Below are 58,832 nucleotides of genomic sequence, written 5' to 3'. Positions count from 1 at the left end.
TTTTAGAATCTTTATTTATTGTTCTAAAAGACGAGTGTATAGGTATTACTGATATCACTACACTACATTTCTAGCATCAAGAACACATTGTCAGTTATGTGTAGTACAGGTGTAACTTTATTTTACACGGATTGAAATCACTGATACAATCACAAAGACTGATGTTAAGGCTACTTTTTAAAATTACAAATTGGTCCAGCATTATGTATATATATATATATTATAAAGAGAACGGAAATTGCTATCCCTGGATTTTATAGGTCATCATGCTTTGTGTCTGCTATACACGAGTGCATATAACACCGACTCAGTAGCCTATTTTTTTGGTGATGTGTGCTTTGACGTGATGAAATATGGACTGGTGCGTGCAGGCAAGGCGATGGGTGCCGTTTACCTGTGGAACATGTTTCGAATCTCCGTAGAGTACGAATTAAAAATTATCTAACCTGCATGATAGTATTATTTGTATTAAAGGGAGAGAGATTAGCATAAAAGATTAAACAAATTATACCATGTTTCATTGTCTAAGATATAGAAAGTATACCATGTTTCATTTTCTAAGATATAGAAATTATACCATGTTTCATTTTCTAAGATATAGAACTCGGTGCCAGAGTATTTTAAAACATTTATGAATAATATTTAGTAAATTCGATCTCAGAGTTCTCATTTGATCTTCTCGCCCTCGCTGTAGTTTTACGTTTTTATCATTTGTGCCTAGGCCAAGTTAACATATAAAATCCGCACATTTAGGTCCGCAAGATAATGCTCTATCTCTTCGTTGAACGTACTCGTTGAACCCTTCTAGTTTGATATCCTCGATGACCCCCCATTCTCCTGTGCGAACCGACCATTTGTGTGGTCCTTTGAGATACGTTCATAATCTTCCCTTGATCTGCAGGCTATTTCATCTGTCTAACACTACCCATCTTTTCATCTGAACAACGTATAAAGCTATATGTCTTTAAATGTTTACAATTTACGATCTTGTTTACAGATAAAAATGTTACAAACGTTGCGGTTGCCTATCTTTACATGTTCAAGAAATTATCACAGATCTGAACACAGTGTACCAATACCGGACTATTCTTTAACCGACTATCTCTTCCGGAACATATCAAAATTTGGTAAAGGAATAGCTCTGGTGAGTACGATAATTATATAGATTAAGGTACATGATAATTTCCGAAATTTGCGTTATGTCCATTATTGCTTAACAAGTCAGTGATTTAATATGATACGTCAAAACGATACCAATCTGCTCCAGCATTGATGTTTGTGAATCTATTACTCCCTAGCAAATATAGCCACTGTATAATAATGAACTAATGATACTTGTAACTAACTATTCGTACTTGTGAAACGTCGTAAACGGAGACGCATGGAAATTGTAAAGTTAACCTAATTCTGAGCAGTAGTTATTTTAATATAATATATCAGTAAAACAAAGTGAAGGCCGATGCTATTTCTAGTTATTGTCCAGACGTCGATTAATGACAAATGTTATTTTCAAGCATCATACATCCTGCAATTTACTTACATTACAATAAAAAAATTGATTCATTATTGCAAAGGAACCATTTTACTGCTCTGTTTTCACTTGCTGAACAAAACGATAATTAATTCTAGACAGTACGTTAAAATTCTCTAGATATTTCGAAGGCTGTTACTTAAAGTAAAACCTTAAAAGTTCTTCTTTTCAGGTCGATTACTTAACAAACAGATCCGTAACCTTTGATCAATTATACGAGGAAGTTGACAATGTGGCGAACAATCTATACGCCCTCGGGGTACGCACTGATGACTGTGTCTGTCTGTATGGAACCAACGTTCCCGAGTTTGCACATGTTATTTGTAGCGTCACTTCTAATGGGGCATCACTGACCATAGCTAACTCCCAGCTTACGGCAGGTGAACTTAAGAAACCTATTTGTATACACTTGTATGATTTTATGGAAGGTTATGGAAAGGTTACAAATATTCAAATATATTACAAAAGATCATACATTTAGCGGTCAACAGTTATCATCACTCCCATATCCCTCCCTCCCTCCCTCACTCGATCTATCTATCTATCTATCTATTTATCTATCTGTCTGTCTGTCTATCTATGCAAATTATCATATGCCTTGTAACAGTCCTTTCGTTGCATCGGAAAACGGAATGGAAACGGCAAAGAAATCGTGTTTCAGGGATTGATTTATAAAATTGTAAATGTATCAGACCAATTTTATAACTAGCTTAAGCGATTGCGACTCTCACTGAGTCTTTCTCAAAGGCAGAGTTTCGAAACAGAGATAAACATGACAGAAAATAAACACCAAAGAAAACTTTCAAATTCCAGAACTTTACAGAGTTTTCAGTCAGGTCCATAGGCATGTAAAGTCTTGTAAATTCGACGTTTCCTTTTTCATTTATAGCTTTTCTTGATTAACGATTATCTCTTTGTGTTTGCCATTGACAAAGAAACAAACTGACAAGGTAAGAGAGAAGATTGTTTTACACTCAAGTTGTAAATGCTACAATATAAGGTGTACAAGAAAAAGCGTGTGATGTTCTTACAGTTTCAAAGGGGAAACTGATGGTCTAAACTTGATTAAGTGTCTATATATATTATTTGGTAATGAAAAATAGATCTTTACTAAATCCAAACTAGTTTTATATAGCCTGCAATTAAGACTTTGATATTACGTATTGATGTTAGCTGCCTAAATTTGTATGTAGATGTGTTAGTGGTTGTTCCATCGACTTTGTTAACCACTGAACTGCTACAAAACATAACTTTCTCAATATGTAGCTTACCCGAACATCATATAAAAATAAATTTTATCTCCAGTATTTATTTATTGTCACAGGAATTATCACCAATGTGTTTGTATAACAGAAAACGCATACGATATTTTTTTCGTCAAAACCAATAACCAATCTATCCCGACAGTTTATCGTGCGATTTGTAATATTGACAATTAAGAGGAAACGACGAAGTTCGCAATATACCATATACTGAGGAGTACATTTTTTGGACAGTCAATATACATCTGAGGAAGGAAAGATTTGTTGTTTCGGCTATATCAGATTCCACAATACTCCAAATTTTGCAAACGTATGTTAAAAAATCGTTCCAATTTCGAACAGTTTCAGCTGACAACCAATAGTGAAATACAAATTTTGTATACGCTTTTTATGTAAATGTATACCTTTATTAGCTATGGCAATTGGGGAACATTCTTTTCTTGTGAAATATTACACCTAAAACTTATTTTCATCAACAATATCAATGCTTGCATTGCTTATCTTAAATTTGGATGTATTTTTCCTTTTATAACCAAATTTGATAATTTTTGTTTTGTCTGTATTGATTGCAAGTTTCCAGCTATCGCAATATCTATTAAACATGTCAAGGGTATACTGCATAGTCAGCAGGATTATCTGCGACAAGTATAGTGTTATTAGCGTATAAAAGCAACATAAGGTTTTAACATATTTACAAAGTCAGTATGTTGGGACGGTAAAGCTCGTCATCTATGCCCATTTACTAATAAAACAAAGATTATATGTCATTTAGGAATATGGAGAACAATAGCGGTGTTAAATTTAACCCCTGTCTGATATCTTTTTTTCACATGAAGACTCCCCCCCCCAAAAATATTCATTATTTATACAGACGCATGATTTGATATCATTGTAAATACTTAATATAACATTTAAACATTTCCCCCTGATGCCTACCGAGTTCACTTTATTCCAAAATCCAACTCTCCATACATTATCAAAGACACTTTTAAAATCAACAAACGTGAAAAAAGTTTTTGTTGTGCCTTGTCTAATAAATTCAATAAGGCTATGCGAAAGAAAAGCTTTGTCTATTATAGAAAAGCCATTATGGAATCCAGATTGAGTCTCAGACAATATTTTTATTATCGTCAAGGAATTTTGACAATCTGAAACATAGTATTGCCGTCAACACTTTACGAAAAGCCAAAGTGATAGGTCTGTAATTTGACATATCGGCTTTGTCACCTTTATTTTTAAAAATTGGCACAATAACGCATTTAGTCGAACAATCTGGTACATATCCAGTATTCAGGATGACATTAACAGTCTGGTACATATCCAGTATTCAGGATGACATTAACAATCTGGTACATATCCAGTAGTCAGGATGACATTAACAATCTGGTACATATCCAGTATTCAGGATGACATTAACAATCTGGTACATATCCAGTATTCAGGATGACATTAACAATCTGGTACATATCCAGTATTCAGGATGACATTAACAATATGGTACATATCCAGTATTCAGGATGACATTAACAATCTGGTACATATCCAGTATTCAGGATGACATTAACAATCTGGTACATATCCAGTATTCAGGATGACATTAACAATATGGTACATATCCGTATTCAGGATGACATTATATAGACATTTAACATTTCAGCAATTGAGCTTTTGATATATTCATTTATTATACTGTTCCAGAAATGGTTCAAGCGGCGGACGTTGTCCATAATTCTTGTTTGAATCACCCAATTGCAGCTGAAGAAATATTAAAAGACGTCAACACTAACAAATGTTAAAGCAGGTTCAGTCAACAATTAAATGAATATGAAAAAGCTAAATTGAAACTGGTAGCTTGGCTGATTTTCCCTATAACAAAAGATATTTCACACTTTGTCAGTCTTAAGAAAAAGGGAATGACTACTCACTATCTTCTGTAATCTTCTTTATTGCACGATGAAAGACGTAAACTTCTATATTTCACGATGAAAGACGTATTTAAGATCATCACACGCTATATATATATATATATATATATATATATATATATATATATATATATATATATATATATATATATATATTTCTGTGTGTGTGTGTGTGTGTTTATACATGTTTATGTGTGTCTGTTTATATATATTTATGTGTGTGTGTGTGTGTTTATATATGTTTATATGTGTGTGTGTGTGTGTGTGTGTTCTTTTTCTTATATACCTCATATGTTGTAACCTTGATAACCTGAGTGCAATACAGTCTCGTTTTGTCTTGTCTTGCCCAACGCTAATAGAAGGGAAGTTCGTTTGACTGTTACTTCTGTATTGCACGTAGGGTCTAAAAGAGGAACGGAAAAAGGGTACTTTATGCGACACATAATCTATCATTTAAGATCGAGATGTCACAAACACGGCGTGCTTGTTTTCAAAATGTCACTAAACCGTACTTTAGGCTGAGAACCATCGATTGCATTTTTCACTTTTATGGTTCGTAATAGACTTGTTTTAAAAACTGAAGAAGAGAAAAAAGATCCAAAGGGAAAAAAGGAAAAAAAAAACATGTTTCCTGCTTTCGGCCTTCCACTAAATAGCAGGAAACCGGTTCCGTGTTGATGCGTAGGACGAATTCTATTCACTGCGCCTGCGTCAACATCTGTGCATGTTTTATATCTTTCCGGCATTATGATCTTTCAGTGGGAATATCGTTTATCGGAGTTCGTCGTTAATGACTTTATTTGTCCTGCTGATGTATTTATCCTAGATAACATTTCCACCTCCACAAATACAGTATGATACATTTGGGAATCGTAAATTAAACGAATAAATTCGTTCATTGTTAAAGCGCTGTACTATGTTCCAGTAACACAAAATCAAACAGAACATTACAACTTAAGCTAGAAAATTACTTTTGCCGCTAAAATGATACCAGAAAGGTCTGCAAAAACAAAGAAGGCACGTTAGTACGAAGTCAAAATCTCATGAATGTGTGGTTCTAAGTTTGATTAAAGGAAAGTTTTTTGTGTTATTAGCGCGTTTAAGAATCTTTCAACTTTCAAAGACTGTCGACTCGGGGTTCTCGGAAATACAGGAAACAAAGACCCTAGTCAAACTCGGTGTGTCCGATAATGCTTTCCTCGCTTGATCGTGCAATGAACTGAAAACAACAACTTTTGGACCTGGCACTCTAAAGATTCACCTCTCGTTAAACATGAACATGTAAATCATTCTTTTTTAAAGGTACTTCAAAACGCTGAAAATAAAGTATAAAATTCAGAAAGAATCGAACTGAAAAATGATATTGTCTAGTGAGAATTGTGTCGATTTATATATAACTTTGTCATAGCATCAATATGCGACATTATTCCAACAACAAGGCATGGCCATGTGAGCAGTATAATAAATCCGTTTGTTATTCTGTAGTATTAGTATGTTTTTCGCCTTGAAACAATACAGCGTATTATGCAATAGGGCTATTATTACAGTAATACTATCTGGACCCACTACGATCAAATTGTCATTACAATACACTTTACGCAATATATGATTACCACAAACTTGAGCTGAGTTAAATTTCTAAAAAAAATTAAATAACAATTAATAAAGCTAAAATGTGTGAATCCCATATTCTATTTCCTGTGTTTAGTATACATTTGCTTCTGGGGAAAATTTGTTTTTTGTTCATGGATTTTATTTGTTACATAAATGCAAAACAATTATATTTCACGTGTACTAAAACGTAAACACTTTAACATTTTCAGTCGAACTAGCACACCAGCTGAAAGCAACAAACAGCAAATTCATGTTCACAACACCAGAATGTACAGAAAGGGCTAGAGACGCTGCACATCTGTATCACAAACTTCAGGTGTATATGTATATGTATATATATATATATATATATATATATATATATATATATATATATATATATATATATATATATATATATATATATATATATATATATATATATATATATATATATATATATATAGTATAAATTTTATTCATTTTTTATTCATTTCTGTAATGTGTACATAAAATCATTATTTAGTTTGCCTATGTGACCTGAATCTGTTAAGATCATAACATTGCATAAGATCTACGAATAGATGTTTACGTGTTTCAATTATTATTAATAACTTTAATAACAAGATTTAAATGGTGCCTTTGGCTTAATCCCTAAGTGGTTGATGAAATTTTGTCGGTTCTAGAATAATTATGTAAATTCCAGCTGGTTGGGCTCAGTCACATGAATAGGCCAAATCGACGCAAAATGAGTAATGTATTCTGTCACGTGGGGTCTATTGCGAAATACAGTTGTAATACGCTATGTATATAAGGTGAGAATTAAGCAGTCAGTTTCCTTCCGATTTTTGGAGTCATTCACACTTTATTTCCGTTATGAGTCTGCAGACGTGTTTTGTTATACTATGATATTATTCGAGATGAAAAACATCTGTTTGCACCGTTTAATGAAAATAGAAAGTGCTCATTATGTGAACTATAATTTTATACTGGAACTGTTATAAATTATTCGAATTATAGACAACGCCATCTTGACAACGTCATCGTTCTTTGAGGACCAGAACATTTCCTGTTTTTAAATTTATAAGGAACATTTCGTTCATTTAGGAAGTTCATAGACTTTAAAAGGAACAGTTCGGATTCACTTCATTCCATTTTCCAACCATGTTTTTCCACGAAAAATGATTTTATATAGTTAAATCGAGCGGCTCAGATTTTATGGCTGAGTCATTTTTTTTGACAAGTACGCACTGTGTTGTTATTTAGTCGTTCTTTGCTCAAGACTTCAACAGCAGTAAGGACCATTCTCAAGTATGTTGAACACTAAGTTCTGTAATTAAGGATATACAAGTTTCTGACGGTTCTTTTTTTTATCGAGTTCTAAGCAAATACACACGGAAAGTAAAATGCCACAGGCCATTTAAAACTTGACAAATCTGTACTTTGTAAGAAACTTTGATATGGCAGCAAGGGTAACGTACGATGCCTCAAAAGTATATAAATGTTTAATTGCAAGTTATAAATCGAGAAAACTGTCTTGTCTTTTTTTCCTGAAACTATATTTATTTTCTCCCTAACTCGACGTTGCATCACTTTCGACCATACGGACAGAAGAACCTTGATTGCTCCATGATAAAGAAGATAAAAGACTGATGGTCTGATGGTGTAAGACTGAATGAGTTATAATAATGTTGAACAACTGGTAATGTATCATTGAACACTGCATTTTTCTTTTCTCCACCAAGAATTACTATTGAAGGTACTGTAATAAATTTTGGAGTATGTGCATTTGTTCATAGCCTCCGTTTTAAGGATTTCTTAGATGTTCTTGATTACTTGATACATTATTGGATCTCGGTCCTGGGGAAATATTCCTCAGACCGAGCTACATAGAAAGTTACATGGAGCAGATGTCAAGGAATGAAGTGTGTTAGTGAGTTTCCGTGATTTCATAGTTTACTTTTGGTGAACTCAGGTTAGAGCCGCACGAGTGTTCCTGTCGTTCAATAGACCCTATTGAAATCTAGCTGTGTACCTTGATTGTGTGACTACAGGTGCAGTATTTATGATTGGAGACTGGTAAATTAAACAATGGAATAAACGAGAAGGGACTGTTTCTCGTCGGTAGGCGCCATTTATTGTTGCCACGGTGGTAAATCTGATGCAAAGTTACAGGCGAAATGTGGCTTAAAACCATGATTTGACCAGCTTATCGTTCCCAGTATTAGGTGGTTGAGAAGTGTAGCTTTACGGCGCGAAATGCTGACGGTACGTTACGTTAAGTTAATGAAGAAGATCCATGCGGTTGGTAGACAATTGGAAAGTTGTGAGGTATGTGGCCTTCTATTAATTAGAATAAAATTATTTATAGAATGGACACGTTGGACTGTCCAGTTTACAACAGTAGTTGTATAGAGGTCTTTGGAATTAGGGGAAACTTATGACTTCTAGCGTAATCGCGCCAGGGTTTGAAATCGCTCGGTCAAGTAAATCCCTTGGAGTGTTACAGTACTATTAAAAAAAAAAAAAATTTAGGTTAAAGTGCGATGGTCTGAGATTGTCGACTAAAATTTGCTCTTTAAGCCCTTTAACAAAGTTTCTGAATTATTTATAGGAAATAATTGTACTGGGGAACCAGAAAGGATTTAGACCTTTCTCCAACCTTATTGAGCGTCCCCGAACAAGGCGCCTAGAGAGTCACATCGATCCCAAAAAGCACATTGCCCTGTTACCCTATTCCAGTGGTACGACTGGTCTACCTAAAGGAGTAGAATTGACCCATTACAATTTGGTCGCCGAGCTCAGTGCACTTAGGTAAGCAGAATATATAATCTGCACGATTTTGTTTTCATGCCATGTAAATATTATGTATTTCTTGCTTTGAGGACTCGCGAGAGAACGAATGTGTATGTGCGTACACTGTTTTAGTTTGTGTATTGTGCTATTTCGGAGAGACATAAATAGTCTTTATTTGACATGCGTTCATAGATGTTTCTACGTCAACACTAGTCATAAATACACCATATAAATAAAGGCGACAAATGCTCTCATGTTCAGGATTAAAATTTTTCTTTACCAAATATCTCGGTGGTGGGTGGGTGGCCGAGTGGTCTAAATGGCTCGTCTTTACCAATCACAGCGATCTTACAGCTGTCCACGTCGGTTCAGATCTCGGCCTCGGTTAATGTGGGTTCGTGAGAAAGCTTCTTTTGCTTCTTGTGGGTAGGTTATTTTTACCGGGGCTTTTCGGGGTTCTTCGTCCACTAGTTATACTGGCCGCCATGAGAAATGGCGTTAAACTCAATACAAAACAGTAACAACGACATCAACCAAACTAAACCATTCGAAAATTCACGTATGACGACAAACAAACAATACTGTTTAATAAGGTGTATAATATTCTTGCAAATTGTTCACATCTCTCGTCACGTGTCAGTCATTATTCTTGCACATTTCCCTTTAAATCCTTATTAAATCCATACTAAATTTAGAAAAACGGTAAATCGAGCCATTTGAAAGGTTTAACTAATGTTTCAAACTAGACTTTATATTTTTTTACAACAACTTTATGCTGTATACAATAATCAAATATAATCACGATATCCCATACATATTTGTAGCGCATATATACTGTTTGAACCTGATTTTCATAATAAAGTGCAATATTTGAGAAATGATGGAAACTTTCAGATGATTAAAGAAAACTACCGTTCACCACTGTGGAACTGTTGATTATGTCAACTCCATTTTATTCAATTTAATTTATTTATTCTTCTTCCAGCCATCGTCTCTTCCTTCCCTTTGACCCAAAGTCAGAGAAATCCCTCTCAGTCCTACCGATGGTGCATATAGCTGGCATGGTAATCGGCTTGTTGAACCCGTTGTCACAGGGATCTTCCGTGGTGACACTTCCTAGATTCGATCCCCAGACGTTTTTGGAAGCTATGGAAAAACACAGGGTAGACGATACATTGTCGTACATATATTAAAGCGCTGGTTTGATGATGAAATGTGGGTAATTTAAATTAATTTATTCAAAACTCGGTAGGTATTTGAGTTTACGCTTTCAATATCTAGGATATTGTTGAGAAATTGGTGATGTCATCCTCAGCAAAGTTTGTCACTGATAATTTTCTATTAGATTTATATATAAACATTATGGCCGGAAAACATGTACAATAATGTAGCGCCGAGTTTATTAATTCCTGTAGTTTTAAAACTGAGTCCCATACAAGACTGATAACGTGATAGTTTGTGAAAGCAGCATTCTTTTTTTCTGTGGCACACATGCTTTAGAACGTACATATGTATGCTACTTATTTGTGTAACAAAAGTATAAAGCAACCGTTTTCTAAATATTAAGAACCTCAGGGATGCGAGCCTTGAGAAATCATGAACGCTTTTGCATATAGATTAAGTAAATAGATAGATTAAATGAATAGATAGATTAAATCTTTCTGTAGAAGTGTAGCCTGAAGCTGAAGTCACACTCACGAAATTACAAATTTACAAATTTGATTCATAAGTATCAACAGGTTCCAATGCATTTTAACCAAAGGCACAACGAATACATTTTATGTACTGCTCAATATTTTTCATGTTCACAAGAATTCAAGAGGTCATTTATAAGGTCTAACTTTGTATAAGAAAAGGAAAGGATTATTGTGCTTGTCAAGAAATACAGATATCCAATTTTTTTCTTCTTCATCTGTCTTATCTGGTATTAAGGAAACAGAAAGCACTATTTACACGTGTTAACCAATGAAACGTCGCTACTTGTTCATTTCTATTTTGTGATTGACTTGGCAAGTGTCCTTAGGGCTCTTTAGACTTTGCCAAGAATCCAACCATTATACGATGCTGTGTAATATTTGCGTTCTGTATTTTTAGGCAAGTTCACTCAGTAATATGCCAAAATCAATTCCCTATCTTTTTCAAAGTTTTTCTTCAAATAAAATGTAAATTACATTGGGTAAGACTTCTGGAATGGAACCAGGTATAAGGTCCGAGTAAACCGAATTTTGTCACTTACTGGTAACATAATTCAGGCCATCGTGAATCTGTTTGGATTAGTTAGCTGAGTTTTGTCTTTAATCCTATGTGAAAGACGGAGTTGTAGAATGGATGGAGTTAAAGTTTGAACGGAAGAATCGATCAACCTCTAGACATAGTTATTGAAAATATAATCTTCGTAATCAAAGACAACTAACATTTGAGGAAGATAGAAAACATGTCTTTATAGTAAATATATGAATGAAATAACAAGTCACAATCTCTCTCGAATGCTGCAGAAAATGACGTAACAAGAAAACAAAGTGGGAAGTTTCAGTTCTGCACGGGAGCGATCTAGAATGCATACCAAAATGTTAGATCCAATACAACATATATCTTTCTTTTTTCTTATCAAGATTCGCAACTTTAAAAGAACATCAACAATAACAACAATAAAACATGCATGGTATCCATAGAGAGACCCATGAGATCCATCACGAAAAATAAAAACGTCAATAACGTAGTGGTTTACAATTATACTTCTTAACATCAAGTCCACGTACATCCACATTTTGTTTTGAATTTACCGCTTAAATTTCATCACCAATGATAAACAAATAAGGAACAAAGCTATCTCTTTGACGACACCCTCTTTCAAGTCTATAGGATGCTGATATATGTCCATCATTTATAACATATTTCAGAGTTATTACAAAATCAATTAAAACAGAACCACTAAATTTAAATCATTGTAACGTTTTTCTGTACCAAACGCCCAGATTTTGTTTAAAGGACTCAAAGTCTATTAGCATTAATAAAGCATGTCCGTCTTCGTATCAAGTTAATCTGTTTCAAATACTTGCCGTATTCATTCAGTAACTGCAAGTAGATCCGTGCCTGATCATCTTTACCGTCACTGTTTTTAATATATTGTGAATGAAAAAAGTTATGTTGAGCTTACTGAATTTCAACGGTATCAAATTGAAGAAAGAGGCTTTAATACAGTCCCATGCAGAATGTTTTGAGCATTTGAATACATTTGTCCCTTTTCCTAAGTTTTGTTTTTTTGTTGTCTTATTGACACAATTTCTTAGCCCCAAGATCAGAGGAACCCGCGAGGGAACGGAGCGCGTTCTAAATTCGTCCCCACGTGGACAGACAGCGAGAAGACATTGTCCGCTAAGTTTGATTGGGTCGGGTCAAAGCGACACCCAATCTGAATCGAGATAGAGGGTGTGATAACAATTTCGACCCGAATTATAACTTCTAACTAGCAAGCAAACATTTAGTCTCGCTTAGGAAGATTGCTGACCAATGGAGGGTTACTCCGATGAAGTCACTCGTAATTTGACGGTAAAACTTAAAGAGGAGATTCTAAGGAAAGACAAAGCTTCGTAAAGGTCAGTAAGTTATTTGGTCGATTTTTGCAGAATGTTATTACATTGTAATTGTAATTATGTGTACTGCGTATACTTTATTACTAGGATCGTTTAGTATGTAGAATTACCTTTGTAGTGTTTATTTACAGGCGTATTTGAGTATTATGTAGAGAAATATGTAGAGTGTTAGCTTGTGGTTAGAATTAGTTTTGTCATTCGCTAATAGGTTATTTCGTCGCAAACTAGTGTATTTATTCATATGATATGTTAGAATTTACACATGCTTGAATTGTGAATTTGGAAAATGGTTGAAGTGTGTATGATTACTTAATATGGACGAATGTATATATCAGAGCATGGATATTTGAATATTTGCGTACCTCGTATGAGTTGTAATGGAAAGAAATGCGTCTGATTGTTTGTGATATTGTTTAGTATAATGGGATTAGGAATATGTATTGATGTAACGCAATTTATTGATGTATGTATGAAAAGTAATCGATACCGTGCTTTTATTACGTTGTTTTACCATACAAGAACGTATGAGTATTTCGATGTGAATGAATGCGTGGCTGAAGAAATTTAATAGCCGTTATCTGATGATAGGCTGGGTGTAGTGTGAGATGAGAGGGCAAAGGAAAATAGTCTACCGTCCTTGTGTTTTCACAGGAAGCATTTTGGATGAGAGAACTTCCGGTTCATTTGAGTCCCAAGTCTCTAAGAGGTGAGACGGAAGTGAGACTAGTAGAGCAGTCTGAGTCGACAAGTCTAGTCGGTGAAGAGAGTCGAGGAGGAGGAAAAGGAATCGAGGAGGAGAAGTGGAGAAGGAGGAGGAGTATAGAGAAGTCGAGGAGGAGAAGGAATTCGGAGAAAGTCGGGAGGAAGAGGAGAAGGAATTGAAGGAATATGAGAGAGGAATACACAGATGAGCAAAGTACAAGGACAGGTGGAAAGCTATCTCATACTACAAATCAAATGATGCAATAGGCTATCACAGTGTCGAGCGGAAGGAGAGTACTTGGGGAATTTTAATCATTTGATTATTGAATTGTTATTAAATTGTTATTAGCTGAATTTCACTTCTTTGTATATTCAATCATTTAACCGTCGGCGTTGCTGGCTAGGGGCTCGGAGCTTTACATCTATCTTTCACTGATTTCACTTACAACCAAAATTGAGCCTGGGTGGGTCTTCTATAATAATTTAAATAGTATATTGGGAGCACCCATCCCAACCATAACACTTATCACAGTGGCGGTATAACAAAGCCGTCTCGCCACAGAGTTATATAAATCTGCTTTTCTCTAGATGTTTCAAATATACTTTATCTATGTTTGCATACATTCCAAATATGAATTTCTAGCATTACCTGTTCAATTTCCTTTAGTTTTTCCCGTTTCTCTTTTGCTTTCCTAACAGAGCTACTTATACCCTCAAGATTGTATTTTCATTGTTTTTAATTTCAATGAAACTGGGATCATTACATGAATGAGTAGCTTGTCGATAATTGTCGTTTTTCTGCCTTAGCAATGTTCATCTACAGTAGAAGTTCTTCACTTTGTTAAACAAATCAAGATATTCAAAGTTCCTCAACAGTTGGGCCTGACATTTCCAATTTGTTTCTTCGAGAGTACAATTTTAAAAAGCCACATTCAAAATAATTTTTCAATGATCTGTCTGATATCCTGGTAAAATGTATAAATCAGCTTGAATGCATTCATATAAATATCATTTAATACAAGAAAATGGTCTATTATCTATTTTGTTTCGAGGAATATTTTTGTTTCCATGTTTACATCTTCAGTTCTTGATTTGGATTTCTTCAGATACCAATTAATTAATTCCAGTCCATAATGAGGTCTAGACTTCCTGTTCCAGACTGTGCAAAACAGTCGTCTAAAATAGGTTAAGTATATAAACCTAGGCACTGAACAGTATTCCAGTCTTCACCCATTAAATCGGACGAGTTCTCAAAAGCTCAAATTTCTATCTTTATCTTTCTAAAAATAGGTTACGGTTATCACTGTTGTAACAAGAGCTATTCTGTTAACAGCGAAATCTTGAAAAATACGTTTCTGTTAATTATCACAACTTCTTTGTGAATTACAAATTCAAACTTAATTTCTCAAGAACATTGAGACCACAGCACTATTACTTCAACAATGGCTAAATATACATTTGTATTCAATTATAGTCGCCTAATACGTTTCGTCGTTCTTTTGAACTATGAATTTTCTTGGAAACATTCCATACAGGGATGAATCAAGTTAAGATTTGGCGGAAGCGGTCCAAAATTTATCAAGGGTCATGGATTTCCTCGAACGTTCACCAAAGCAAAAGTCTACACGTATGTTACGAAATGCCCGGTATGGCTCATTTAGTCTTCCATACTTTTCATTTAAATCAGGTTGTCTTATTTCACGCGCCGTAATATTTCTGTAAATGTAATTTTTCGTCGTATCGCGTGACGCTTTTATTGCTCGCGCGGCACGTGCGAAATAATGTATTATTGCGCACTACTATATATATGGGGTAGAGATATTGAAGGGCACAGCCAATATAGAGGGAAGCTCTTAAACATATTCAGCTGTCGGGCAGGTGCCATTGTAATTTCGTTAAAGCCAAACAGTTGGCTCGCCGGTTATGAGCAGCCGGATGGGCTTGTGAATACCATGACGTCTGGTGTACAATTACTAGTATAACCCACCGATTCAGTGCCAGCGTACGGGTACAAGTGCGGAGGGGAAAGTGACCATGCCAGAGAGAAGGCCGTGTCAAAGTGTATTTTCCAATCAAGTAGTGTTTTGACTACAAGTAAAAGAACAATAACAAGTAGTGGTTTGACTACATGTGAATTATGACAGTAGTGTCTGACTACATAAATGTTTGCAACCAGTAGTTGATTATATGGGTATGCAACAAGCATTTGTTTATATGAACGTTTGCTAGAGATATTTGTGTACATAAAGTTTACATGGAGTTTCTAGAACTTTTTGACTACTTGAATGTGACATAGTAGTCAAAGTATATTTCGTATGTGTTTTATATTCATTTTATATGCTTTTCTGTGTTATTTTCATATCATTAGTACCAGTGTTTAATATATTGTCATTTGTCATCCACGAACGTGTTTATTGTTTCTTTAAAACCCTGTCCGGTCTCAAAGGGTGAGCTCGACTACGTTACAACGTATATTCACTATAAATATGCATTATACTGAGTAAACGTGCGCAAAAATAAAACCATGGTGAAATTTCAAGCGATAACTGACTGTACGTATGCGTGTGTGCGTGTTTCTACGGGTTTTTTTTTTCTTCTTCTGCAGCCTGGAACCCACCCCACCCATCTGATCTAGTCCTGCTATAGATATATTATGCTGTTTTACCTAATGCTAAATGTCCCTTCAGTCTACACCTTGCATTTTACCTAATGCTAAATGTCCCTTCAGTCTACACCTTGCATTTTACCTAATGCTAAATGTCCCTTCAGTGTACACCTTGAATTTTACCTAATGCTAAATGTCCCTTCAGTCAAAGACTTCACCTTGCATTCACAGATAAATCTTTTTGTGTTATTACCCATACCAACCACATATAATTTTCACATACGTGTCCTTGTACATAATAAATAACTATTACCTCGAATCTATCATTCACACGACATTTACACTCATGCAAAAAGTGGTGTGACAGTAGATTCTACACATCTGGCTGCAGTTAATCTTTAATACAGCGCACACTAAATTGCACATGTACTGAAATATCAATCCCGGACATTTAATGACAACGATATTCATGGACATCTGGATATGTTAAACAAGAAAAGAAAAAACACGAGTCACACTGTCGAAATTGGGAAGAAAAAGACAGCGCACATGAAAGTGAAACGAGTGTTTAAAAATCACTCTAGTGAAGCACTAAGTACACAACAGACAATGTAAATTACAACTGAATGTATGAAAGAAAGAAAATCGAAGCATGAATTGGTGAACGAATTGGCAGGAAAGGACTGAAAAATGATGGTAGCTAAGCAACGCAAAATGAGTAAATGTATCTTTGAACGAACGAACAAACGAAGGAAGGAAGGATGGAAGGAAAGATAATTTATGAACTAGTAGATGAAATCACCAAGGAAAGTAATGACAAAATGGATGAATAAAAGAATGAATGGATCGATTAACGAATGAACGTATTTAAAAGGAATGAAATGACATAAACAATGAATGAATTAACCTGTGAAAGATGAAACGGGAACCAGTGAGAGATGAAACGGAAACCTGTGAGAGATGAAACGGGAACCTGTGAAAGATGATTCATGACATTAAATAGAAAAATAAATTAGTGAACTTAAAGAGAATGAGTGATCAATAATTACAAGAATGTGTTGCCAAGGTGAATACATAAAAGAAATATGAAGAGTTTAGCAATGATGGCAAATGAATACAATAAATATAGCGCAAACGAGCATGCATTTCCTCTAGTCCTTTTTATATTAAGTCGTTAAGTTTTCCTCCTTGGGGAATTAACAAAGGAATAAATAACAACTAAAGGATCTTATCTACTAAAAATAAATGGAGTGACATGAATATCTGAGCTGAATATAATGATATACACGTGGACTAGTAATCAGCTATAAGCTGGATTGAAAGAGAGGCTTGAGTGATATTAACATGAACGTGCAAGAGTTAATTGGGAACAGTAATGTTGTATACTGGATACAATAGCTGTAAATTAGAATTGAGAACTGATTTGCTGACAGATCAGACAATAAGCCATTAATATAAAAACGATAGTAAAAAGAATCGTAGCAAGTAACTAACAAGTTGAACAAATTTTAGAGAAAAGAAAAAGCAAAATATTAGTCCACATACTTATTAGGCCCATTTCATGAACTGACAAATTTGTAATTGACACTTACTTTCTAATTATCTCACTAATTTAGTTATAAATGTCAAATTTGACCCTTTTTCCTGATTTGGTTCTACCATACATAAAACTTAAAGTATCATGATCTATTGGATCCCTTGATGTTTTGGTTAATTTGCTGAAAAGCTTTCATAATCATCATTGTTACATCCTCCACAAGATTAATTATTTTGTTTGTTTTTTTTTTTGTTTTTTTGTTTTTTTGTTTTAAACCTTTCTGCTTCTTGACATATGATATTTGCGGCCCAAAGTCCTTAATTTGACAATAACTAGCGGTTGCTGTCACAGACACTCGGTTTGATCAGTTTAAAAAAAAAAGGGGTGGGGGGAGAGACTCGTGAAAACACCCATGTTAACTACCAATTAATACAAGGTAAGTAACTCTCGCGGTTCGAATCAGACCAATTGACTAATCTGTACTAATTGTCTTACACTATCTGCGCGTGTAGTCACTCATAACTAACACCAACGCAAAGTAGACATTTCACACACAAAGTAGACAAAGCAACAGAGAAGCTTAGAATAACAGTTGCCATTAGAACATCAGTAATAGTACATGGGGTGTGTTTTTGTGCGGAATGTCTGCTTTACGGTGGTGCATGATAAGAGTGGATAAATGCACTGATATGATAAAACAATGAACATGGAGTCATCGATGTGCCAGATTTTGAAATGCGAGGGTCATTTTACCTTGTGTTTATTAAGAGCAAAGGAGGGTGCTATCACGAGTGGCCGCTTTTTTACTGATAGATTCAAGTGTCTGTGGTTGCTGTCCCTGTCGCCTATATAGCTCACGCACAGCCACTACGTCCTTGTTTTCTAAGTACGTCGTTGTAATATCTGCATCCCCAATTTGGGAATTTTATCTTTCACATATTCACCTTATATATGTGTGTGTGTGTGTGTGTGACTTATAACTTTAGCAATCTACAGTCACCTCACTCGCTTCCACCACTAGCAGTCGTTACTGTCCTCTCTCTCTCTTTATATTTGACTTTATTTTACAAGATAGCGACGCCAAAGTCTCATAGTACCTATATTTTTCAGAGAAAAAAATAAACTTAAATAAAACTTAATATGGTCGAATCACATTCTTAGATTGTCGAGCCTTGTATGGTATGAATAGAGATGTCCGTTTTAGTTGGACAGGTAAACGTTTCGTTTGTATTCTGGTTTATATTCACGCAAAACTGGAAGGTTTTCCTTACGGTGTTTTTTTGTCTTAACATTTTGCGGTCCATGGGAGAGAGTGGTTGCTAAATGTTCTATTGAGCTTTACTTGTTGTTTTACAGATAACATTTTGCTTGATCGCTCCTCCGCTCGTCAGTTTCCTTGCTAAGCATCCTCTTGTCGCCAAATACGACTTGTCTAGCTTCCACACACCTTATTCTGGTGCTGCAGCTCTGGGAAAGGAGCTGACAATGCAGATGGTTGAAAGGTTAAAGTTAGCTGGGATTAGACAGGGTAAAATTTTAGATGAACAAGGAGTTTACTTTGTTTCCAAATAATTATGTCAGCAAATGGAATCTGGAACATCGATTAAAAAGATGAAAACTTACAAACTTAGATGTTGAAATTGTTATTTCGTCCTTAGAAGACGAACACAAAGGAATTAACAGCAAGCACACAACGGTAACAATCAAAAAATTAAATTTTTGACTTGGAAATGTCATCTCTTGCTAATAAAAATTACGTACAATATTCCATAACAAAACTTCGGACCCAAACACAGCAAACAGATTTTGAAAAACTAAATAACTGAGGCGGAATAATCAAGCAATGAAATATTAACATTATAACCTAGTCTCGTGTCAAAGAAAAGAACATGCTTGAATATGAAGTGATACAAATAAGATGCGAGCGGTTAATGGCTGTGCAAATATACACCAACTCAGCGTTCTTGATGACGCTATTATGTCCGTGTACATGGAAGATAGTCTAAACAAATCTTACTAATGGATTTCTTGCTTCAAAATAGGGTAGATGACACGTTATGTTTGCTCATATGGAATCCAAATATAGTAAGTAACTTCAACAATTAGCACATTCAAATAACAAGTGTTTCATTGACTGGAGTTTAGACTTTGATATTAAAGGCTCATTAGGTCCATAACTATTACGGTACATAAAGAAATGTCTTGTACGAGCTAAAGCTGCATTGCCGGTTAAAAATATATAAAATCCAAACAATCTTAAAGTTTAAAATATTCCTCTTATTGTTTGTATTATAGTAGAGCTATATTTGTAATAATGTCTCATGGTAAACCTTGTCTTGTGATTTATAAAAAATAATTGGTCATGACAGTTAACTGTTTATTTCCTAATTTGTCTGAGTGCATGAAGTAGTATATTTAAATTTAGCTTTGTATATTTAAATTTAGCTTTGTATATTTATATTTAGCTTTGTATATTTAAATTTAGCTTTGTATATTTATATTTAGCTTTGTATATTTATATTTAGCTTTGTATTTTAGCTTTGTATATTTAAATTTAGCTTTGTATTTTAGCTTTGTATATTTAAATTTAGCTTTGTATATTTATATTTAGCTTTGTATATTTATATTTAGCTTTGCATATTTATATTTAGCTTTGTATTTTAGCTTTGTATATTTAAATTTAGCTTTGTATTTTAGCTTTGTATATTTAAATTTAGCTTTGTATATTTAAATTTAGCTTTGTATATTTATATTTAGCTTTGTATTTTAGCTTTGTATATTTAAATTTAGCTTTGTATATTTAAATTTAGCTTTGTATTTTAGCTTAGTATATTTCAATTTAGCTTTGTACTTTAAAATTTAGCTTTGTACTTTGAAATTTAGCTTTGTACTTTAAAATTTAGCTTTGTACTTTAAAATTTAGCTTTGTACTTTGAAATTTAGCTTTGTACTTTAAAATTTAGCTTTGTACTTTGAAATTTAGCTTTGTACTTTAAAATTTAGCTTTGTACTTTAAAATTTAGCTTTGTACTTTGAAATTTAGCTTTGTACTTTGAAATTTAGCTTTGTACTTTAAAATTTAGCTTTGTACTTTAAAATTTAGCTTTGTACTTTGAAATTTAGTTTTGTACTTTAAAATTTAGTTTTGTACTTTAAAATTTAGCTTTGTACTTTAAAATTTAGCTTTGTACTTTGAAATTTAGTTTTGTACTTTAAAATTTAGTTTTGTACTTTAAAATTTAGCTTTGTACTTTGAAATTTAGTTTTGTACTTTAAAATTTAGTTTTGTACTTTAAAATTTAGCTTTGTACTTTAAAATTTAGCTTTGTACTTTGAAATTTAGTTTTGTACTTTAAAATTTAGTTTTGTACTTTAAAATTTAGTTTTGTACTTTAAAATTTAGCTTTGTACTTTAAAGCTTTGTACTTTAAAATTTAGTTTTGTACTTTGTACTTTAAAATTTAGTTTTGTACTTTAAAATTTAGCTTTGTACTTTAAAGCTTTGTACTTTAAAATTTAGTTTTGTACTTTAAAATTTAGTTTTGTACTTTAAAATTTAGCTTTGTACTTTAAAATTGTAATAGTGCTAAATTCCTAACTAATTTTACTCAGAATCATGCATTGTACATGGTATTTTGTCGTCGTGAATAGAAGTTAACTCAGAATCATGCATTGTACATGGTATTTTGTTGTCGTGAATAGAAGTTTACTCAGAATCATGCATTGTACATGGTATTTTGTCGTCGTGAATAGAAGTTTACTAACGAATCATGCATTGTACATGGTATTTTGTCGTCGTGAATAGAAGTTTACTAACGAAGCATGTATCAACACTTTATACAGGATATGGTATGACGGAAGCAAGTCCAGCAACTCACACTACACCTCTAAATAGCCGCAAGTACGGATCAATCGGGAGACCTCTTCCAAACACGGAGAGCAAAGTAAGTTTAATGGTGTGAAATAAAACGTTTTCATTGACGCCGATACACTTAAAAGATGGTATATTGTCCGTATATTGTTTTCACCCTGTTCTGAGTAAGATTTCTGAAAAAGCTAAAATAGTTTTCTCAAAAGGTGTTTCCCTGAGATATCGAAATGTCTTACCTTTTTGAAAAAATATAATTCGGTTTGATGACCTCAGAAGCAGCAAGTACATAGCATATAAGACTGTTTTGTATAGAAGAGTCAGTTCGGTTGTTGTCTTTGTTGTATGGGGTGCATTTTGGAGATTTTTACAAGAAATCAGGCTTTTTGCAATTCTGTTTTTTTTTATTATTTATAAATTCGATGTTTTCTGGAATTTGCCCTCATTGAATGTCATCGTATTCTTCTAGTGAGACTTTATCTGCAGGGTGCTACATGTCTTTGACTGTCTAAAGTCCTCGTTCTTTCACAATTGTACTTACCCTAAAAATCATCACACAAAAAAAGAAAGAAATTGACAAATAAACCATGGGAGTTTCACTGTAGCAATCTGCATTTTCAATACTCTGTATCTTCTTACTTTTTTATAGATCGTAAACATGGAAAACGGAACAACTCTCGGTCCAAACGAATCTGGAGAAATTTGGGTTAGAGGGCCTCAGGTTATGAAAGGTTACCTTGGTAACGCTGAGGCAACGAGAATTACTCTGACGGATGATGGATGGTTAAAAACAGGTACATAACAATTATGCTTGCAAACAGGCCTCTATACATTGTTATGGCATTAAATTGTTTCAGATATCAAAGTTCTAAGTTTAGCGAGAAATTTAGCTTCCTCACTCATCCATGTAACTTTAGTCGACGAATAAGTGAAGAAATGTTGGCTGTGGTTTACGGATAAGCCAGAAGATTTTGACTACGTTAGTTAAATACATGTACAGCCGGAATGAACTCTTCCTCACTCATCCAGTTTTAATGGGATTGAAACATTTAGTCTAAGTAGAGCAGAATACACTTCATAAAGTGTTAACCATTCTGGTTGTTCGTGATACTAATTGAATAAGGCATGTGCAAAGAAAACCTTCGTAAATTGGTACCAATAACTAGTATTTAAGTTTTAACCATGATTAGTGCCCCAAATAATCACTGTCTAACTTGCGCCTTGTTTGGCTTTAATGTCAGCTTAAAAATGGACGACTAAATATTTTATGTCTCCCGTATTTCTGAAGAAAAAGGGGAATATTACATTGTGAATGCCCGTCAGCAAAGTATTATCATGGTTTCCCATTTCTGTAAAAACAACTGTTTCATTCTACGAAAAATATCAACATTTAATAGAAACAGCTATTTGAGATACTTGGATCGTTGGTCTTCCTTGAAGGATTTTTCACACAGTATTGGCTTTTGCTGTAATCTTCCTTGTAGAATGTGTCACACTCAAATGTTTTTACTGTAACGTTTCTTGGAGAATCTGTCGAAGTGAAGCTGTAATCTTCCTTGCAGAATTTGTCAAAATTTCATGCAGTTTCCAGTAGTTTTCCTTATAGAATGTGTCACACAGTAATGCCTTTTTGCTGTAATCTATCTTGTAGAATGTGTTACACAGTAATGCCTTTTGCTGTAATCTACCTTGTATAATGTGTCACACTCAAATGCCTTTTGCTGTAATCTTCCTTGAAGAATTTATCACACTGTAATGCCTTTTGTTGTAATCTTTCTTGCAATATTTGTCACTCTGTAATGCCATTTGTTGCAACTCCTTTGTAAAATTTGTCCCACTCTAATGCCTTTAGCTGTAACCTTCTTTGTCGAATCTGTCACACTGAAGATGTAATCTTCCTTGTAGAATTCGTCACTCTGTAATTCAGTTTCACGCAATCTTCCTTGCAGAAGTTGTTATGCTTTAAAGTCTTCCGCTGTAATCTTCGCTGCAAACACAAACAGTTCTCAGACTTTTCATTAGTTTACAGTCCATCGTGCGCAGCACTGATTTCCCTATTATATGTTTTTGTTGTTATTGTTGTAATTGTTTTTGCTATTGCCTTTTTAGGTTTTAACCTTAGCATTTGTCGATTGTGTTTTTAGACTTTCCCAATAAACTAATATATGTTCTTGGTAATTGAAACACCGAACATATTTAATGAGATTCTTTTATTACAGCAAAACTATATTCTGCGATTACATCATGTGACAGGAAGTCATAGTTTGTACAGTGATATCATTCACTCTAAGAGATACAGAACAGTCACTTTGTTGAGGCATATGTTCGATTTAAATGAAACGATTGCATAACATAAGTTAGCAATAAATTAGAATTTAGCAACACATATGGATAGGATTATTTCAATGTAAAGAATAATGTAACCCGGGGTGGACCGATATAGAATGTATTGAAAGCATAAATAAAGAGCGATACTTGATACTGCAACTATCATCATCACCATTATCATCACCATCATCATCATCATTCTGTGCAATATGAGTAGTATATGGGGCCACCCTAGCGACAATGGGAATTAGCATTAAAAACACCCTGGGTAAGATTAGCGACAATGGAAATTTAACATTAACCACCCTGGATAAGATTAGCGACAATGGAAATTTAACATGGGCAAAAAACCCTGGGTAAGATTAGCGACAAGGGAATTTTAACATGTGCAATGGAAATTTAACATGGGCAAAAATCCCTGGGTCACTCTGGAGACAAGGGAATTTAACATATGGAAATTGAACATGGTGAGTCTGTATAGCGTCAAGGGGAATTGAACATGGTGGGACTGTCTAGGGACAATGATGGTAGAGGGTCAAACACAACAGAGACAGAGACATACATACACTACTACAAGCGTGAGATTTATATATAAAGCATTACCAAGACCTGAAATCTTGCTGGGGTGTTCAAAAATTTGCATATTTGTAATGATGCTATAAATAGCTATAATCAAGGAAATGTTCAACGACAAAATGGATGTGACTAAAAGTAACGCTAAAATGACGAAATTGTCCCAGAATTTAAAGGTAAATAAACATATCCCCGAAAATTAAGTTACAATGGTTTAGACTAAAATGGATAAAATTAGTAACTACTTACAATATCAACTTGTGTGACGATCGTGGATAAACACCCATGTATCTATTTATAGCTATAATCAGCTAAAATTCCTATGAAATCCCACTATCTATTTATACTACAACTTGTGGGTTATTCCTTTGGAAAATCCCACTATCTTTTTATAGCCTCAGCTTGAGTGACGTTCCTGTTTATGAATTCTAGTACATATGTATAGCTACAACCTATGGAAATCCCCAAGTCCATATTTATAGTCTCGAAATTTCCAGCGTCAGTGACGTCACTGTACTGAACACTAGGGGATAAATGTCAACAGTGTTGCAAGTGGCTGACCTGAATACACGCTACTGCAGGTAGGTAGGTAGAGTGTATCTGATAGGGATAAAGTGAGCTTTTATAGGGACAAACAGAGACCAATACACACACACACACACACAACGTACGCGAGCAGACATACGCACACACATACACACACACACACACACACTGCCTCTTACGTTCTTCTTCTCTCTCACTGAAATCGTGCGATTGTTTCATCTCGATTGCTGATTCAGAAATGATTTAACCAAGTTCATTCTCTCCATATATACCCTCTCTACCTCTTGTTGTCACAATGACTTAGTATATTTCACAAGGGCAAGTGAAAGCCAAGCATATAGGAGCCCAACGACAGCGGTGCGTCTTAAACACCTCATGCATCTTGATGACCCTTCGATTCAAACCCTACCACGAAAGAAAAAATTTGCAAGAAAAAAACCCAGACAGTTGGTGTCTTCAAGAGAGCTAGAGACGCCGGCACTGTGTCGCTGGGACACGTACGTACTCCAGAAAACTACGCCACTCGACAACGTTGTCTCCTTCTCTCAGTCACTTCTACTTTGTCGCTGAATACATTCTACCAACCCTGTTTTAACACACGTTTCTTCATCTGATATTTTTAAAAAATATACTAAATGCATTTTTAAAAGAACTACCCTTTTTCGACAGCAGTGACGGCGTCTCCTCCTGCTGTTACCACTGTTGCTGCACAAAGATGATCTTTCCTTAAGATCAAAATATGAGACAGAGCAAGTAAGTTGTGAAATTGAGCGGAGGTGTCTAAACAACAACTGTCAAGCCCCTATGTTCCATTTCTGTTTGTGATAATAACTTGTGATACTTCACATTTTCTAAAGTGGAAATCTTTACAAACCGTACAAAAGTTATATGACTTTGGCTTCTGACAGTTGTACAGACTCTTCACTTTATAAGTGTCACGAGAAAACAGTGTATCCAAGTTTTACCATTTTCCAAAACACCCACACACTTGCAACGTGACCAGAATCTGTACTTCTTTATTTGTGGATATCCAACAGACCCGTCCCAGCATATATAGCTGGTTAAGAACTGTAGGAATATCATCTCATTTTTTTTTCTTCAGAAATATCAAAGTTTTTATGTGTATCTTCCCTGTTCCACCCTTTATTAGTGCTTAGGTATATTCCCTAAAAACACAAACAATTTGGAACAAAATTAAATTTTGAATTAAGGTTTTTCTCTGTTTATACATTTTTTTTTCAAGTTGTTGGTACATGGCATATGACATCCAAATACTTTCTCAAACTGAGGAATTTCTACACATGTCATTGCCTTTGTTAAATTCGGTTTTGTTGGTTAGTCATCATTAATCTTTAATTCTATTTTTATGATGTATTTCTTTTTTGCTAGAAGATTTAATTTATTTATGTTGTTTAGTCTGTTGCTGCAAAAAAGAAAATGCATGTATCTATAGCAAAGTGTTTAAGTTTGTTCAGTTTTTTATTTCAAGCTCTACAAAAGGTACCAAGTTTGTCTTGCAAGGGGATTGAAACTTTAAGTTACGCGGACGTGAAGGAAAACATACCTTTGTTACTACAATTTGCTGTCTTTATGTTCGTTCTAATCATGCTTGCCTTATATCTTTTTGTTTTAGGATCATATTTCTTCTGATGTAAATACATACATCAATGGATAGACAGCTTGGGTTATCATCCTTGAGGTTCACTGTACTTTTAGTTTCTTTACTTCATACAAACCCCAAAATCACTAGCTTGAAGGGAAAAAAATAACAAAAAACTGACACCTGGTACTGTAACACATCTGTCTCTGTTGATGTGAGTGTGCTTGACAAAATGTTTGAGTAAGATTAAAAATGTTTGTCAGTTTCAAAACTCGAACCAGTACTGTGGCCGTTTAATATTTTCATGTGGCAAGAAGAAATGGTACAATACGCAACAAAGGGATTGTACATTTACACTCCAATCTGTCTGCACTGCAATGGTAACAACGCTCTTGCGTTGACATGATTGTGTCACACTACCTAAGAAAAAACAATGCATCACTCATCATAAACGATTTCATTGGCTATACTTATCTTCTTACCGCTTTCGCTTCGAATTGACTTCAGTACCGTTTCGCACAGTGACAAGATCGGACGTGTTTTTTTTATTTTTTATTCTGCGGCTGGTCGCTACTCTAGCAGCAGAGAGGGTGAACAGACCATAGAATTCCGACAAAATAAATAAAACAAACAAATAAAACATCTCGTAGAAAGGTCCAGATTTTACAAATGAACTTTCCTTGAGATGTTTATTTTTGCAATTACCGATTGTACTAATAAAACCTCAGTTCGAAATAGTAGCTGAAAAAATAAAGTACTCTACGTGTTTATTTATTTCTTGTTTATTTTTTTGACGACCAACGTTGGTAGGTACCCTCTCTGCTGCTCCTCTTCTGCTGATATTAATTAAATTATTATGTTATAATAAAATGGTATATCCAGAATCTCATACTGCAAGAACAGCACGAGAACGATTAGAAACAATTAAAAAATTTCTTCCTGTCAGAGACTCATTCAGAAAAAACTTGCAAGCGCAGCAAGAAGCACAAGTTGAGTATGAAGAGGACACTAAAAAACTGTTTAAACCCGTCACTGCAGCTACTGAGAAAGCTGCGGCGGCTGCTGAAAAAACTATATGGGGAGATATTGCGGAGGAAGATGAGAGGAGGAAAAAGGGTATTTTTCCGGTATTAGAAAAAACAGCAAGAAGAACCAAACAAACAAAAAAGATTTTACGAGACCTTCCACCTGGCATAGCCAGGGAAATAGCTGCAGCTCAACCTCCACCTGTTGGTGAGGAAATACTTGAAGGTATTGGAGAACTTCGTGCTGAAGTCGCCGATGTGAGAAAAAAACTTGCATCTGAACCCAAAACAGCAGAAGAGAGCTTAAGATTAATTGCAAGATTTAACGAAGGAGTTGTTGAGGAAATTAGAAATATTGAAAGAGAGAGATTACCTGAGATGATATCAAAAAATATATCTAATAAATCTAGTATTTTAAAACCCGGTCATGAAAAAACAAATGATGATAATTTCATTAAATGGATATATCGCGTATATTACAATAAAAAACAAGCTAGAGGTCAAGAATTTAAAAGACTTAAAGAAGAAGTAAAAAGACTTTATAGAGAGAGATGGGAACAACCAAAACAAGGAGAGTCCTTCCAGTATCAGCTTCCTCCACCTCTGCAACAAATAGAACAACAACAACAATCTTCTTCGTCACAGCAAAGGTTGATGTCGGAAATTAAAAAGGCTAAAGAGTCACTTAAATCGCCCTCCTCGAAGAAAATTCCTTCACCTTTACATAAAATTTCTGCACCGAAAATGACATTTACACCGACAGGTTCACCACATGGATTTCGAGAAGGTTCACCCCCGGCCACCACTGAAGTACTTACTCCGGTAATGCAACCACCAATATTTAAACCACCTCAAGATGAACCTAAAACAGGATCTGGTTTATGTCCTGATAATATCATCAATGATGTGTCACGGTTAGAGGTTCTCATAGGAGGAAAACGTGCCGGAAATAATTCACCAGAAATAATTAATGAAGCAGCTGATATTTGTCGGCGACTATTTCAAGGTGGTATCATGGATATTGGCGCTTACCGAGAACTTATTGATGAGCTCGTTGATGACTAGTTGTTAGATAAATGGTAAATAAAATAAGATGATTGTGCATGATAATCATCGTAAACCCACACAGGTTAGAGCGGTAAACTCACGATTACCAATCTATGAAGCAATTTACGGAAATGGACTTGGTGATGTTATTCGAGGATTATTCACGAGGATAGCTCCAAAAGTAGCACCTGTTGCAAAACAATTATCGATGAAGGCTATTGATATTGTTCGTGATAAAGCTCCTGGAGCAATTGTCAATGTTGCTGGTAAGGCGTTCTCGGCGATCAAAGAAAGATTATCACGATTATTGCGACGAAAACAACAACCACCGGTGAAACTGGCAAGTACTGAGGTGATGCCTGCAGACGTAAGTAAAATAATAAATCAGGCTGCAAATCAAAAACTAGCGGCGATATCTGAAGAAGCAGAAAAAAATATAACATCAAATTTAATAGCAGGAAGTGGTCTTCGTCGACGATGATCATCATTTGGAAAAATGGTAACTATAATAAAAATGTTCAGGCGCGAATCAGACCCAGCATTTGATATGGAGGCACCTGTCCTTAAGTATGAATCTATACGTGATTATCAGTTTTATTCTTATGACGCAAGACTACCAAATCAGCGGGGAAGAATCGAATTACAGGTTCATGATACAAGTAGATATTTCTTGCCCGCTGAGGCGTTTATTGAAGTAGAAGGTAGACTTGTAACGAATGTTGTAGCTAATACGGCATATGCTGCTAATTTGCGTGTTGGTTTTGTCAACAACGGGATCATGGCGTTGTTTGATAGCGCCACATACATGATTGATGGAAAAAATATTGAATCAGTTCAGAAGGATGTCGACGTTGCTACAACAATAATTGGTCTGGCGAGATATTCTGACGACTTTACAAGATCAGCTGGTCCAACAATGATGTTTGCTAAGGATATTACCAACAACGCTGATCATGTTCAGTATACCAAAGTACGAACACCACGAATTACTGCATCTGATCCACAACCAGTTGATTTTGAACACGCAGACAGACCAGCTGATGTTTTTGATATTATAGGAAGCGTTAATGCGACTTACAACCTAGGATTTGCAACACGCCGAGCAACGTTGTCAGGAAATAATAGAAATTTTTCGTGTGCAATTCCATTATCTCACATCTTTGGATTTTGCAGAAATGTTAGAAAGGTCATCTTTGGAGCTAAACACACAATTGTGCTCGTAAGAAAAGGTGATGATAATGATGCAATCTGGCGAGGTGCTGGTGTTGCCGAGGGTAAAGTAAATATATCAAAACTTTCATTGTGGATGCCAGTAATGACTCCATCTATTACTGAGGAACAAAAATTACTATCTTTTATGGATCAAGGCGGTAAATCATTGTTATCATGGTTAACAGTAACCACAGATGCTGCTCAAAGCAATATTAATGGTTTATTTACATGGCATATAGCATCACAACAAGGTGTTTCTGCACCACGACATATTTTTATTGCACTACAAGATAATGCTCGGACGAATAATCAAGAACGTTCACATATGATATTTGACAACCTTGGAGTTAGTGAAGTTTCTTTACGGATAAATGGACATCAAGAACCATCTGAGGATATACAACTAAATTTTGATCAAAATCATGTAGCGCGCGCATATCATCGTTTAATGTCATTCATGGGACGTGATCAAAATATAGATACCGGGTTGCAAATATCACAACTAGATTTTACAGGTCTATATCCGATTTATTATTTTTCATTAGAACATCTTGATTTATCCAAACAATCTGTTGTTGATATACACTTTCGAGCTCGTGTTACTAACCCTCCTCCTGATATACCCGGTCCACCAGTTGTTCCCGGCTTCTACAGAGCGATCGCGGTCATACTTAGCGACAAGGCCATGTTACTTGAAGGTGGCAGTGGTCGAATGAGGGTCGTTGATGCACCGGTGGAAAATCTTTAATCGTGTTATTTAGAAAAATATATTTTATATAAAAATGTCGTATAGTCATGTTAATGTTACTCTGACCCCGGGTCAGGTAAAAAAACTTCAATCAAAAACCGCCAACAAATGCGGAACTAAAATATCACTAAAACGAGATCATATTAGTGGTGGTCCAAACAAATTATCGTTGACAAATAATCAGATTAAACATTTCAATAAAGCCCTAGAATCAAAAACTGGAGTTCAATTTCATCTCTCCCCGAGCGCCATCAAAGACATGGTTAAAACGGGTGGTATATTCCCACTATTTGCGGCCATTCCGGCATTAATAGCTGCGGCTGCTCCAGCCATAGCAAAAGCGGCCGCGTTAGGTGCTGTTGGAACAGCCGCTGGAATGGCACTAAAGAAAGCAACAGGGCGGGGATACAAAAAAAAGGGACGCGGCCTAAGATTACCGGGATCTCGTTGGGGAAAAGGCCTAAGGCTTCCAGGGTCATTTCGTTAAACGTTCCATCATCAAATTTTGATTTACTTGATGCTGCTAAAAAATTAAAAATATCCGCCTTTAGAGGTGTTTTTATGCGAGATCAATTACCGAAACAACCAAACAAACTTGAAACAGGTATTATTAATCTTGACAAACGTTCCGGACCTGGTACTCATTGGGTATCATACGCGGTTGACCCGCGTGGAATTGTTTATTTTGATTCGTACGGGTTAGCTCCACCTGTTGAATTTATCAAGTATGTCGCACCACTCCATGCAACAACCAAAGTTTGGTATTCAACGCTACCAACACAAACAATGACAGATCCGCCAATATGCGGCCGTGAAGTAATTAATGTACTCGACGCTATATCAAAATCATCCAGGCCGCCACATAAAGTCGTGCACGATTATACAAGCAACCGATATGTTGCGCGTAAAGCATTTTAAACAACGGATCTTATTATAATGGTTGACATTTACGGAAGATCTTCTACTAGTAAGAAAATAAAATCCGACGTTGATCTGTCAAAGTATGCGACTAAAGATGACCTCGCTGATATTATGAACCTGGCTGGAGTTGACCCAGATGAAGTTGTTATTTTTCAAGATCGATATGGTAAACTAAAAACCAGCAATATCAAATGGAATGATATAGTCCGGCGAGTACTTGGTGCAGTTACGGATAATATTCCCGTGTTTACTGATAGCGGCAAAATCAGAGATTCAAGTATGTCACTTAAAACCATCAGAGATGAAATTGCAAAAAGTGTTGCTAATCGCGTGAGAAACACCGGTGACACGATGACAGGTGAACTTAACATGAACGGGAACAAAATAGTAGCTGTAACAGCTCCAAAATCTGACAACGACGTCGCAAACAAACTATACGTTGACGACGTGGATGGAAAACTATCCACGCTGCGGGCCGAATATGACGTTCACGTAACCGGTTTTACAAGGCTTCGAAGAAATTTTCAGAAAACCGATGATGCCATAAATAAGTTCTTTGGAACTCCTTCCGTCATTGACATGAAACTCGTTGATATCAAAAGTAACCTAGACACGATCAAACGAACACAACTAGACATCGTAGCGGGAATTCCTGAGATTATCAATAAAATCAATCTGATTAAAATTCCAGCTGAAATATCTCCCGGGCATATCACAAACATCGTATACACGGTATCATCGGGATTCGCAACATGGTCAAAACAGAATAATACTATCGAATATACCGCAACAACCACTGGCGTGTACAGGCTGTCTGTGTTTAGTGCTGCAAAATTTGAAATATTTACAACGTTTCCATGGCGTCATTCCACAGACAGGTTTTCCGGGGTTGTATCTGTTATATTAAATATCGGATTCAAAGAAATATTTATCCTGGAAGCAGATGATAAGACATTAACCGCAACATCCTTCTGGTGGTGTTTGGAATTTGTAGCTGAAACACCTCAATTGGTTACTGTATAAAAATATATATGGACGGTGCACAATACAGATACAATCAAGCGCGTGAATGGCAGGCGGCGCTAAAAGATCAAGTTGATCAATATACAGTAAAAGTAAAAAAATATCGACGACGATTGGTTATCGTTGATGTGATTGTTTATTCAGTATCCGCTGTTGTTGCTGGAACCGGTGTAATATTATCAGCGTTGACAACGATGGCACCAGTAGTTGTAACTATCTGTATTTCAGCAGCAACAACTATTGCAGGTGTGCTTGGTATCATCACAAAAAAAATATGTACTTGTACGAACGAAAAGTTATCCGATTACAAAATAAAATTACATACAGTGACGGTAGCATACTCGAAATTATCCTCGTTGTTATCAGCGAGTCTCAGTGATGGAATTATATCTGATTTCGAATTTTCAATGATGACCAAAATATACGATGAAGGTATTAAAGATACAAGTATCAATAATGACAGAATTACTCCAGCAGATCGTGACCAACACAACTCCGCCAAAGATAACGATGATCTCGGTAAGTTCAACTAATCCTGAATTTAGTGTTAATTTTCCTACTGCAATTCCAGTAAAAGAAATAGCACTTGCACAATTACGAGTATATTACAGCTGGCCAAATATCAGATCAAAATCATTTAATGGTACACCAGCAAATAATTCGCTTGTATTTGCTAACAAGAACAAATCCGATGGAACACCTGACTGGGTTGTTGTTGGAATACCAACCGGCAGTTACCAGATTGAAGAAATCGGTGAGGAATTTGCGCGTAGAATAAAATCAATAACGGGAAAGGAATCAAAAATATCAATAAACGTTCATGAGCCGACGTTGTCCTCGACGGTTGAAATAAACTCGCCTGATTATGCCGTTGATATTTATCAATCTTCAATCAGATCCGTGCTAGGATGGCCTGAAATTCCCCCGGTGCATAAAGGACCACCAGAACCAACTCGGGATGATTTTACGTCAAAGACCAGTCTTCGTCATGATATTAAAATGAATTCAGAATGGCTAGATTACACAGAAGTAAAACCAGGAGGGAGGGGGGGAGTACCTGTATATGATCCTAGAGCTCTTTTGTATAATCTTAATGAACGTGTTATTGCTTTGAATATTGATTCTATATTTGCTTCAATAAACTTAGACCATGAAATACAAGTAAATAATTTACGTGATAGTTTTCAAGAGTATTTATTTGATTCAACATCCGTGCGCGATAATATTATTAGGTACATAGAAGTTTTAAATTATATAGTTAATTCTTCTGAAGTTATCTATAACAGAATTAGAGATATGGTTCTTAAGTCATCAAGCGATTATAAAAAATCCTTCACAGCCAAGTACAAAATACCCGAAGCTGACATTGTAACGTTTAAGTTTCCTGATTATAATCCGGATAAATTAAGAAAATCTGTCAATGATGTCATTGATGAGTTTTTTCCTAAAATACTCGATGCGTGGAAAAAACTAGCACCACCTCCAACTGTTCTCAGATATGATAATGATCCACACGGCGGCGGAAGACACGTATCCCCGCGGATCGTTAATATAACACCGACGGTCGCGGTCAATCTGGTTTGTGACGTAATCGATGGCAGCTATCAAATAGATCTCGGAAGATCAAATCAAGCTCAACAAGGATACATCCTATACACGTTCACACCACAAGTTCCCCCTGGAAATTTAATCGTGCAAGAACCAACTAATCCCGTGTATTTGCGGTGTCACAATAATATGTTAACACGAATCAATTTTAAACTCACAGACCACCTTAATCGCTTGATTGACATACGTGAAGAAGAGCTTGTAATAAATCTGTATGTAAAGTCGTAAAGACTTTTGTCGTAAAGACTTTTGTCGTAGATCTTCATGTGGAGGAGGGTTTTTACACACGAGGATTTCTTAACAGTTAGAAGAACATTTGTAACGGAGATCAGAATCAAATTCAATCAACTTAAAAAAATATTTTATTATTACTGGCACAAATTTGTGTTTGGTACAAATTAATCGGCCTAGGCCTTAGTTGCCTAGGCAACTAAAAAAGCTAGTCGATGAAAGTAAAATTAAAATTTCTATCACAAAAAAAATAATATTTATTAATTTTCCTGATTTTACAAATTACTTGATTTTGACTACCAACTACCCCCTCAGAAACATAAAAATGCACAAACTACTTGATTTTGACTACCAACTACCCCCTCAGAAACATAAAAATGCACGAACTACTTGATTTTGACTACCAACTACCCCGTCAAAATCAAGAAAGTTCTAACCTTGTCAAATTGTTCCTAACAAATTTTATTTATTATAAATTAATTTTATTTATTTATTTACTGAGATTTTTATTTTTTTTTACTAAAATACAACGAAATTGCTCAATTTTCCTGATTTTGACTACCAACTACCCCGTCAGAAATCAAGTAATTTGTGCATTTTTCTTTGATTTTGACTACCAACTACCCCGTCAGAATCAAGTAATTTGTGCATTTTTCTTGATTTTAGTAAAAAAAAAAATAAATCCTCAGTAAAAATAAAATTTATAATAAATAAAATTTATAATAAATAAAATTTATAATAAATAAAATTTATTAGGAACAATTTGACAAGGTTAGAACTTTCTTGATTTTGACTATCAATACACGTGGTCAGCGTTGACATGGACCCCAGTTACCAAAACTTTCATTTTCATTATCATCAGTAACGAGGTTACCTTGGATCGTTTCACCAACGAAGTTACCTTGGATCGTTTCACCAGTAACGAAGTTACCTTGGATCGTTTCACCAGTAACGAAGTTACTCGCTGACATTATTTTTCTTAATTGTCTTATGCGAGTACTAATCGTTTTCTTTGCCTCATACTCGTGGGATAATAACGACTTAATTCTTTCTACGGCGGTAGAAAGAGGAACGAACTCCTTCACATGATCATCTTCTACGGTAGCTAGCGACTGAAACATTGCCGATTGAATCCGTTTCATGAGCCTGTATTCAGATGATAGTGTGTGTGTCCCCATGGTTTTACGTTCTTGTAAAATCTCAAAGTCAGAAACTATTTTTTCAGGATTAAGTTCATCAGATATATTAATTCCATCTTTTTTTAATTTTTTAATAGCGACAATTACATCATTGATATTTTCATGGTTCATTATATAATATATAAATCTTTAAAATAAAAAAAAAATATCCCAGACCCCCTTCGAGTTCGTCGGGATGTTTCTGGGACAGCACAAACATATAACTTAATTAAGGTACGCTCAGCAAAATCACACCCATAATAATTAATCCAGTGGGTGATACGAAAAATAGGTATCAACAACCAGTCAATATTGTGGTTGTGAATTTGCTGAGCGGAGGGGTTCTTGCGGTTCCCCCCACTATTATAAAAATCGCAATTATGCGCACCACCGACAAATTGTCAGCCATGGGGATTTGATCCTGGACCGCGAGCGCCACAGTCCAATACCATACTGATCGAGCTATCAAACCTTGTTACGAACATATGTTTCGGAAGTTAATATATAGCTAAGGAACCAATATTTACACTAAACAGCGGTTTCTGAATCATAAGAGTTTCTGCATTTATAACAGTTTCTGAATAATAGTTTCTGAATAATAGTTTCTGTATTTATAACAGTTTCTGTATTTGTAGCGGTTTCTGTATTTATAACAGTTTCTGCATTTATAACAGTTTCTGAATAATAGTTTCTGTTTTTGTAGCGGTTTCTGTATTTATAACAGTTTCTGTATTTAACAGTTTCTGTATTTGCAGCGGTTTCTGGATAATAACAGTTTCTGCATTTATAACGGTTTCTGTATTTAACAGTTTCTGTATTTGCAGCGGTTTCTGGATAATAACAGTTTCTGTATTTGTAGCAGACCGAAAATCAATAATATAGTGGCATTAATGCACCAGTCAAGGAACTTTCCAGAATTGTAAGTTCAGTGAACACACAACTGCAGGTCAATTACAATGAGTAACGGTTTCTGTTTACACACAACTTCCTACGGATCAATAATATTATCTTTTGTATGATGGGAAAATATTTAAAAACCATAAATAATACTTCTACGAGTAATTAGTTAAACTGACTAATTACAATCATAAAAAACCAACCATCTACGAAGAAAACTATATATTACAAAGTAATCTCCCCTTAAATCAAAAATTCAGTAGTGTATGGAGGACCTACTGTGACATAAATTAAAAAAATTAATTCAATGTGGTGATGATAGTTAATAATGTGGTGATGATAGTTAATAATGTAGTGATGATAGTTATTGATACTGAAATGTAATTTTCTGCTTATATTTTTTCGAGAGAGCAGATCTGGTTATATTATCTGCGACGTATTTTACCACACGCGAGTCAATATCAAAATATGTAGCAGCCGCGTTCATAGACTGAAACATAATTTCTTCACCGGTTTCTATGTTTGTAGAAATTACCGCCCTCTTTCCGATTGTCTTACATCTTCCTGTATTACCACATGCAGAGTTCACGCTGTGAGAGATAGCTTGTAAATTGGATAAATTATTGTTTTGAGGATTTCCATCAATATGATCAATAACAAGACCGTCTTTGATCAAACCCTTGTGACACTCGTACGTAAATCTATGACATAGATAATGTTTTTTCCCAACTGTAAATCCAAGATAACCAACATTATTAATACAACCAACTGGTCTCTTCCACTTGCGGTGTCTGATGATACCATTAATATTTGATTCATAGTTTGTTATGACAGGATGTGGGACAAATATATTTTGCTCCATTATAATAATATTATATGTTTAAATCATTGTTTGTCTGAAATCTTGATATATAATCCTCCACGGATTTTATAGCGTTTTCACCGCTATTATTTTTTTTGTCATAATATCTTTTAAGTTCTCTGAACCGTTTCCCGCCACACTTTCCACATAATTCTGTCTTTCCTCGCACTCCAATACCACACCGTAGACATGGTATTGGTCCTAGACTTCCTCGTCGTATGTTTTGTGAGTGCATCCAACAATATTCCTTTCTACAGGATTTGTTGCATCGATTTACTGAGCCGATCATCAACCATCTGCATTGGGACATTGTATATATATATATAATTTTCTTTATTTAAATATTTGTTTTAGTTATATGAACGAGTTTGAGAGATTATCCCAAACTAGGCCTGTTAAGTATAAATTCAACCTTGACAGATTATCTCAATTGCCAGTACGAGATCTGGTTGATCCGAAAAATAAAAGTTTGATCTCGAAAATTCATGACGCTAAGAAAGAATTTTACACGGATGGTGCATCTCATACATGGTCAACGTTCAAGATTATACGCAACACTGACAAAGTCAGTGTCAACTCTGTCACGGACGCTACAATGAATGACAAGCGAGCGGCAACTATCATTAACTACATCGCTGAATACGAGGGCAATCAAAAATATTTATTCAGAGTAAAATTTATTGTATTAACAGAAACAGATAGTTGGATTATCCGTGACAAATATGATCCTGTCCTTGGTAATAATAAAACTATCATATTAAGTAAAAATTCCAGACCGGGTCTATTGACTGGTATTGATAAACCGTATTATGAACGAGCATATCCTGTAACAGCGGTTATTTATGGAATTTATGAGATAAATAAAAAACCCAACGTTGATAAACTAGCGCCGATGAAATTATCATCCTTGACCTTGTCAAGGTTAAATTGTGTAGCTGAACGAGTAATAGAACACTTTACAAACGCGATGCGTGGAAATGGATTAACTGATTTAAGGCGTGAAAAAATAAACTCGTGGGCTGATTCAGTTAAGGATAACGGTGCTACAATAAAAGATGTTGCTGAGTTAGGAAAAATATTAAAATTTCCAATAACCGTAGCAACAATAACGGGAGAAGTACTGTACCAGTCGAAATATAAATCGAAAGGAGCTCCAATAAATATTATCGATCATAACGCGCACGCATGGACTAACGCAGTAACAATATTTCCACGTGATCGAACTGTTAGATTTTACCCCACAGAATTATCTGCCACAGATAATTCTGTGGCAGGTATGTTTGATTTTATCAGCGAAATAAGTAAAACCGATCCTGTATCGGTATGGTTATTCAAAAGTAATGAGGAGGGTGAATTTGATCAGTTTGTCAAACCGAGTGGTGAAATATATCGCACAGAATCCCTCCATGACGAGATGAAAAATCTTGCGACGTTTTTACAGTGCAAGCACGTGGAAAATACTGACAAATTACTAACTAATTGTTTTACCGTTCCATCTGTTGCGGCTCATTTCGCCAGGGAACGAAATTCATGGAAACCAACACGATTTGATTTACTCGAGGACGTACGTGCAAGTTGCGTCGAATATGGACATGGCGGATTATGGAATACCAAATACAATTACAATGATGTTATTTCGGTTGATATGGTTGCATGTTATCCAGGAAGTTTTCTGGGATACGGAGATTGTTCTACGTACTTTGAAAGATTTGGTCACCCTACAAACGAGATGACGCGAGTGGCAATTAATGGACCATTACCTGATTTTGATCTGACTGGATTCGCCTGTATTGAATCATTCGAGTTTAACGAAAATCTTCACAAGATTTGTTATGTTTGGTTTGGCAGACATTTTTGTGAAAAACGTTGGGCACCTATAGTTTTGTTGCGATATATGCTAGATTGTGCGATACTGACATCGTTGGTGGTCAGTGAGGCAATTATATCATATCATGCACAGACCAAAATTTGGTTGCCCATGTCAGATTCTGAAGTTATTAGCGAGTTTAAGGACGATATTCCTAATAAACTCAAAACCGCAAAAGATCTCGGTAGAAAAATTATAGGTAAATTTACTCAAGGTGGTGCATATGATTATAAAAGACATCACGCACGATTAATTTTAGATGATGCCGAGTACGATTTTATAATCGCTGATACAACGGCGAAAAATACATTTGTAAATCGAGAGAGTGTTTATTTATCCGACGGAACAAAATTAGGTACGATCGTTAGTTACATAAATGACGTATCCCCGCAATATACTCATCTAAGATCTTCCATGTTGGCTTATGTTTCTATAAATTTATTATCGATGATTAATAGATTTCCCAAGACCGCAGTCAGAGTTGCAACGGACTCGTTTTATATTTCAAGTAAATATTTAGAACCTGTTATGAAATTTACAAGTAATGATGAACGATGGGGTTCGTGGAGAATAAAAAAGGAACTATTACACAATTATGTAGAATCAGCAGATGTTCCAGTGAGAGATGTTTATCGTGAGGGTAATAAAATATCAGAAATGTCGAAGGCACCATCGTTGAGTGATCCAATAACCAGATATAAGACAGTATATCTCAATGGACCTGGTGGATGCGGCAAAACAACTCGAACAATTAATGTTTTTAGAAATTCAGATATAATCGTGCTGACACCCACACATAGACTTGCACGTGAGATGAAACAGCGGCAAGTACAATCGTGTACGTATCATAGTTTCTTCCGGTGGCGCGGAGATACATGGACTCCTGAACGGATGGGAGAAAAATATATACCTAAAATAATTATTTGGGATGAGATATGCACGGTCTCATTGGATACATTAAAAACGTTTCTTGATTGGTTGTTGACGAAAAATACCGCTATAATAATGTGTGGCGATCATGGTCAACCTCCGCCCTTTGTTGGACCATCTCCACATGATTGGTTAAAAAATTTCGTTAATTATTACGAAGAAATAGATGATGATCATAGAGCTCTTGATGCAAATTTGAAGGAGTTTAAAAAATTAATCAGATTACAATCAAACAAAATTCAGTGTGAAATATTACGTGGAGTGATCTCAGAGACATCAATGAGTGATTTTTTGAACTCATGGAGACCCACCGATTTGATCGTAGCAAGTAGAAAAATAATCAGAGACGCTTTACAACAACAGTTATTTCAACTACATAAAGAACAATATTCAGAACTACCCGTTCCGTTATGTTATAGACCATCAGATACACGAAAACAGAATATTAATGTTGATATTCCAGGACAGACAGAGTCAAGGAAGCAAAATCTCGTATTAAATGATATTGTCGCCGTTGATATCAGTGTGGTCGAAGATGCATTACACGCTGACAAATCTCCATGGGTGTTGGGATACGCCATGACGATCCACTCGTCACAGGGATTAACTATTTCTGATACACGAGTCTGGATTGTAGACGATCGCATCGAGTGGTCAAATTTAGTTTATTTGGCGGTATCGAGGGTCAGAAATATATCTCAATTACGTAGAATTATAATTCCTGAAATCGTTGATAAATTTAACATCATCGATGATGATATAATAGGAAAAAAATTAATCGGATACAAACAATCTGACAAAAAAAATAAACGTGACTTTGATCTTGATGTTGAATTTATTATTGAGTTAAAACAGCAGCAGAACAATCATTGCATCAGTTGTAATTGTATAATGTTATGGCGATATTCGAGTAATGATTCAAGACAATTTACCGTAGATAGAAAAGATAATAGTCGCGGTCATACACGAGAAAATACCATGTTAACCTGTCTTGAGTGTAATCGACGTAGAGGCGCTAGCGCCTTGGGTGCTAGTTAAGTGATCGAAATCACCGGAGTGATCGCGGCGGTAGTTGTGTATCCGCGGGAATTATTTGTAGTTGTTCACGTGTAAATCCACGTTGAGGAGCGGCCGAATCTAATCTGTAGATTGCAGGTCTGGAAACGCCTACATTTCTTCCAGTGGATCTTGTCACGGTAGATATTTTGTGTGTGGTAACACTCCAAATAGGATCAGTTGCTCTCGCGCTACCACCTTCAAGTTCACCAGGCTCATATAAATATCTGACTGTGACATCACCTAATATTTTTTGTTTTCCAGCATCTTTCCGTTGTGTTGGTATATTTTTTTTTGTGACCGCGCTAATGGGTTTCATGTTGGTTGTTCGTGTAATCTCATTATTTAATGCAGCTATCACGATTGGTAATCTTGCCACCCATTCGCGAGATCTTTTATCCTGAATAAATTCCCTCGCGTATTGATATCCAAATAACCGCTCAGCAAGTGTTCGATTAAATCGCTCAACAATTGCTTGATCACGGTGAATTGCAGTATGACCTCGTCGTATTTTGGTATTATGTTGTTTCATCAGCGATGATACTGGACCAAGAAATTCCTTACCAGGATCAACCTGTAGCAGCTGTGGCCATCGTAGACCACCTCGTGGTCCAAGTCCTCGTTGATAAATTCGTTCAAACGCATCAGCTACTTCAGATGATGTTTTCGCTGATAGCGGCTCTGCTTCTTTATATCTACTTGCAACATCAACTACGGTTAACGCGTATTTGTACGTTTTTCCACGCACAGTATCATGCGGTAAAAACAGAATATCTGCTTGATGAACTTCATTAGGAACACTGACATCGAAATACGAGTACTGAATTTGTTTAGGACGTGGTAGATAAATTTGCCATATTGCCTGCCTGGACAACCACGCGCTAGCAGTAGAATGTTTAACCGATGCTGCATCAGCAAGTTTACCAATTGCTGCTTTGCCTCTCCAGTATCCTCTCGGTGAATAATAAATTGATTCCATTATTAATTACCAGCCCCAATCGCTAATTTACCTTTCATCGAGGATCTTACTAACCAATTAGCTAATGATTCTCTAATATTTTTATTTTTTATAGAATTTAATGAATGAATTAATTTTACATCTGCAATATGCCTATCTTGTAGATTTTTACTTTTATAAGCTACATCATGAGCATGACAAGCTCGATCAATAGCGTTTACTGGTTCCTCGCCTGGTTTTGGTTGATCTTGATTATCGAGCCTGATATCGAGTCTGGTACCAGGACCGCAATAATTATATCCTGGTAGATGTTTTTCTCCGCTGTATTTAGCCCATGGAGCACCTGGAAACTTTGACATCAAATTAGCAATATCACCACCCCGCTTATTAGGTAAAAATGAAAATTTCTTTCTACAGCAGACAGAACATTTTCCACCGTACGCTATTTTTTTATTTTTTGTTGTAACTGTAGCTAAATCAATAGTTGGAGTTTTAACTCTACAGCGTAAACAATATAAATTCATGTTATAACATATATGGATATAATTGATTTCTCAGCAACTCGGCAACGAGAGCCAGTTAAGCATCATCCTGCGCTACCGAACTCCATCAGAATGATTATCATAGGACCATCTGGATCGGGTAAGACGCAATTATTACTTAATCTGATAATGAGATGGTTGAAATGGGATAAGTTGTATTTAGTAGCACCATCCGTTGATGATCAACGATGTTATGATGTACTTAAAGATTTCAATGAAAACGCACGATTACTGGATGAAGATACTGATGTTATAGAGTTTATAACCGATATTGATGAAGCACCATCCGTAGATTCCATAGATGGATTTATTAATAATTTAGTTGTGTACGACGATGTGATGCTAGATAAACAATCAAATCCAGCCAGAATATTTTCCCGAGGGAGACATAAAAATACAGACGTGATCTATGTTACTCAACGATATACACAAATACCAAAAGTGATCAGAGACAACTGCAACATTTTAGTTGTGTTTAATGGCGTAGACACACACACGTTGCGAAATATTCATCAAACCTGGTGTGGTGGTGACATGGATATAATTAAATTCAAAAATTTCTTCTCACGAGCGCAAGCTACCCCACATGGATTTATAACAATAAATTTACATGATCCAAGAACAAGATATCGTGTGGGTATTGATAAAATATTTGGGTAACAGGGGTGATGATAAAATTAAATTTAATTAAATAGATATCATTAATATAATGAACAACTGTGCGTGGCTGCGTCAGGGAACAACAGATAAATGCAACAAAAGGTGCCGTGGAGAATATTGCAAGAAACATAATTATCTTATAAAGAAAAATCCTCATGCTGGTCCACGAAGATGTGTTGGATGTAACAACGGCGTTAGAGGATTATATCAGATTTGCAAAAATTGCGGTGGAGATCGATACAGAAGTTTGATGATATATTATAAACACAGAAAGAACATAAATCCCAAAATAGAAAAACCACCATCAGAACTTGAATATTACTTGAAACATAGAACAAATTCCCATGATTCAGATGAAGATGAAACAGATGAGGAGAAAGTACAGCGAGAACGCGTTGAAAAATATTCATCAAACTTGGTATGGTGGTAAATTAATAGCAGCAGAGAGGGTACCTACCAACGTTGGTCGTCAAAAAAATAAACAAGAAATAAATAAACACGTAGAGTACTTTATTTTTTCAGATACTATTTCGAACTGAGGTTTTATTAACACAATCGGTTATTGCAAAAATAAACATCTCAAGGAAAGTTCATTTGTAAAATCTGGACCTTTCTACGAGATGTTTTATTTGTTTGTTTTATTTATTTTGTCGGAATTCTATGGTCTGTTCACCCTCTCTGCTGCTACTCTACTTGCCCTGAATTTACAACCAAACAATGTGTTGCACATTGTAAGTGACTTCATTGGTCAGTCGATATTTTCCACCGCCTTAGCTTCAAATTGGGTTTCACTTGTTATTCGCACCGCGAGATGATCAGACGCGTTTTTCTGTACCTGACCATTAGTCACTTCACAAACAATAAAACTAACACACAAATGATCACGCCATGGGCGACTCATGGAAATTATGTTAGTCATGTTACGAAATATATCACGACTTGTTTGGATGTACTTTTCTGTGGTCACTCTTTAATCACATGCGTCTTCAGTTCACTCTTGTGATATTTTTTAAAGGGTGTATTTTTTCTATGGATGTGATTGTTATGTTCTATATGTTCTTTTATGTTTTGAGTGATTTTACTTTATATCTGTATTTTAATTTAGATGTATAGACTATGTAGTCTGAAATAAAGAATTCTTATCTTATCTTATGTAAGTGGAATGAGTGTTTCTTTGAAACTTTCATAAGGAAAATATACCGTAAAGAAACAAACGTACGTGTCGTGATATTTTTAAAGTAGGAATACATGCTTTCTCTCTCTCTCTCTCTCTCTCTCTCTCTCTCTTTCTCTCTCTCTCTGTGGTTTTGATTTATACCCTAATGAAATATTTTCCCGTTTGAAGATACCTCTCCAAAATTGTGATCAGTGGTCACCATAATTACGCGAACTGTTCCGTTTGTCATCTTATTTTTTCAAAAGTTTACACTCTAAAAAATTGTAGAACGATTTTTTTTCTTCCATCAGTAAATCTTTGGATAAAATAAAAGCTTGAGTTTGCACAGTTCTGGTATCTTAACTTTATCCTATTTTGGAACTGCAACATGTCACGGAATTTTTTTTCTTCTAACATTAGATTTACAGTTTTTCAGAAAAAAAGACAATCACACGGCTTTTTCAAGAATGAAGCAAGCGACACTGCACTGTATAACCTTGCCTATGGTTAACTCTGAATACTAAAGTCAAAACATGGGTTCAGGAAAAAATGTAACAATGTTCGTCCTATCCTCAAACATTTTGTCAAGCACACTCACATCAACAGAGACAGATGTGTTACAGTACCAGGTGTCAGTTTTTTGTTATTTTTTTCCCTTCAAGCTAGTGATTTTGGGGTTTGTATGAAGTAAAGAAACTAGAAGTACAGTGAACCTCAAGGATGATAACCCAAGCTGTCTATCCATTGATGTATGTATTTACATCAGAAGAAATATGATCCTAAAACAAAAAGATATAAGGCAAGCATGATTAGAACGAACATAAAGACAGCAAATTGTAGTAACAAAGGTATGTTTTCCTTCACGTCCGCGTAACTTAAAGTTTCAATCCCCTTGCAAGACAAACTTGGTACCTTTTGTAGAGCTTGAAATAAAAAACTGAACAAACTTAAACACTTTGCTATAGATACATGCATTTTCTTTTTTGCAGCAACAGACTAAACAACATAAATAAATTAAATCTTCTAGCAAAAAAGAAATACATCATAAAAATAGAATTAAAGATTAACGATGACTAACCAACAAAACCGAATTTAACAAAGGCAATGACATGTGTAGAAATTCCTCTCAGTCTGAGAAAGTATTTGGATGTCATATGCCATGTACCAACAACTTGAAAAAAAAAATGTATAAACAGAGAAAAACCTTAATTCAAAATTTAATTTTGTTCCAAATTGTTTGTGTTTTTAGGGAATATACCTAAGCACTAATAAAGGGTGGAACAGGGAAGATACACATAAAAACTTTGATATTTCTGAAGAAAAAAAAATGAGATGATATTCCTACAGTTCTTAACCAGCTATATATGCTGGGACGGGTCTGTTGGATATCCACAAATAAAGAAGTACAGATTCTGGTCACGTTGCAAGTGTGTGGGTGTTTTGGAAAATGGTAAAACTTGGATACACTGTTTTCTCGTGACACTTATAAAGTGAAGAGTCTGTACAACTGTCAGAAGCCAAAGTCATATAACTTTTGTACGGTTTGTAAAGATTTCCACTTTAGAAAATGTGAAGTATCACAAGTTATTATCACAAACAGAAATGGAACATAGGGGCTTGACAGTTGTTGTTTAGACACCTCCGCTCAACTTCACAACTTACTTGCTCTGTCTCATATTTTGATCTTAAGGAAAGATCATCTTTGTGCAGCAACAGTGGTAACAGCAGGAGGAGACGCCGTCACTGCTGTCGAAAAAGGGTAGTTCTTTTAAAAATGCATTTAGTATATTTTTTAAAAATATCAGATGAAGAAACGTGTGTTAAAACAGGGTTGGTAGAATGTATTCAGCGACAAAGTAGAAGTGACTGAGAGAAGGAGACAACGTTGTCGAGTGGCGTAGTTTTCTGGAGTACGTACGTGTCCCAGCGACACAGTGCCGGCGTCTCTAGCTCTCTTGAAGACACCAACTGTCTGGGTTTTGCAAATTTTTTCTTTCGTGGTAGGGTTTGAATCGAAGGGTCATCAAGATGCATGAGGTGTTTAAGACGCACCGCTGTCGTTGGGCTCCTATATGCTTGGCTTTCACTTGCCCTTGTGAAATATACCAAGTCATTGTGACAACAAGAGGTAGAGAGGGTATATATGGAGAGAATGAACTTGGTTAAATCATTTCTGAATCAGCAATCGAGATGAAACAATCGCACGATTTCAGTGAGAGAGAAGAAGAACGTAAGAGGCAGTGTGTGTGTGTGTGTGTGTGCGTATGTCTGCTCGCGTACGTTGTGTGTGTGTGTGTGTGTGTATTGGTCTCTGTTTGTCCCTATAAAAACTCACTTTATCCCTATCAGATACACTCTACCTACCTACCTGCAGTAGCGTGTATTCAGGTCAGCCACTTGCAACACTGTTGACATTTATCCCCTAGTGTTCAGTACAGTGACGTCACTGACGCTGGAAATTTCGAGACTATAAATATGGACTTGGAGATTTCCATAGGTTGTAGCTATACATATGTACTAGAATTCATAAACAGGAACGTCACTCAAGCTGAGGCTATAAAAAGATAGTGGGATTTTCCAAAGGAATAACCCACAAGTTGTAGTATAAATAGATAGTGGGATTTCATAGGAATTTTAGCTGATTATAGCTATAAATAGATACATGGGTGTTTATCCACGATCGTTACACAAGTTGATATTGTAAGTAGTTACTAATTTTATCCATTTTAGTCTAAACCATTGTAACTTAATTTTCGGGGATATGTTTATTTACCTTTAAATTCTGGGACAATTTCGTCATTTTAGCGTTACTTTTAGTCACATCCATTTTGTCGTTGAACATTTCCTTGATTATAGCTATTTATAGCATCATTACAAATATGCAAATTTTTGAACACCCCAGCAAGATTTCAGGTCTTGGTAATGCTTTATATATAAATCTCACGCTTGTAGTAGTGTATGCATGTCTCTGTCTCTGTTGTGTTTGACCCTCTACCATCATTGTCCCTAGACAGTCCCACCATGTTCAATTCCCCTTGACGCTATACAGACTCACCATGTTCAATTTCCATATGTTAAATTCCCTTGTCCCCAGAGTGACCCAGGGATTTTTGCCCATGTTAAATTTCCATTGCCCATGTTAAAATTCCCTTGTCGCTAATCTTACCCAGGGTTTTTTGCCCATGTTAAATTTCCATTGTCGCTAATCTTATCCAGGGTGGTTAATGTTAAATTTCCATTGTCGCTAATCTTACCCAGGGGTGTTTTTAATGCTAATTCCCATTGTCGCTAGGGTGGCCCCATATACTACTAATATGCTCGTGGTATATTTCCTTTACTACCTCCACAAGTAGAACTTGATCCTTTAGACATATTGTAACGTCTGGTAAAAGATTTCGTTCATTTTCGCCACGAATGTACTCCGTTATTTGTCCTCAGCCCGGAAGCAGATCAAAATAATTAGCGTCTCTGTGCAATGATAACGTAATTACACAGAGAACTCTGTCCTTGTTTATTGTTATGACTTGTTCTAACATTTATAACATTTTTTTTAAAAACCCGACAACAGCATAAAATACACATGTAGTCATCCTAGCTAGTCAAGGTACCGATATGTTACCCTATCTACACCTTGGCGGATCGAGCAGATATTTCTGTGCTTCGGGTCTGTGAATTTCATTGGATGCGCCGACAAGCCACAGCATCCAATAAAAAGTATCTTGTTCAAATTTGAACGCTCTTCCTACATGATCGAGACAAGGGAAGCGCACAACTTGAATGGACTCATAAATAAGCAATTTTCCACTGCCGGTCCGCGTTTGTATACATACCTTTCTCTCAAATACACCCGTAATGGATTCTCTCTGGTACGTAGCCATACTTTCGATGTTAAACTTTCAAAGTATCCTTTTGAAATCAATTGCCTCTACCATTTTCAGCATATGTACAATACACAGCTGCTAGCCACTGTTGGTTAGTTGGCATTACATACTATGGGAGGCAACTCGTGAATTCCAATTAATGTCGCTAGGAAAAAGCACTGAAATATCTGCTTTGATGTAATATATGGCACTTGTTTAACTATTTTGACATCAAAATGATACATCTTCGTTTATTTCTCTTTCAAGGAGACATCGGTTACTATGACAATGACAGCGACTACTACGTGGTCGACAGACTGAAGGAAATTATTAAGTATAAGGGTTACCAGGTGAGTATAATATCCTGTCTCTTTCATTGTAACAATCGGAAGGACTTCATTCTTTTCCGTTGCAAGCTTGATGAAGTGACGGAAAGAGAGGATGATTTCCAATGACACTGCTAGCGGGCAGGTTGTTAATTGTATCACACAAAAGCGAGGTCGATCAGCTAAAATTCTTTTTTTTAAAACGTTTTCACTATACAGAAGTAGTTACAAACTCCTGTATTTAAGGACTTTTTCGTTCATTTTTTTTAAACGAAACGTTCCTTGAACACGTAATGCTTTGCTGATAATCAGATTTTGCACAAGGAATAGCTGAAATGTACACCATAAATACTGTACAAAGAAATGAAACGTACACCATTAAACCATTAATACTGTACAAAGAAATGAAAATACAATTAAAGTCGAGATTAATCAAATTTATGGTTCACACGAGAATTGAATGATACTTACATGGAGGAAGAAAATAACAAAGGACCAAACGAAAAAACAACATAAAAGACAATACCAGCATCATAATACTAGGCAACAAAAACTAGGCAACAATAACTAGGCAACACACAACTCTTCACACTTTAATATTTGATAAGTACACCCCAGTGAAGGTGGAGGTGGAAAGACAAATAAATAAACAAAATATTAAAATTTATTTATGCACATGCTTGTATATTTCATAAACTCGTTGTTTGTCTAGACTTGTAACCCATCCTTACTCAATGTGCGGAAATGATGTATGGGTGGAATAAATGGGCACCACTGTTGATTAAATTTTCATTCAGTAATCGTCTGGATGCTTCTTAACGGCAATCCAAGTTAACATCATTCAAAATCCTAGATTTATCATGGTAGTATACGGCAAAAACTGTGAAATATGTTGTTTATAAAGTATGTAATTAAATTCATTAAAACACATACTATATTAATTTAATGAGATAATACTTAAACATATTTTTTATATCTCTTAAACTATATATATATATATATATATATATATATATATATATATATATATATATATATATATATATATACTTAGATTTGGGCAGAAACCATCGATCAGTTTCATATTAACGGTTACAAAATCTTTGATATCATAATAATTAAATTACAGTCAGCTAAAAGAAATTCAGGGGGATCTCGGAGTTTGTTAGTGAGCCCCTCCTCAAGCATTTCAATATATCTAGGGAGAAAAGTGCCTAAAAATATTATTTAGTTAGTTGTTTCATCTATGACTGGCATACTGAAGAGGAACTGATTTTTCGGTTTTGTCTATTTGTCACATGAATACTTACTTATCTGTTCATTCCGAAAAGATTGTATTTGCAGTTGTAGAAAATGAGTTAGCTCACCTAAAAATGAAATATGCTGACTATAAAATAATAATTACAGGTGATTTTAATGCCTATACTGGTACGGAGCCAGATTTGATCAAATATGATAGTATTATTGATCTGCATTAAGGATTCAATTATACAGAAGAGGAAGGGATGTATGATCGGGCTAATCAAGACGTAAGGGAGATAAATCACTATAGAGAAAAACTTTTACAGCTAAGTCAAATAACTGGATTGAGAATCGTCAACGGTAGATGTGGATCAGACAAAAGGATAGGGAAATTTACATGTATCCATGGCAACTCGGCCTCAGCTATAGATTATATTTTAGTTGAAGTATGTGTTTTAAAAAATATATCATACTTTGACATAGATGATCGACTGGAATGATTACATATGCCCATGGGTAAACTAGAGCAAAAAGTCTTTCAGTGTCTCTGTGGGTAACGAAATATATAAATAAATATGGAACAAGGAAGAATGTCTATATTTTATCCAAAATTGCAAAACCTATTATCTCAAAATATGGTCAAGATATTAAATTATATAAAATAACAAACTTAATCAAAGCGTCGACAAAATTACTGATATTTACCATGATGCAGAAAGCACAATGAAGACCACCAATAGAAAGGTAAACCTAGCTGTGACATCTCCAAGAAGACTTGTTAAATATCAGCCTTGTTTAGACACAGATTGTGCAACCACCAAAAACAAAGCCATAAGATATCTAAGGCAGCTCAGAGTAAAAGGCACAAGCGTTTCACTTGAAGATTATACATTTTATAGAAATATGTATAAGTCTCTTACAACAAGCAAGCAAATGCAATATGAATTAAAACAAAAAATAGCCTTTTATCTGTACTATACTCTAAAAATACACAACTTTTCTAGTGCCTTGTAAAGAACCAGTATGCAAAGCAATATCACTTGTTCAACTTGGTTTGAATGTTTTTCATAATTATTTAATTTTTCAAGTTTTTTAACCAGATACAGGAAAATGAAAACATTTAACTAATTCGTGAGACTTTAGATTGAACAGTCACTGAAGAGGAGGTACGCTTTGCATTGAGTAAACTGAAACATGATAAAGCTGGGGGAATCGATTCTTTATCCAGAGACTTCTTTACATGTACGGGTAACATAATATCACCAATATTAACAATATTATTGATAAATTATTCGATGTTAGATATTATCCAAAAATATCGGTTAACGGCTGCCATTATAGCAATTTTGAATAAAGGGGATGCAAATGAACCGTCCAATTATAGAGGCATTAGTCTGCTGCATGTATTTAGCAAAGTGTTCACGTTGGTTTTAAATAATAGGATAAAAAGAATGGGTGGAGGGAAACGAATTACTGGGTGAAGAGCAAGTACGATTTAGAGCTGGGTATTCTACATCAGATAATATATTTATATTATATAACTTAATTTGAAAATATTTAAGAACAAGTAGCGGTAGATTCAATGCAGTATTTAGTGACTATGAAAAAGCCTTAGACAGGATAGAGATACGTTTACTCTACCAAAAGCGAGTTAGAGAAAATATTAGTGGAAAGAATGTTAAGAATTATTAGGGCAATTTATAATTATATCAAAGCATGTGTTAAATCCAACAATCTACTTACCGATGTGTTTAGTTGCCCTTGGGTCGTACGCCAAGGTTGTGTTTATCGCCTTTAATCTTTTCTTTATTTTTGAACGACTGAAAACTCGTTTAGCTGAAGGAAACGGGAGTGTCAGTGGAAACCTTACAACTATTTTTACTGTTGTATGCAGACGATTTAATTGTCTTTGCTGATACCGCTCACCAGTTGCAAAATATGTTCAACAGGCTGCATACATATTGCTAAAGTGGAAATTAAAAGTGAATAAGGAAAAAAAAAAATCCCAAAGAGTGGTTGTATTTGCAGAGGTGGCTACGAAAAGTGGTAATATGGTCATACAGAGGTAAAGATTGAATCATATAAGTATTTAGGATTTCTGTAAGAAAAGAGCTCTTGGTGCCCGAAATCTCTGTCCTTGCTAACGCTGAATGCTATGCATATATTGAAGCAAAGTCTTTCAAAATTTGGCAGATTACCCGTAACTGGATTGCTTCGTCTGTTTGACGCAAAAATAGCTCTCATCCTTAACTATGGGGCTGACGTTTGTGGGCTTTTACGATGACAATGATATTGAAAAGGCTCATTTGTCATTTTGTAAATATATTCTTGGTACACCTAAGTCTACTCCAAATGCATTTGTATATCAATAAAAAGGAAGAATTAGTATGCAGTACATAAGATATAAACGTTTTTGGAAATATTGGCTAAGAATACTAAAATGCCAGAAGACAGATATCCTAAACAATACTACAATTTACAGTTAAGATGGAGAGAAAGTTGTGATTGCTGGGCTAACAACGTTAAAAAAAACCTTCTATTTACATTTGGATTTGGCAATGTTTGCTGTACTAAGGGCGACAATGATGAAAATACATTTCTTAGATTGTTCAGCCAGAGATGTGAAGATATTTTAGGCAACAGCTGCAAGATGAGATTAAGTCGATGGAAAGGCTACATTTCTATAGGTCATTGGGAGTAGAATTCAGTTGTCAAAGATATCTAGAATTGTTGGGAGATAGCGATTTTTATCATATAATCACTATGCTTGACTGGGAAACTTACCAACCAGAGATAACACGGGAACATATGAAACTATTTGCTGTGAGGAAAGATTGAGTCCAATTAGTAACTATAACATTAAAATAAAATTCCATTTTATTACTGCTTGTCCGCTATACGGAAAAATGCGAAGAAAATACTTACCCACCTTTGTATATACAAATCCAACTTTAGAAAATTTAGTTGGTTTATACAAAATGATACTAGTAAAATTCTGATTAATTTAGCAGTGTTTACTATAAAAGCTTTAAAGATTAGAGAACCCGTTTTATCAACGACTCCTGCTACATAAGACTCTAGGTCGATATCACAAAACTTGTTCCATGCAGGTCTTAGGGTTACCTTTAAATTCCTTTGTGTGATTACTGTGTAATATATACTTGTATCTTAACCAATTCGAAAAAATGCAAAAATGATTACTTTTATGTATATCACTTCCAGTAGATACAATGCTATTTTGTTAGGCATTGTAAGATCTTTTTATACCGCATGATTTATGAATATGTATTATGGGCCAGTGGCCTGTATTACAAACATTATTATTATTATTATTATTAGTTGAAATAAACAATACATTGGCTTGCAATATTGTCGGGATTACAGGTGGCACCTGCGTACCTAGAGGGCATATTACTGAGCCATCCGAGTGTTGCAGATGTGGCAGTGATTGGGATACCACAGGGTACCACCGGCGAAGTGCCCAGGGCTTACGTTGTCAGGAAATCCCATGTCAGCAGGGAGGAACTATCTACTTATGTTGAGAGTACTTTTTATTTATCTTTTTAATCTTGTCCAGCTCAAGAATTGGTTGGTAGTATTTTATGTCAGCTGACCTTAAGGAAGAGAAAAATATTTTTTTAAAAAATTTTTTTTAATTAAGAAGCAAGAACGCATTGCAATTTACATGTCAGCTTTTAATGCATATAGGGATCGTCGGATAATATCAATATGACGTCACAATTAAGCGAGTGCAGAGTTCTGGTTTGTAGAATCACATAGGAACGAGGCCAAATATAATGCAAAAATATTACCAAATGAAGCGCATGCTCGCTATATGAAAAAGTTAAATGGCATTACAAATTATAAGTGACTGCCTGTACTACATAAACTCAAATCAAAATGAGTAAAATTTGTTCTAATTGTTTGGTTATTTTCATTTATATTTTTCGCATAGTGATATATTCTAAATGCCTTTTGGCATTTAGTTCCAAACCATGTTATTATTATTATTATTATTATTATTACAAACAAGATTGCTGCTATTTATTATAAAACATTTTGAAGCAGTGGTATTAAATAATAATGATAGTGATAACATTTCAATATATGAATTACATATGATAGTGATAACATTCCAATATATGTATTATTTATTATTATTTGCATCCGGAGACTTTTCTTTAATATCTCTTCTAGCTTACTGGTAACAATACTTTTTAATAAAATCTGCCTTGTTATTTTCTTGCCATCTCGGTTTTTTTGTGATAATGTAATTTTATCAACGGTTAAAATTTGATTAGTTTTGTAGTGGAAACCAAAACTGGTAAATTAACAAGGAATGACCAACTATTTAAAGTAGGCCATGTTAATGTATGCAGACATTATTATTACTTTTCATAGAGTTGCTCTAAACAACGGAATAGTTAATAATATTCCATTTAGTATAATAAGATTATTATGTTTACTTATGTCTATCAGTATTTTCACAGTGGTACTAATTTCCTGATTAATGTTACTCTCTTCTTAACCAATTTATTCTCGTCGAGAATTTTCGCAGTATCATTAAAAAGACAACACACAACTAACTAATCGGCACCAAAATCGACTTGTTTGAAAGGCACTTTTGGGAAATAATTATTGATTTTATGAGTTCTGAATTAAAATCTCCTGTTAAAACACATGTTTGTTCAAGGTACACATGATTGTTATTTAGGATCCAAACGTATCCCTTTCATCTTTAGTATAAAACCCTGAATCCGATGGAAGAAGATGGAAAACTAAACTAAAAATCGTCATAGTCAGTTTCAGAAACTGTTTTATTGACTTTAAACCAAAGCAGAGTCAGAATGAATGATAGTTGCAGAAGGAAAGACATAATTATTTTTATAACATCGCCGTTATTCGCCAAAATACTGAGTAAGTTTATTGTCTTTCTGCCAACCAGATCAGGAAACGACAACATGGCCATGTCCAATGACGTCACGGCGACGATCGCTACACTCACATACAAGTCTAGTCCAACTGCAGACAAAACTGACCATGATCTGCATTCGCATAAAGAGCCAGCAGATCAGCGCCCATGTTGTTTGTTCTATTGATAACTCCTAACAACGGCATATATACAGATCTGCGGGCGCACATGCGAGTAGATACGGTATTCTCGTTGATATCCTGTTATTGATTTCAGGAGATTGTGCGTTTACGGTATCAGTAAATCATATGGCAGGATGTATGTTCAATAATATTTTTATTCCGTTACATTTGTGCTATATGATCAGTGGGTTAAGTAGTTCACCAAGAATACAGAATCCACCTAAAACAATGAAAACGAAAATAACTAGTCCATTGGGTACTTTTAAGAAAGAATTTATGACAGGCGCGCCCGAAGAAATGTTTTTTTTTCCTTCGGAGGTGGGGGGGGGGGGACGCAATATGTAGCGGTCAGCTATTACATTTTACGGATGTAGGCCAAAACACGTTAAGAGGTGAAACGGAGGAGGGGTGCTCCCCATGCCACTATGAGCGGGCGCCCATTATTTACGAACATTTTTAATTAAAATGACCATGTTAAATCATATTTGGCTTTGTGCACGTGTCTGTTGTCATATTTTAGGCTCGCTGAGGACAGAATAATCGGCATCGTACGTTTGTATGTGGGTAATTACTTACTGTTTTAATTCAAAACGAACTAACTTCGAATAGGAAACAGTCTTGAACTTCCTAGAACTTACGTGCACTAATTGTTATGTAATTTAAGGTCAAGTGGCACCATTCAAGAGACTGAGAGGTGGAGTGGTTTTTGTATCGGAATTGCCGAGATCTGCAAGTGGGAAACTTTTGAGAAATAAACTTCGAGAGGAGTTCCTCGATAAGGCTTCTAGAGAGATTGCGCAGCCATGATTCAACCCTCTGGAATTAAATACAAATGCACCAACAGTAACGCCACTACGACGCTAATAGCCACAACCACCTTCAACGTCGTTGATAATGTGTCTGTGCGTAAACCTTAACAATTTTAAAAATAAAAGGAGATCTAAAAAAAAGACACGGTATATTCTTACTTTGACAGGCAGTCGGCAGCAAACACGTGACTGACCGGATGAACTTGGATGTCCAGATCGTGGCATTTTACGTTTATTCTAATGTGAATGTCAGGAGTTTAGAGCGAAAACAGTCTGATTCCACTTTTACCACCAGTCCTACAAATTGTTGACTTACTCAAATATACAATAAACAACATGTATTTGTTTTTTCGTCTATATAAAGTTTAACATAATATTCAGATCAGGTAGTTCCTCCAATTTACACATTGACAAATATCATTTCAGTTACAAAATGTGATGAAATCGTGTTTGAACACATGGATGGTAAAAAATGGGCGTGTTATTAATTTAAAAAAAAATCCTTTAACTGATATTGAATGCGTAATATCACTCATTCTAAGTCAGTTCACTGTAAAATATATGTCGCAACGTAATATCACTCATTCTGAGTCAGTTCACTGTAAAATGTATGTCGCAACGTAATATCACTCATTCTAAGTCAGTTAACTGTAAAATGTATGTCGCAACGTAAAACAAATAATTTTGCCTTTGAGCAATGTAAGTCCTTGAAATTAATAATAATAATGATAATATTATTATTATTATTAGTAGTAGTAGTAGTAGTAGTAGTAGGAATAGTAGTAGCAGTAGTAGTATCATCATCATCATTATTATTGTTGTTGTTATTATTATTATTATCATTGTTATTATCATTATTATTATTATTATTATTATTATTATTATTATTGTTGTTGTTGTTGTTATTATTATTATTATTGCGATTATTATTATTATTATTATTATTATTATTATTATTATTAGACAATAACGGATTTAGCTAAAAAAGAAACAAGTGTTTTTATTTATTTGTATCCCCTTATAGAGTTCTATTATTCCCTGTACATAGGTAGCAGTAGATTGAGAATTATCCCACTGACTAACTTTTAATTCAAATTTCTAGGGAATAATGGTTCATACTAGTACATAGCAGAGGTGGGAACCACGGAAAATGTTGTAAAATTTGTTAAAAGCTCTTTCCATGTAGGCTTAGAGGTGAAAATTATTTCCTCCCAAGTTACTTTCAAAGACTGCACAAAGCTTTAGTAAGTGAGGAATTCCATCAACAAAGCTGTAGAACACAATTTTGTTGTAGTCATCGAGGAAACCCCACAACCAAGCAGAACAACAGTCTCGTGATGGTAAACAAGGAAACTCAATAAACAAAGCTGTAAAACAATCTTGTGGCAGTCAGTGAGGAAACGCAACATAGAAAACTACAATAAAAGCTAGTGGTGGTAAGGAAACCCTACAGAGCTGCCTACATGGAAATTACCTTTCAGCCATTATCTACTCAATCAGACCCGGATGTTGTTTGTGCATTTAAAAATACACACAAATCACGTAATATATTCAGGAAGTTTTATTTGAACTATTAAGAACTAAATTAAAATGTTAAATTTCATATTAATTTAAATCATATATAAGATACATTTATAAAAATGAAAGAAAATGACTTTCTTGAACTTAATCGATCAATATTTTTATAAAACAATATTTTCAAAATTGTTTCTGCATCTATCAGCAATGAATGTTAGTTTGCTGAAACCGAGTGTATGATGGTAAAGGATATATATGCCTTACTATTTTAAAACTGGCATACCATATTTACACAGAAACACTTTTGACAGAATACCATATTTATACAGAAACACTTTTGACAGCATACTATATTTATACATAAACACTTTTGACAGCATACTATATTTATACAGAAACACTTTTGACAACATACTATATTTATACAGAAACACTTTTGACAGCATACTATATTTATACAGAAACACTTTTCACAGCATACCATATTTGTATAGAAACACTTCTGACAGCTGAGTTACGGGCAGAACATATCATTTTTAATAAAGCTTGTCTAAAGTTTTAGATATTCCAGCTGATAAAATTCTATATTGTACTGATTTCTTTTCTGTCTATAACGAATGCCTAACCGATATCAACGTTGTGCCTTTTTTGTCAAACATCATTTGTTAGCTAGTGAAAATGGGCTATTTTATTAAGTAGAAAGCAAAGTGCGGAAATAAGCAAAGTAACTGTTGTAATAGCTGTGTTTTTGATTGTTGCCTTCATTTTAATTGAGCATATGTTATCTAAAGGAACACGGTCAATTTGTGTTGAGTTAATTGATTGCGTTTCAAATTACCAAAGCTCGATTCTGGAATAATACCCTGTGTTTCAAATGCCGCTACAAAACTGCAAGTGCGGTTCTTTCAAAATAACTAACAACATAATTACCATAACTTTGACTGACTTGTAGGTCTTTAAATAAATGTCTGTCTTTTTAAAGTCATATCCTTTCTGCACGTAAAGCTATCGCGCTGAGCTCACAATTAAGCCACGTTATTTAAGACCAAGATTCAGTGATTTGGAAGAGGTTGATTTCATCAGAAACAGTAGTCAACAGTACGGGATACGTTTTTCGAAAGAAAAGGTAAGGAAAGTATTTGACTAGAAAAATTCCAATAATGATAGCTGGTCTGATTAATTTCCGATATAAGCACTTGCAGGTTTTTCTTTCTTTTTATATTTGGTAAATTATTTTATAAAAATTTATTTAAAATGTTGCCAAATTACCAATTGCAATTATAGATCGGTTGACAGGCCATTGTTACATGTGCATCTGACAAGCGAGGCATCCATTGTCAGATGTTTTATAAAACTTTATTTAAAATGTTGCCAAATTACCAATTGCAATTATAGATCGGTTGACAGGTCATTGTTACATGTGCATCTGACAAGCGAGGCATCCATTGTCAGGTGTTTCTTTTTGATTGAGATTATTTAAAATTGAAAATCAACACCAAAATCTGCCAAAATACGCAACTAGTGGCTAGAATGAAACGTGGGAAAGGATAATTTATTTAGAGGTAACTGAATTTTTAAGGACGGACAGATGTCCATTTTCTCT

General features: G+C 35.0%; 1 protein-coding gene across 1 annotated transcript; it reads left to right on the top strand.

Moving 5' to 3' along the window:
- Positions 1-894: 894 nt before the first annotated feature.
- On the top strand, positions 895-56,000 carry LOC149771762 (uncharacterized). Its single transcript, XM_089948148.1, has 11 exons — positions 895-1,144; positions 1,704-1,911; positions 6,542-6,648; positions 8,926-9,125; positions 10,093-10,270; positions 18,901-19,072; positions 21,388-21,488; positions 22,062-22,206; positions 48,508-48,590; positions 53,193-53,352; positions 55,567-56,000. The coding sequence occupies exons 1-11, from the start codon at positions 959-961 to the stop codon at positions 55,707-55,709; spliced, it is 1,683 nt and encodes a 560-aa protein (XP_089804274.1). The 5' UTR covers positions 895-958; the 3' UTR covers positions 55,710-56,000.
- The last annotated feature ends 2,832 nt before the right edge of the window (positions 56,001-58,832 follow it).

This window comes from Sinohyriopsis cumingii, unplaced genomic scaffold (genome assembly GCF_028554795.1).
Source record: "Sinohyriopsis cumingii isolate HCF-2022 unplaced genomic scaffold, ASM2855479v2 utg001673l, whole genome shotgun sequence".
Classification (NCBI taxonomy): domain Eukaryota; kingdom Metazoa; phylum Mollusca; class Bivalvia; order Unionida; family Unionidae; genus Sinohyriopsis; species Sinohyriopsis cumingii.
This window is presented reverse-complemented; position numbering and strand designations above follow the sequence as displayed.

Bases quoted from the DNA above. Each gene is read 5' to 3' on its own strand.
- LOC149771762 (XM_089948148.1), top strand. From the start codon at position 959: ATGTCTTTAAATGTTTACAATTTACGATCTTGTTTACAGATAAAAATG. The intron at 9,126-10,092 runs GTAAGCAGAATA...TTCTTCTTCCAG, and splicing joins GCCGAGCTCAGTGCACTTAG to CCATCGTCTCTTCCTTCCCT. The intron at 19,073-21,387 runs GTAAAATTTTAG...CACTTTATACAG, and splicing joins GTTAGCTGGGATTAGACAGG to GATATGGTATGACGGAAGCA.